General features: G+C 40.2%; 2 protein-coding genes across 2 annotated transcripts; both read right to left on the reverse strand.

Moving 5' to 3' along the window:
• Positions 1-4,010: 4,010 nt before the first annotated feature.
• On the reverse strand, positions 4,011-34,747 carry LOC105749010 (zinc finger protein 260-like). Its single transcript, XM_031949154.1, has 7 exons — positions 34,416-34,747; positions 20,918-21,150; positions 18,131-18,180; positions 16,452-16,504; positions 11,600-11,726; positions 10,159-10,254; positions 4,011-7,266 (listed from the first exon to the last, which is right to left on the reverse strand). Exons 4-7 carry the CDS (start codon positions 16,482-16,484, stop codon positions 5,105-5,107), a joined length of 2,418 nt encoding a protein of 805 aa, XP_031805014.1. The 5' UTR covers positions 16,485-16,504; positions 18,131-18,180; positions 20,918-21,150; positions 34,416-34,747; the 3' UTR covers positions 4,011-5,104.
• An 8,013-nt stretch (positions 34,748-42,760) lies between these two features.
• LOC105749000 (zinc finger protein OZF-like) lies at positions 42,761-55,888 on the reverse strand. Its single transcript, XM_031951193.1, has 5 exons — positions 54,780-55,888; positions 54,166-54,218; positions 48,712-48,838; positions 47,706-47,801; positions 42,761-46,034 (listed from the first exon to the last, which is right to left on the reverse strand). Exons 2-5 carry the CDS (start codon positions 54,196-54,198, stop codon positions 44,926-44,928), a joined length of 1,365 nt encoding a protein of 454 aa, XP_031807053.1. The 5' UTR covers positions 54,199-54,218; positions 54,780-55,888; the 3' UTR covers positions 42,761-44,925.
• Positions 55,889-64,451: the final 8,563 nt, after the last annotated feature.

Below are 64,451 nucleotides of genomic sequence, written 5' to 3' on the forward strand. Positions count from 1 at the left end.
GATCAGGAGGAGACCCAATGGCCAGAGTAGTCAGCTGAAATCAGGAAATGTTGGGGGTGGGGGGTGGGGGGAAATGAGGGGGTTGTCACAGGGGCAGTATTTACTGTATGTCCTGTGATACAAATATATTTCATTATCTGAACATTGCTACTCAATATACATTGATCTCTTTACATCTTATAGAATACCTTATGGACTTGTCTTTTTATCTCAGATCATCTTAACCTCTCTTTGTTAGAACTGTTTTGTGTTCTAGATTTTCAGTTACAGCTACATTGGCCAGCTTCAAGGAATTAAATCAACCTTTGGACACTTCAGCCAGCTCCAACTTGACATCTCCTCCATAAAAATGAGACCCTGAAAGTGACACAAATCTACTCCCATTCTCAGCAGGAAACACTTTCAAAGCATGGGATCATGCCTTCTGCTCCCAGAGGACTTTGAGCCACATTTATTTAAAGGGTAGGTATTGGAACTGATTGGTGAATGAGTCCCAAGTGATCCAGTCTCTGGATGGGTCTCCCATTACAATGGATTTGGGACTTAAAATAGCACAAATTTTCCCATCTCAGATAGAGGAGTCCATGATGTTTTTTAAGCTCCTCAGAGTTATAATGTACAGCATATTTAAAAATAGCTGTAGATACTGTTTTAAGGAATGGCACTAGAATCCAAATCATGAATGTATTAGGATATATTGTAAAAATGTTACAATTGTGTTTTATTCCAATATCTTACAAATTCACTACACATGATTGTTATTCTGGAACAGCCATCCTATGTCTAATGTCTAATAAGATTAATCACAATTAGTATAGGTCAGCAGGTGAACAGGTTTGAGAGAACATCAAGGAAAATTAGAAAATAGTAGTAGGATGGGTTTATATCCCAAAGAGATTATAAAGAAGGGAAAGGGTCCTGTATGTGCACGAATGTTTGTGGCAGCCCTTTTTGTAGTGGCTAGAAACTGGAAACTGAATGGATGCCCATCAGTTGGAGAATGGCTGAATAAATTGTGGTATATGAATATTATGGAATATTACTGTTCTGTAAGAAATGACCAACAGGATGATTTCAGAAAGACCTGGAGAGACTTACACGAACTGATGCTGAGTGAAATGAGCAGGACCAGGAGATCATTATATACTTCAACAACAATACTATATGATGACCAGTTCTGATGGACCTGGCCCTCCTCAGCAACGAGATCAACCAAATCATTTCCAATGGAGCAGTAATGAACTGAACCAGCTACGCCCAGAGAAAGAACTCTGGGAGATGACTAAAAACCATTACACTGAATTCCCAATCCCTATATTTATGCCCACCTGCATTTTTGATTTCCTTCACAAGCTAATTGTACAATAATTCAGAGCCTGATTCTTTTTGTACAGCAAAATAACGTTTTGGTCATGTATACTTATTGTGTATCTAAGTTATATTTTAATATATTTAACATCTACTGGTCATCCTGCCATCTGGGGGAGGGGGTGGGGGGTAAGAGGTGAAAAATTGGAACAAGAGGTTTGGCAATTGTTAATGCTGTAAAGTTACCCATGCATATAACCTGTAAATAAAAGGCTATTAAATTAAAAAAAAAAATAGTAGTAGGAGAGATTTGTGGGATTACTCATTGATGGAATTCTAACAAATGTATCAACTATTACAACACTTGCTGTTTCAGCTACAGCTCTTACAAAAACTGTTCAGGCTGCTCAATTCAAAGATAAATTAGCAAAAAGTATACCACAAGCTGTTTAGAACAAATTAATATAGATTATGAGTTAAAACAATAATTAAACTTAGAACAATCATTAATATGATTAGGGAATCATGTGAACAATTTGGAATCTCAATTACAGCAAAAATCATGGCAAGAAGCAATGTCCATGGAATCGATCCCACATGTAGCTAACCAAATATTTGAATGGGTAAAAAGACAAATCCTGTAAATCATCTGACCTTTATGCTTTTGCATTTTGTTCCTTTCACATGTTTTATTTTGCTACTGATTGGCTTAGCCCCTTGGGCTGTCAAGTATATTCTGCAATCATTCTCAACTATGACAACTGAAGTCCATAGACTTCATTTTTAATTAAAAAAGGAAAGAATTGGAGAGGTCCAGGAGGTAAGAATCCATTTCAGGTCTTACAGTAACTTGACTCACCAAAACAAACTTTTCTTATATTGACTACTTGTCAACATAATAAATTAATAATCTAGTGACTGAAGCAAAATGCAAACACTGTTTTTTACATTAAAGACAAACGTTCGAAATTATGACAGGAAAAAAGAGCCCACAATAAAGACTAAAGGTATTTGGAAGAAAGATACTTGAGACAATGGTATGATAAAATTTACCTTGATGTATATCTCAATTTTTATATCTCTAATTAACCAAGATCTAGGGCTTAATCATTTACATCTCAGTAGAACTTGTTGGTTAGAGAAAACTACAGGATCTTAAGAGTATACTTTGTATCATCTGAGCATTTAAGGTATATATATTTGTCTCTGATGAATAAACTTTGAAGAGTCCATAATCTGGACTTCTCTGCCTGGCCCTGATGTATTTCCACACCTTTCATCTTATCACACGAGCTGGACTCCCAACATCTTAACTTGTTCTCTAGGAATTTGGATGCTATATCATTTAGTGCATATATGTTTAATATGGATATTACATCTTTACCAATGGTAGCCTTTAGCAAGAAATAATTTATTCTTTAACTCTTAATTAGATATGGTTTTTGCTTTTGTTTGATCTCAGATCAGGATCATTATCCCTGCTTTTTTTTTACTTCACCTGAAGCATAATAGATTCCACTCCAGTCCTTTTTCCATTCACACAGAATGTATCATTCTGCTTTAAATGAGTTTCTTGTAAACAGCATATTGTAGGATTCTGGCTTTAATTCAGTCTACTATCCACTTCCATTTTATGAGAGAGTTGACACCATTCACATTCACAGTTAAAATAACTAATTTTGTATTTCCTACCATTTTATTTACCTCAAGTTTGCTTTCTATCCTCCTCTTCTGACCTCACCTCTCTCAAACAGCCCTCCAGCTTTATATCTTTCACCAACTACTTCTGTTTTCCCTTCTCTTAGCTTGCCCCTTTCCTTTTCCCCCTTCTCTCCTACTTCCTTATAAAGTGAGACAAATTTTCTGTGAAACCAAATATTTCTAATACTCTCTTTGAGCCAAATCTGATGAGAATAAGAATCACACAATTGTGATGACCACGTATTTTAAAATCAGCTGGAGTCAGGAATTCAGGTTAAGGGAAAATCTTTGATCTTTATTCTTAGTGGATGTGAAGGGGGGATGGCGATAGGAATGTGAGCGGCCAGCAGTCTCTCTGCCTCTCTCTCCACCCACCAAAATCGTCCCTACATCATTTCCTATACATCAGAACTTGCACAAAAAGGGGGGGGGGCATTCTTTCTCCAAGCATATATTAATAAGAGTATGGTCCAATTACTATTTAGCCTCACGTGCTTGGGACCTCAGTGCATCAACTTGAGCTTCAGCCCATTACACACAATGTTCACCTCTCTTCCTTTTTTTCTCTCAATTATAATAGATCTTCTTTGCCTCTTTATGAAATGTAATTTGCCTCATTTTATCTCTTATTGTCCTCTTTTCCCAGTGCAATCCCCTTTCCACATCTAGTCTCTTTTTATATGATCATAATAAAATCTAATTCAACTTTGGCCTCTTTATCAGAAATAAATGAAATTCACCTGTATAATTGAATGTCCATTTTTTTTCCCTGAAAGAGGATACTCAATTTAGCTGGATAATTGATTCATAGTTGCAATCCAAGTTCCTTTGCTTTTTAGTATATCACATTCCAGGTCCTTTAGTCCTTTAAGGTGAAAGCTGCTAGGTCCTGGGTAATCCTGATTGTGGCTCCTCAACATCTGAATTGGTTCTTTCTGGCTGCTTGCAATATTTTTTCCTTGCCTTAATAATTCTGAAATTTAGCTATGCTATTCCTTGGAGTTTTCATTTTGGGATCTCTTTAAGGAAAGGAAAAAAATTAAAGCAAATTGAAGCAAACTAAAACACTTTAATCTTAGTGTAGCTTGAACCTGAATTTATGCCTTGCAGAGGGGTCTCTTGTGTCAGAAAAGATGGGCATTTGATCACCTTTTAACAAATCCTAATATCAAATGATTTTTTAGCAACAGCTGAACCAATTCATACTTACCCACACTTATTATTGTTCCTCTGATTCTAATGACCAACTTTTGGGTAAACATAGCAAATTTGATTGATATAAACTGTCATCTCAGAAGTGAAATCTTTAATTCTTAAAAACACCTTAATTAACATAATGCTTTGCCTGAAGGAAAATGGCAAGAAATCTATTACAGGAATTGTAGAATTGTCCATTTAGGAATGACTCAATGATCTAGGTTTAGAATTCCTTAAATTTTTCTGCTTCTCCAAACTCCAGTCATATGTAGACGGCTTAGTGAAGTAATCTGATTTATTAGGTCTAATCTGAAGCTGGTGACCCAGAAAGAATTGACAGAAGGGATAGATTTCATCTTCAAGCTGTTCTTTGAATGCTTAGATTCCCCCACAGAATTTAAAATCAGAAGAGACCCTAATTCTTACTTAAATACCACAAGTCCCATTAAGTGAGATTACTTTGCTAAAAACACAGAGGTACAGAATCCAAATTTCAACCCATGTCTTCAGCATCCAAATCTAGCCATCTTTACATTCCATCACACTGCTCTTCAAATAGGTGAACAGATAAAAAAGAAGGATCCAATATGCATAAGAATCTATCTCCTATGTCTAGTCATCTTTTGTTTCCTTTCTCCCTATATCCTTAGGGTTATCCTTAGAGAAGGCTAAATATAGAAGGCATCAATACCACCACATCTTCTCCCAATATACCTGATTCATTTTCCTTCTTAGTTTAATACCTTTACCTTTCTTCAGATTTGGCTCTAGCCAATCAGATTTTTATAAAGTCCTTTCCTTATTGAATAAACTCATAAGGATTCTCTACTGTATGAACTTTCTGATGGGAAGTAAGACTTGTCTTACACCTAAAAGTCTCTCCACACTGCTTACATTCCTAAGATTTCACTCTAGTGTGGATTCTCTGATGTGCAGTAAGACTTTTTGTATGTCTAAAGGCTTTTCCACACTGATTACATTCATAAGGTTTCTCTCCAGTATGGTTCCTCTGATGTACGATAAGATTTCCTTTACGACTAAACGCCTTTCCACACTGCTTACATTCATAAGGTTTCTCTCCAGTGTGAATTACCTGATGTACAATAAGACAAGTCTTATATCTAAAGACTTTTCCACATTGGTTACATTCATAAGGTTTCTCTTCAGTGTGGATTCTCTGATGTTCAGTAAGATTGTACTTATATCTAAAGGCCTTTCCACATTGGTTACATTCATAAGGTTTCTCTCCAGTGTGGATTCTCTGATGTATGATAAGACTTCCTTTTTGACTGAAAGCCTTTCCACACTGCTTACATTCATAAGGTTTCTCTCCAGTGTGGATTGTCTGATGTGCAGTAAAACTTCTCCTTAGCCTAAAAGCCTTTCCACATTGGTTACATTCATAAGGTTTCTCTCCACTGTGGATTGCCTGATGTACAGTAAGAGTTCCTGCTTGCCTAAAGGTCTTTCCACATTGGTTACATTCATAAGGTTTCTCACCAGTGTGGATTGCCTGATGTACAGTAAGAGCTCCTATTTGCCTAAAGGCCTTTCCACATTGGTTACATTCATAAGGTTTCTCACCAGTGTGGATTCTCTGATGTCCAGTAAGATTTTTCTTATAACTGAAGGTCTTTCCACATTGGTTACATTCATAAGGTTTCTTTCCACTGTGGATTGCCTGATGTACAGTAAGAGCTCCTATTTGCCTAAAGGCCTTTCCACATTGGTTACATTCATAAGGTTTCTCACCAGTGTGGATTCTCTGATGTGCCTTAAGATTTTTCTTATGTCTAAAGGCCTTTCCACATTGGTTACATTCATAAGGTTTCTCTCCAGTATGGTTTCTCTGATGTACGATAAGATTTCCTTTACGACTAAAAGCCTTTCTACACTGCTTACATTCATAAGGTTTCTCTCCAGTGTGGATTTTCTCATGTATGATAAGATTTCCTTTATGACTAAAAGCCTTTCCACACAGCTTACATTCATAAGGTTTCTCTCCAGTGTGGATTCTCTGATGTACAGTAAGATTTGTCTTACATCTATGGGCCTTTCCACATTGGTTACCTTCATCAGGTTTCTCTCCTGTGTGGATTCTCTGATGTACAGTAAGAGATGCCCTTTGCTTAAAGGCCTTTCCACACTGGTTACATTCATATGGTTTCTCTCCAGTGTGGATTCTCTGATGAGCAGTAAGACTCCTCTTTTGCCTAAAGGCCTTTCCACATTGGTTACATTCATAAGGTTTCTCTCCAATATGGTTTCTCTGATGTACGGTAAGATTTCCTTTACAACTAAAAGCCTTTCCACACTGCTTACATTTATAAGGTTTCTCTCCAGTGTGGATTTTCTGATGTCTGATAAGATTTCCTTTACGACTAAAAGTCTCTCCACACTGCTTACATTCATAAGTTTTCTCTCGAGTGTGGATTTTCTGATGGCTGAGAAGATTTCCTTTACGACTAAAAGTCTTTCTACACTGCTTACATTCATAAGGTTTCTCTGGAGTGTGGATTGCCTGATGTACAGTAATATTTGTCTTACATCTATAGGCCTTTCCACATTGGTTACATTCATCAGGTTTCTTTCCTGTGAGGGTTGCCTGATGTGCAGTAAGAGATGCCCTTTGCCTAAAGGTCTTTCCACACTGCTTACATTCATAAGGTTTCTCTCCAGTGTGGAATGCCTGCTGTGAAGTAGGTGATCTATTGTTTGTAACACCCTTTCCACATTGATAAGATTCATAAGGTTCCTGTTCAGTGTGGTTTGTCTGATGGGCAGTAAGGCTTTCCATTTGCCTAAAGACCTTTCCATTTTGGTAACATGCATATGTTTTCTCCTCAGTGTGGATTCCCTGTCGTTTAGTAAGAGCTCTCCTTTCTTTAAAAGGTATTCCACCTTGCTTCTCTCCAGAGTCAATGATCTCACGTGTCACACAGATTTCTCTCCAAGGCAAGTCACAGGGACCATCATTCATGAATCTTTGCTTCTGACTTTCTACCACAGAAAGGCTTAGGTGTGCAGCAGTTTCCTTCATTTCAAGTCCCATTGCATCTTCTGAAAAACAACAACAACAAAGAATAAAACAAATACGGACATGATAGAGGCATATGTATATTTATATCCCCTTCCCTCCATCAGCAAAACAGAAACTCAGTTATTTCTATTTTCCCAGGCAAAAAGCAAAATCTATAATGGGCAGAACCAATCATTTTAAAATCCCATTGGTTTCATTTCAAGGATGACTGAATTTCTAATGAGTTTTACACATAATAACATTGAATTCACGCAATAAATCCACAACAACATAGAAACAGCCTTCATTTGTATTACAAGTAAAACTCAGATCATCAACTCAGATTGGCTGAGAGTAGAATTTACACCTTTGAGTGGGCATGTTCTGCCTACAATATCTGACAAATTAACTCCCCTCTCCATTTTTCCCTTTTCAATTCATTATCAGCACTTTCAATCCTTTCTTCACAGACATGTCATTTGCTGCATATATACTAAATACTCAAATTATTTCATAATATCCTACCAATATGAATAACCAATTTCCCTTATAAGCTTTTTCCCATTTCATTTTTTTTTTCTGTTACATGATTTGAGGTCACATTCAGAATGTTAACACTGTGCTTTTGTTTACCTCAGGGAGAAGTGATTTTGTTCTGAGCCATTACTTTTTTTTTTTTTTTTTGAGACAGCTATTGCTCATTTCTTTGAGAAAAAATTAGCATCAAATGCCCCCTGTATATTCCTGGAACAAGCACAATTTTAAGAAATAGATGGAATTATGGACATTTGAAGATGTGTCATACAGAAAATGAAGTTCATCATCTTGTAGTATGTAAGGATAGGGCATACTGCACAATTGCAACCCTTTTCCTTTTAGAAGTTTACAATCTCCTTGAAGGATTGAGACAGTGATCCAAGGGATTTGACCCACAAATTGGTTAGTGGCATTTTAAGTAGTAAATCATTGTCTGATTTGATTATAAAGATAGTTGTCCTCACAGCAACATGTATGTACACATTTCCACCTCAAGAGATCTCTTTCTGAAGTGATTTCCGTCTATCATGATCAGGAATGCACAGATTTTGGGGATTTTGCAGTGATTACATCAAACTTTGACTGTTTCTAAGTGCAACATATGTCTCTGGTTTCTCAACTTCACATGAAATTGTTTCCAACTTTCCATGGACAAATGGCCACAGGAGTGTAAAGACCCTCGGGGACTGTCTCTCATTGTGCCAGAATAATTCTCTGACTCCTGGGTTACCTAGCAACCCCATCTCATCAAATCTCTAATCACATGATTAAGGTTTCTTGGCCTTTCATCCTTGAGTAATGCTGGCATGCTACTTGAAACCCAGGGTCAGGCAGGGACAGTAGAGATTATGAAATCATCATGGCAGACCACAACCTTTCTATATTCTACCCTTTCAAACGTTGTGAATGGGTGTGATTGGATGAAGTTTTCTCAGTTTGAGCCTACTTCACATGATCCCTGTTCTCAGGCTTTGAACCTGGGATACAGAAATTCACATTAAGTTAGTTAAGTGACAGGAAGTGACATGACCCAAAGGAAGCAGATACTATCCAATGAAAAAGCTTGGTTCTTTACCTAATTAACTGGGTATTCTACTTCCTGCTGCTCAAGTCCAGTACATGTCAGGATCTGAGATGCCTCCTGGCTATGCTGGGCCTCTCCCTGCAGGGACTAAATAAATGCTCTCTTTGTACCTGAAGATGTCTCTGATTAGTTAATTTGGGAAAGGGGGTCTTGTACCCATCCCACACAGTTGTGACTAAATATTTAAAAAAGTCATAAAGCCCTATTTGTAATTCACCCTCGAATACATGCTTGTCATGAGCCATTAGAAATATAAATCTTTTAAACTGTAATCAGATAATTCCTTTTGACTGGTTAGAATTTAAAGAATGGGAGGTTGTCCAATTTTCCTCCTATTTTTGACTTCATATATGTGTGAGTAGTATCCTCATATTGGTTTCAAAATCAGAATGCAGTCAGGAGGACTTGAGTTCAAACTTGGTCTCTGACACTTCATACTTCCTAGCTGTGTAACCCTGGGCAAATCACTTAACACCAATTGCCCCAGCAAAAAAAAAAAAAAAAAAAAAAAAAGTAGATAAATAAATAAATCAGAATGAATTTAGCAGTACAGTGGATAGAGCTTTTGATCATAAAGACCTGAGTTTTAATTACACCTCATAAAGGGGCTAGTCCATTTACAGGACCACTGTCTCAATTTCTTATTCTGTAAAATGAGCATAACAATCACTCCTAATCCTAGGGTTCTCATGAGGATAAATAAGAGAGCACAGTGCATGACACACAGTAGATACTATAGAAATGCTAGTCATTTGATTCCATTTTGACTATTCCCTCCCAAGTTGTGCTCACCTTCACTAACCATTATTATCCCCACTAATAAGTGATTAAGTGAGGCACTAAATCTATCCACTTTATCTGGCTCATGGTAGATTTCTACATAGTTGTTGGTATAGTATCTGCCCTGCCAGTCTGTGGTCTCCAGGATAGCAGGAGAAGACCCCTTACCCCAAAGCCTGACATGTAGCAGACACTTAAATCTTTGCTGCCTTGAAGAAATTCTAGGAAATGGTTCACCTTGGAAAACCTAATCCCTTTTGGTACTTTCAGCAGAATTCCCTTGATCCAATTCCAAACTTTTTATAGGGTCATAAATGATCACTGGAAGGAATCTGCAGAGCCACAGAGGACAACCCACTTATTTTATAGATGGGAAACTGAGATTCAGTGACCCAGGAAGTACTGTCAAAAATTATTTGAAAAAGAATTCCAAGACTGGTCTTTCTTCTCTAAACCTAGCAGTTATTTCTTAGTAACTTCTAGAAGTCTCTTGTAACTACAATTCACATATACCTGCTTCCACCTCACTCACCTGGAGGGCAGCTCCTCAGGCCTTCTTGGTCCAGCATCCATGATGCTTCCCTTTGGTTAAAATAAAAGATGATATCTTCTCTGGGAACTTGAAGTCCTGGGTATGGAAATCAGTTAGGGATGAAGATGGAGAGAAGTTTGTAATTTGATTCTCCATTTTCAGATTCATGTCATTTTTTTTACACATCTCAGTGTGTACTTACCCACTGGCACTTATAAAACAAGGAACCCCAAATGAGATGTGTCACATTATCCTACTAGTGTCCTATTAGTTCTAAAAAAAGAGCCAAACCCATCTCCCCCACTTCCCCCCCCTTTCTCGGATACTGTTATGGGCCAGAACTCTGAATTTGAAACAAGGAGCTAAGTCAGTGGAATTGATGAGACAATGGTTATCTAGTTTATTATGGTTCAGTATGGTTGATTTAATCTTACAACAAATAATGATTTCCTAGTGATACAATGATTGGTTCATACTCAGGATAGAGCATATAAGCAGGGACTGAGAGCCAAAGAGGAGATGCTTTCAGAGGACAGAGAAGACAGGTGGGAGCTGAAGCTCTGGGAACCAAGGACAGACATTCATTCAATCTTCAGTAAGGCCACTGGAGGCAGGCTCTCCTCCTGCATTCCCCCACTGAGATCAAGACTGGTTTGAAAGGCTCTCCAGAAAGCTGCCCAGCCCCAGGAAGGAGATAATAAGCAATCTGGATTATAAGAAAGTTAACTGGGCCCCAGGAAAGGAGACAAGACTTGGAAAGAGATAATAAAGGATTTGGACTTTAATACCTAGCTACACTTGTGGTGATTACTGAATTGAAAAGAAGGCTGCTCCAGGGACCCCAAGAAACTTTCTGCTGAAAGTTGTACTTAAACAATGTTGTTGCTGTACTTTAAAGATATGGCATGGCACAGAACTTGGAAAATAGTACTTGAAAAGAAATGCTTATTCCCTTCCATTTCTTTCCCCCCACTTGTGCTGGAACTTAAGGGAAGATTAAGAAACTTCTTATACTAGAGACAATAATGTGCTTTGGGCTATAAATTGATGCCTGTTAAAAAAAATGAATATTCCAAATACTCCTATAGAGGAATGGGTTGTAAGGAAAAGCTGCCTGCGCAATTTTCAGAACTTTGGAAGGCAAAATTTGCATCCAGATAGAGGTTAAATGAAATCATCTCTGAGATTACTTCCATGTTTGAGATGCTTCCATTCTGATTTGATCTTTCACCTAAAGCTGCCTAGATCTGGTAAGAGAGAGCTCCAGGAACAACAAAAGACACCCTCAGGGTCCTATCCAACAATGTAAAGACCAGCACTTTCCCTTTCCTAATTGATAACCTTTTCCCCCAAAATAACCCAAACAAAAACCCTGCACACTGGAGATAAAAGATATTCTCTTTGATTGTAGACTAGGAATTATCAAGGGAAGTGACCTTACCCAGATAGAGCAGATTCCTGGCATTCTCCCACATGACCTCCTTGTACAACTCCTTCTGAGAACGGTCCAAGAGGCCCCACTCCTCCTGGGTGAAGTCCACAGCCACATCCTTGAATGTCAACACCTCCTAAACCATCAAAATGTAGAGCTGAAAAACACTTAAGAATTAAAAAGTCCAACCCTCTTCAATATACAGGAGAAAACTGAAACACAGAGAAGGGATTCGCCCAAAGGTCATCCCCTTTAAGAGTGTCAGAGTCAACTCTTAAATCCTTGGTCATTAAGAGTCTGACCGAGTGTTGAGAAAAGCATTTTATAGGACCAGTTAGAAGAAAGCTGAGAAATTATGGAATTATTATTATGGAGAATGGCTTCTGATGAGAAGTGTAATAATGGAATGGCCTACTCAGGCCTCATGGTATGTTCCTTCAATGGAGTCTTCCAACTTCCAACTTCCAAACTATTTTCCTCAGTAACCATATTGCTCTCCCAACTCTATTTCATATTTCCCACTCCCTGTGGCTACTTCATCTCTGCATTTTAGCAATAATTTCTTTTTCTAAATAAACTATCTTTTGTCAAAGGGAATGGCCATTGTGAATTTTTCACCTGTTTATGTTGAATTAGGAATTGTTAAGGTCTATGTATACGCCATATCTCACAGTTGATTTCCTTTATTATATTATTTCAGTTCTGAACCATTGAGGAATTTATTGCTTTTTTATACTTTTGAGGATTTCCAAGGAGAAGACCACATGGATACTCAGGGAGGAGGGTGCAAAGTTGGAAAAGGTAGAGCAAGGAAGGAGGCTTGACTTTGAAGATGGATTCCACTGATGAATATTCTTAAGGAGAAAAAGGATCCCACCCTGAGGCATGGGGATTTAGTAATTGTTACTTTTGGGAGGGAACTGGCACTTGGAGAAGTAGGACAGTTTGGACACAGGATTAAGACTTCTAGGAAAATGTAGAAGAAAAATGAAAGAACAAGAGAGGATGAATATCTTGAGGGGATGGTCCCTGCTAAGAAGCAGTGTTGTCTGACACCTGCCCTGATACATAGTATTCTGAAAGGAAGTCATCTGTGGGCTTGGCCTACAACCAGTGGCAGAAAGCACCCACAGCACAGGACTCAGAATGGAAACCTTGGAGGCTTTGACTCTATGAAGGCTTTTTGGACAAAAGAAAGCAAATAAGTAGAGGAGCTATGAAAGAGAAAACAAGAATCCAGGCAAAACACAAAGGGAAGATGGAAAATGAGGAGAGAGAGAGAAATCTTTGTTAAAAAGGAAAAGAAAAATGGATGAAATTAAAAATTAATTAGCAACACTAGTCAAAGGGCAAGAGAGGAAGGGAAATCTACAAGAGAATTAAAAGGAACAAAGGGGGATGAAGAAATGTAGAATGAGATGAAAGCAGAAGAGATGACCAAATATCTTGAGAAATGAGGTAAAAAGACTTATGATATCTTCTAAATATGATAAGAGAAGAATATGCATATTTCTTTGCAACACAAGGAACTTCTACAAAAATTAACTACTAGGATAAAGAGATAGTGCAGACAAATGTAAAAAGGCAGAAAGAAATTATCATTGTTTCTCTTCATTCCTCAGTGAAACAAGAATGCAAACTATTTCAGGGATCACCAACAAAAGATACAAATCTAAATAGAAATTTAACAGTATCATAAACTTTGTTTCCTCTCTTCAATTTTAAACAATATCCCATCAAAACACCAGAGAATTATCCCCCCAAAAAATTCTTTATGATCAAGTGGGAATGCTACTAGAGTTGGAAGGATAGGTTGCCATTGTGAAAACAGTGAACATAATCTCATTCTAAACCACAAACTCAATACAATACAGATGTGTTGGTCAAAGTACAGCAGTTTTTTGTGGTAAAAATTAAATTAGAAGTATAGACCTAGTGGGACCAGAATTCTTGGAAAAGTAAGAGCTAGAATTAGATATGTTTATCAATGGAATAAGAATACTTGAGAAGAAACTAAATGGAAAAGAAACAAGTTTTGCTAAAGAAAGTTCAAGGAGGTCATAAAACCTTACCCACACAACAAACTCTATACAGACAAGGAGCAAGTGGGGACATCTGATGCCTGAATCCCACTCATCTAGACCAAGGAAAGAAGGATAAACACAACACAGAGCTGAATACACAAATTAAATTTGCTCATAAGTAAAAAGGGGAGATGGAAAAAAACAGGGAGTGGGAGTTAGAGGGAGGACAGATTAAGGGAGGGATTAGACCTAACCAAAACAAATCCAAAGGCTGTACGTACTGTTCTTTTTGAGGTGCTAATGGGAATCTATGGGATTACTCATGAATAAGAAATGCATGAATAGGGCCATAAATGCAATAGAATACAATTTCTGAAGAACAATGTTGAAACATGCTGGTCTCTACCACTTAAAGATGCAAGGCTCTGGGGCACAAGGAGAAATGTTTTAGCTCATGGGCAAGTGAATTATTATTATTATTATTATTTTATTTTTCAGACTGATTGAATGAAGTGTGTAATGGGTTTGCTTTTATTTGTGTTTCCAATGGATAGGGAATAGGTGAAAAAAATGAGAAGATGGAACATGGCCAATACAAATGTGTGTATGTGTATACATACATGAGAACACTGATCAATTTATTCCTGAGGACTCAAGATGACATGTTGTCTACCCCTTGAGATATGATATTATTTAGATGACCAACAAGAAATTATATTTACCTTGAATTTTCACACGTGAACATATAATACCACATACCCACAATACATGTTTTTGTAAAGACACATTTCATCACATATCAACTCTGATCAATGCAATGATCTCTGAATTCCGGAGGCCTCTTAATGACACACTGCCTACATCTTGATAGAGAAGTGACATTCAGAACACACATTGAGATAATGTTATTTCCACATGAACAAGGAGAAATTTTACTGAGCTTGACTGTACACATTTCTGTGAAAGGGGGTTAGTTTTTCTTGCTTTCTCAATGGGAGAGCATAGTATAAAGGAAAGAGAGAGAAGGTTAATTTTTGTTTAAAAAAAAAAAGCCAGAGAGCAGCAGCCCTGAAGTCAGGAGTAACTGAGACCAAATCTGGTGAACTTGGGCAAGTGACAACCTCAATTGCCTCACCAAAATAAATAAACAAACAAATAAAGCAAAATTTGAATTTAATAAAGTAAATCAATACCAGCCTGCTCCCACCCAATTTTCTGACTACTGGAGTAAAAATAAAATATGGATAAAAATTAGCTTCCAAAATTTATTGTGACAATCACAGGAGATATTGGTAAGGTGTTTAACTTGTGTCTGGCACATAATAGGTCCATCAAAATCATTGCCAGTTTTCTTCTTTCAGGCAGTCTGGAAATTAGGCTGACTACTCAGGAGATGGCTATCAAAGGTAACACCCTCCCCATTGACCCTATCAGCCCTGGTGGAAGGGCCACCACCGCCTGGAGTTCTGTCTTTCCCCTGCCACATGGTTGGGTCACTTTTTGTTATTTACCCTGAAAGGTGACAAAACTGCCCAGGAGTAGGCTTACATAGTGGGCAAAGGTTTCATGTGCCTCCCTTCCAACACTATTCTGAGAGCTTCTGGGCAAAATAGTATGACTGCCTGGAAACCTAAAGTTCTGCCATTGTGAAACCAGGGTCCTTCAGCTATGACAGACTTCCCAAGATGGCACATTGCCACCCCCTGCTCTGCTGAACATAGGAGCTCCCACATGGATGCAAGAGGAGCCTTGTGTATTGAACCTAAAGAAGGTGTGTCCATACTGAATGTCCTTTCTAGGCCATACTCATTAATCTCCTTTTACCTGTACAATGAATAAGAGTGTCTGATGTTTGCTGAACATTTAAACTAAACATTGCCTGGAGTCAGTTCACTCCATTTTTTTCTTCCAGGGAAACCCAGGACCTGCTGCAGCCTATGACAGAGTCACAGTTTTTAGGAATCTGTCTCAAGTGCCGTGACACATGAATATGGCTCTTTCAGTGCTTCCTTTTCTCTCTGTTCTTCTCATTGTCCCTGCCAATTCCTGGCTCTCTGCACGGGGGAGCCCAAATTAAACCTCCAGAAAACCAGTTTGTATAGTACCAGGACACACAGTCTTGCTGCCCAGGAACAACAGAGGCAAGGAGAATCCCAGCAGCCTCTTTGGAATGGTAGAGATCAGTCCTTGTGCCAGGTGGGTCTTAGAAGCCCCAGAGCAGCAGGATGGCCCCAGAGTACAAAGGTACCTGAACTCCACAGTTTAGCCCTAGGGTCTTTCTCAATGCTTATTGGCTGGACCCAAGAAGTGGTCAAGGGGAGGGATTGGGGAGATATGAATAGGCTTGTGGGATCTGAGGCAGAAGTACATGAGCAGCCCCAGGAGCACATTTCCTGCTCTGATGAGGACAAGAGTCTGTGAAGGGTTTTCCAGGAGCTTCAAGGGCTATAAGGAGAGCTTGGCCATAGGAAATCAAGGGGAGGGGGAGATTTTGGGAGGTACGGGGGAGATGGAGGGCGCACAGAGAGCAGATCTGATCTCAGTGGGATGGAGATTCATCATGACGAGGTAGACCTGGTCAGTCTGTTGTAATGGGAAGAGCACCAATTTAGGAGATATGTGTGGTGTGTGTCCAAGATACCAAGGGCCCAAGGAATCACTTGGAAACATAGAAGGGCAGGGCAGTGTTGTTCCTAATGTTTTCTTCCTAATGCCTGTTTTTATAAAGAAGTGACCCACACACAAGGCCCTGGTAGCTTCACAGACTCTCCTCCATGTCTATAGAAATGGCTGTGATCTGCTAAGGGTGGGCAGGTCTGGGGATGGACTGCACTCACCTGAAGAGGAGGTCCGAGGCTCCCAGGGCCCATTCCCTCTGGCTTCAGGTTCCCTGTGCAGGTAAAAAAGCAACTAAAGTGACTCCATTTTGTCAAGTTCTTCCCTCTAGTCCCTGGTTTTTATCTCCAGGCCCTGTTGCTCCTACTCTTGAAAGAACCCCAGAATAGCAACAACCAAAGCTCTTACTAAGAGAGGTCACACCTAACAGTGGGAGGGTCCTTCCTTTTATCTGTGCATGGAAAAGCCCAGCTTCCCCATTTCATCTTCTTAGTCCCAGCCTGAGTATTTTGGTGTTCTTAGTCTGGGAGACTGCTATTTGGGGCTCTCACATTAAAACTGTTCTAATTTCACTCCACTTTGGGTGTCTGCCTTTGACCCAATCTCTGCTTGGGCCAGGCTTTGGTCCTCAGAACATGAAGCTGGAGAGGGAGGAGCATCCCAGAGGAGGAGAGGACTTTCCCCTCTTTCCTTATGTGGGAAGCCAGGCTACAAGGATTCAGGGAGTGAGGTGCTCCAGGAGGTACAAAGGCCATGGGTCTGTCCTCAGAGGAGAGACTCTACCCTATAGAAGAATGCAGGAAGGTCAGGATTGGAAATGAAGGTGGGCTGAAGAGGAAGACAACTCCCCTCCTTCTTTCACTTTTTCTCTTCTCCTCCCTCCTCTCCCCATCCTCCTACAGAGAGCCCAGAGGTATAAGAGGAGCTTTGGGATCCCAGATGGGATGAGACCAGTCAGTGCCTCAGTGGCTCCTGAGTCAGAGCTCTCTCCCCCAATCTAGTTCTCTGCCCTCCCCAAGTCCCCTCTCTCCCCAACTACCACACACATCATCATTCAGACAACAGACTGCTTCATATAGGAAGGGGAGCCAAGGAAGTCGGGGAAGGGGAACTTGGAATGAAGCTTTAGGTGGTGACCAGGGGAAGCCTGAGCTTGGGGGACAAAATCCTGTCTGGGATTCAACTCTGAGGGCTCTGGGAGGGAAGAGAGACCAATATAGGTCAAGGCAGGAGGTCAGAGGCACTCAGGGGACAGAAGAGCTCTAGGGGAACAGCTGAGCTTGGGGAAAAAAGATCTACTTAGGAGCTGGAGAGGACTGCTCAGGCCATCTTGTAGAGTTTATTCTGGGAGTCTCTAAAGGGAAAGGGGAGACAGGGAGCCACATGCCTGGGAGCTGATGGGCAACAAGTCCAAGAACTATAGGATCAGATAAGGAAGAGCAGGAAAGAGCTTTAGTAATGATGTCCAAGGTGAGATCCTGGAGGTAGGAAGGCAGAACTCTTGAATCCTTAAAGGGGGCTGGGTCTGAGGGGAGGATACTTGAATTTAACACTTGATTTTAGATAAAAGGCTGGAAAGCCAGGACATGGGAATCTGAAAAATTAGGTGGAGACAGGGAGATGGGACTCCTGGGTCCTGATCAGAAGGGTAAAATGAGGACTCCCAGATTTCTGTGGACAAAGTCTGAAATCTGGAAAAGTGTGACCCAAATCTGGGAAGGGAGTGGCAGTCTGGAAAAGGTTTTGGGTTGGGAGCTCATCCAGCAGGCAGGCTTGGTAGAAAGGTAGGCCTTGGTAGACTTGGAGGACACCACAAGGTCAGGAGGTGACCCAATGGCCAGGGCAGTCAGCTAAATCAGGAAATATGAGGGATGGGGGGGAAGCGCTACCTCAGACCTACCTGGGACCTGCAAGCATGAGTCGGGATCCCAGAAGAGAAAAAGGTCACAGCTGCAGGGGAAGGCAGAGAGATTGAGATCCAGGATTTCCTGCTTCCCATCAGCTCAGTCTGATGAGGTCTTCCTAGTTCCAAAAGCCCCGCCCAGTCCATTCCTCCAATGGATGAGCTCATTCCCACCCACCGCCCCAGGGACAGGGCTTTAGAACTCTTACATCCTCTCCTACCTAAACTCTGCCATCCATCACTCAAAAGATCCCCACTTCTGTCCTAAACTCCTTCCAAACTCCACTCAAATTCCTTTTGGGGCACTCTCCCCCTTACCCCCTGGCTGATCATCTCTGAGAGCTCCTCCTCCCCACTGCCTCCACAAGCTCCCTCCCTCTCAGACTCAGCCCCTCATCCCTCAGAGCAGAAAGACTGCCCTGCTAAAAACTGCTTCACCAGAGTAAGCCAAAGTAAGGTACCCTGTTCTTTGTGCAGGTAGCCGCAAGTGGCTCTTGGGAAGACTGGGATGCTCCATACAATTTGTAACTGTTAATCCAGATTGGATTGGACTGTTTTTAAGCCTTTAGGGTACCAGACTTCAAGGCAAAATATCCTGAAACTTCATTAGAGAAATATGATGAGAAACTACAAAAATAAAAATTAAAGGCAATTGGATAAGAATTACTCTATTTTATTTTGAATGCCATCATTCTAGTGTAACAAATTGAGAGCTGGATGAAGAGACTTTTGTATATAAGATAATTCAGAAAGGAATGCATAGAACAGAATTGATATTATTTACCGAGTATGTTTCACTTTTTAAATCTGAAATGTTATTTATGATATATCAACTTTGGTTTCTTTAGCTGTTACAATGTTTGGGAAACCATTGCATGAGAAATACAAGAATTTTTTTTTAAATGGGGTTACATTTGTATTCTTAGAAGTTTCCTTTTGTGATCTGGATACTATGAAACTAGGAATTAAACTGTAAGAGTGTTATTAAAATATTTAAAATTTCTTACATACTTTTACTTGGATACATTTGGGAACTGCACTCCAGTGATAGTTATTCTATTCCAGCAATTCCAAAAAGTTATTCAATTCAAATTATGAAATGATGAACTGTGAGAAAGTGTCATTCCAATGTTTAAACACTCTTCCACACTTACCTGGGTGCATTTTGAGAAAATCCCTATTCCAGTCAAGTGGCATTAGTGCCATGTTATGATGGGGAAATATCACTAATATGTGTGTTTAAGAACATTAAAGCTTAAATAACCAATAATCCTTTCTATTATCAATCTATTCCCCTTAATTATTGCTTTGAGGACATTTGTCAAATAACTTAATTCAGCTTTTTAAAGACTTCATCTTAGTTCACTCATCTCTTGAAATGCCTCATTGTGCAAGTTGTAACCTTTAGATCCACTACAATGTTTTGAACAGGTAATTTTATTCAGGCAACAAGCAAAATCATTGCCTCTAGATATCCCAGAAGAACAAGTGTCTAGAATTTTCACTATTCTTAAGCCATGGCGATGGCAGAAATAAAATTAGTCAATAATCATGAAACCAGAAACTAGAAGAAATTCTACAAGAACTCTAAGGAGTCAAGTATAAGTGGAGAATTGGAGTCACTGATTCTCAGAGTTGGAAGGGAATTCAAAGATTGTCTAATCCAAGGTAAAACCCCAAAGAGAGATCCCTCTACCTCTTGGAGTAGACAACGTCACATCTAGGAAGCTAAAATTCTTAGATTTTTAAAAAATTTATTATTGTTTGTAAATGATTTAGTTTTTTTGTTTGTTTTTTGTTGTTTTTTTTTTAATTTTTTTATTTAATAGCCTTTCATTTACAGGATATATGGATGGGTAACTTTACAGCATTAACAATTGCCAAACCTCTTGTTCCAATTTTTCACCTCTTACTCCCCCACCCCCTCCCCTAGATGGCAGGATGACCAGTAGATGTTAAGTACATTGTAAATGATTTAGTGAGGCACTAAGTTAATCCATTTTATCTGGCTTGTAATGGTTTTTTACATAGTTGTTGGTGTAGTGTCTGCCCTGACAGTCTGTGGCCTCCAAAGAGCAGATGACCTTTGAATATCTTTAGTCTTTCCACACTGCTTATATTCCTAAGGTTTCTCCCCAGTGTGGATTCTCTGATGAGCAGGAAGACATCCCCTTTTCCTAAAAGCCTTTTTACATTGGTTACCTTCATAAGGTTTCTCTTCAGTATGGATTCTCTGATGAACAGTAAGCTTTTTCTTCTATATAAAGGCCTTTCCACATTGGTTGTATTCATAAGTTTTCTCTCCTGTGTGAATATTCTGATGTACAAGAAGACTTCTCCTATACTGAAATGTCTTTCCATACTGCTTATATTCATAAGGTTTCTATTCAGTGGGGATTGCCTCATGTGCAGTAAGCATTTCTATTTGCCTAAAGGCCTTTCCACATTGGTTACATTCATAAGGTTTCTCTCCAGTGTGGATTACCTGATGTGCAGTAAGACATGCCCTTTGCCTTAAGGCCTCTCCACACTGGTTACATCCCTATGGCTTCTCTCCAGTGTGAAATACCTGATGTAGAGTAAGTGATTTATTGTCTGTAAAATCCTTTCCACACTGGTAAGATTCATATGGTTCCTGTCCAGTATCGATTTTCTGATGGGCAGTAAGGGTTTCCATTTGCCTAAAGGCCATTCCACACTGGTAATGTGCATATGTTTTCTCTCCAGTGTGAATTCTCTGAGTATAACATTGCCCTTTTTTGTAAGTCTTTCCACATTGCTTACATTCATAGACTTTCTCTCCAGAGTGGATTCCCTGATGTCCAGGAAGAGCTCTCCTTTTTCTAAAAGCTATTCCACCTTGCTTCTCTTTAGAGTTCATGATCTCACTTGTCACATAGATTTCTCTCCAAGGCAAGTCACAGGGACCATCACTCATGAATCTTTGCTTCTGACTTTCTACCACAGAAAGCATAGGTGTGCAGCAGTTTCCTTCATTTCAAATCCAATTGCATCTTCTGAAAAACAACAACAACAAGAATAAAACAAATATAGACATGATAGAGGCACAAATATATTTATATCCCCTTCTCTCCATCAGCAGAACAGAAACTCAATTATTTCTATTTTCCCAGGCAAAGAGGAAAATCTAAAATGGACAGAACCAATCATTTAAAAATCCCATTAGTTTCATCTCAAGGATGACTGAATTTCTAACAAGTTTTATGCACAATAACAATGGACTCACACAATAAACCTGTGACAACACAGAAAGTGTGTTCACAGAGAACCATGACATCACCATGCTAAGTACTGAGTATATATGGGAAGTAAGGAACCATGACATCACCATGCTAAGGACTAAGTCTATGTGTACTAGAGAACTATCATCTTGTCAATTCCACTGAGTTAACACATTGTAAATATCCTTGTTTCAAGTATAAGTCTCCAGAGTTCTGACCCACTACAAACTGCCTTGGTGTTCATAGTCCGGGCGACTTCTATTTGGGGCTCCCACATTAAAACTCTTCTCATTACACTCCACTTTGGATGTCTGCCTTTGACCCAGACCATGCTTGGGCCAGGCTTGGATCCTCAGAAGATGAAGCTGGAGAGGGAGAAGCATCCCAGAGGAGGAGAGAACTTTCCCCTCTTTCCCTATGTGGGAGGCCAGGCTACAGGGATTCAGGGAGTGAGGTCCTCCAGGAGGTACAAAGGCCCTGGCCCTGTCCTCTGGGGAGAGACTCTACCCTAGAGAAGAATACAGGGAGGGTCAGGAATGAAAAGGAAGGTGGGCTGAAGAGGAAGACAACTCTCTTTCCTCTTTTACTTCTTCTTTTCTCTCCCCATCCTCCTACAGAGAGCCCACAGGTACAAGGGGCTTTGAGATCCCAAATGTGATGAGACCATTCACTGTCTTAGTAACTTCTGAGTCAGAGCTCTCTCCCCAACCTGGTCCTCTGCCTTCCCTGTGCCTCCTCTTTCCAACTACCACACCCATCACCATTCAGACAACAGAGGATGCTTGATGTAGGAAGGAGGAGAGCTAGGGAAGTGGGGGATGAGGAACAGCTTAGAATCAAACCTTTAGGTTGTGACCAGGGAAAGCCTGACTCTGGGGGACAAAATCCTGTCTAGGATTCCACTCTGAGGGCTCTGAGAGCAGAAAAGGCTAAGGAAGTAGGAGGTTTGGTCAGCGGTTTGGGGGTATGGGAGGGAAGAGACACCAATATAGGTCAAGGCAGGAATGAAATAAATGGGAGGGAAGAGGAGGAAGGCCAGAGAATGCAACTGTCTCTCTGTCTCCTTGTAGTGTTATCAACCTCTCAGATGAAGGGATCTGTTCTGTTGGTCAGAGTTAGATCCCCAAAAGTCACTAGCTCCTATAACACCCAGAAGCCACTAGCAGGTTGCCCCAATAACAGGTCTGGGACCCCAGAGTTTTGGGGTACTCCATTCTCAACCTCAACATTTGGTGGCCTGATCTGGAGAGAGTCTGATCTGCCAGGCTTCATTCCCTCCTTATCAGTGTAAGACTCCCATTTTTTTTTTTTTTTGCCCACAATCCTATAGGGGGGGTCACCCCAAGCCACTGGGAGAAGACTTGTCTGGGTTGTCCTGAGCTCCATGCATAGCAAGTTTTGTTGACTGGGGACACCCAGACTGGGAAACTCTAGCAATTTTCAACCAAGTTCTTAGGGAACTTTTGCTACCCTCTCACCTTCTCTGAGACTCCAGAGAAGATAGAAGTGCTATAGGATAGCTTTAGGCAAAATTGTATGACTTTTGGCAAAGCTGGGACAGTCCTCTTTCATGTCCTTCTGTGTGTGTCTGTGACTGTGAAGAATGTCTCTGTCAAGTTTTTTTCTGTGAGCTACATTAAAATTTCCAAAAAAAATATTCTGAAACATCTCCTTTGTGGAGAGTGTTAGCTAGATCAATAGAGCTCAAGTCCCTCTGTTTGCTAACTCTTCTCATCTCAGAACTGTAGGTAAATTCAAATTCTGTCTCGACAGCAGAAGTAGGGGAAGCAAACGCATGAGGACCCCATGCAACCTTGCCCAAATAACCGCAAGCCAGCTTGGGGGAATGGGGATTGGGTAGGGATCAGGCTCCATGATCGGTATTCCCTGAGCCCTGGCACCTGAAACTACCATCATAGGGATATCCTAGCACCCCAGCTTTCAGCAGGTTCTGTCCAGGACCTGCCTGGGAAGAATTTGGGGACCTCTGGCAGCATCCAGAAAGCCAATCAGCCTCAGCATTTGGTAAGACCACCATTCTCTGTGGCAATTATGGATAGGTATTAGCTATGGAATTTATGGCAAAATTTTTTTTTTATCTCTGTCCAGTTTTCTGCTTTGTCAAGAGAAGTAATAGATGTTGTAAAGTGCTTGGCATAATACATCCTATATGAATGTGAGCTACTTTATTGGGTATAATTCTTTCATATTTGATATATATAAATTTTTTTTTTAATGTGACCAACAGATAAATGTTTTCTAAGGAATTTTAAAGGAAAGCCCAATGAGGGAAATCTGAAACTGAAAGGGGGATCCTGAAACTCTCTCTCTGAAACTCCTTCAAGGAGAAAGTCTCCTTAAAATCCTTCTCTGTAAAATGCCCCACCTGAGGGAAACAGGATAAACAACTTCATTCTGTTATCCTGAGAGATGGGCACCTTCCCCATTGATAAAACTCACTACTGATTAAGCTCTCCACTGAGGTGAACATTAGCCCAGAGACACTCATTCAATTCCAAGATTTTCTATTCTGATTCCAGCTCAAACTGTACCCCCCCCCCATCAAGAACAACCCCCAGCTTCTAGCCATAAAATGCACCAACTTGGGGCTCAGTCCTTGCAGAGGACTTAACATGCCATGTCATGCTATGCCAAAGAATCCTCTCTCTCTCCTTAGCATAGCAGCAACTCTCTGTCCGCTGAAATGATATTCTCTTTCAGCGTTACTCGCTCTATCTTTTTCTCACCTATTTCCCTTACCAGACTTTATACCTCTCTGGCAGGATTTCTCTACTAGAAACTTTACTTCTCTGTCAGGACCTTGCCACCAAGGAATTCAGTCTTATTATTCATGTATAGCAAAGGCTGACTTCCCAATGCCAATAATAAACTTCTTTTCCCAGTCTAGCTTTTTGGGTTTGTAAATTCCTTTACAAAGGACCCCTGAGCCAACCAAAACTTTCTGCCCTACGCTGAACCTCATCATTTGGGGACCAAACCTCAAACCTCTTCATTTGGCTTCTGAACACTGGGAATCGAGGGGAGTTGAACCTCTTCATTTAGAACCCTATCAAGCCTCATCAAGCCCTCTAAAGGGGATTTTAAGAGTCTTGTTTTCTCCCTAAAACAAAAGGGAAACTTAAGGGAATGGAAACTACAGCTAAGACTATTTGGCTATTAGGAAAATTCTAAAATTGTTAACTAAGTTCCTTAGAGTTATTGTCATCATGTTGAGCGTTATCAGTTCACCTCCAAATATGAGGTGTGAATTCCTCCTTCAGTGAGTGGGGGAAGATATCAAATAGCACATCCCAGAAAAGCACTAAGAATAGTTGAGGTGGGCAATTTAATAAGCTCAACCCATTCCTGGGTTCTCCGTCAACTCCCTTTATTTCTAAGTTTGCAGTTTTCTTGAAACCATCAGAGTAAATAAAATCATCAGCCCGGAGAAATAAGCCTGTTTAGGATTTATAGTATTTAAACAAGGAATGTGTTTACAATCTTGTATAATGATTGACTCTTTGTACCAGGATAAGTTTAAACATATAAAACATGTTAAAGAAAATCTCTTATGCGTTTTGGTGCAGTTTTAAAATCATTTACCTAGCCCTATGTTGCTATTGGTAGAATTTACTATTAGAAATGAAATCTCTTGGGACTGTAACTGAGATCCTTTTGAGTTCTGAATTTACCTGCCTGATCATCAAGTCAGTAGCCCAACCTTGGAGGGGGAAAGCTGCAGAAGTTAGCTTTGGGACCTCAAACTCCCCAGACTCAGCTGTTAGAAACAACTTTTGGAGTCTTTAATAATGGGGATCACCAACTGCAGAGAGCAAGACTGCAAGGCCAGAGCAAGGAACAGTTTCAAGTTTTAACCGCTGCCATATCAGGGAATCATGGGGGTTTCTGCTTTAGATGTCATGGCTACGGCCCTGACTATGTGGTATCAATGTCCTGTGCTCACAACTGTCCTTGGAGGAGACTCCCAGAGCTTCAACCCAGCTGCAATCAGGAGGGGCACTGAAAGAGAGATTGCCCAGAGAAGGGTTATTGTCCTTATTAACGTCCTGTCTTCCTGTCTCCTCAGGAGCAGGAGGCATATGGAGGCTGCCTCGTTTTCTGTCTTATTCTGATATTCTAGTCTCACCTGTCCCTCCCTTCACATAGAGAGATGGGAATTAAAGGGAAACTTCAGAACTGTTTTGAGACCTCCCTCTGCCCAATCAATTTGGTGACTGTTATTTAAACACTGTCCTGCTCCCTTTTTAGGATGTGATTAAATGGTGAAGTTGAAGACCCAATTTTTCCTTTTCAGACCTCCAGGTGACCTTTCTGTGCTTCTCTCAAAGCCTTCCCATATTCCATCTGAAATCTGGGAGGAAATAGACTTCTCTGTTTGGCACCCCTGTGCCTAATCTCTGCAACTATCCTCACTCAGATCCCAGGAGACACAATGATTTTCCACTCTAGAACATGGAGATGCTTTCTTTTATGTACCATTGTATAGAAAGCCAAGTGGACTTGAAACAAGTAATCTTACAACTTGGTGGAATTGAGATAATGATTTCTAGTTTACATGTACTTAGTACTTAGTATAGTTCTTCAAGTTGACACCTATGATCATGTACTTATAATAGAGGGTAAAAGAGCTAAGAGTTCTGGGAGGAAGGCAGAATGGCAGACTATGACAGACACAGACTGTGAAGGGGACAATAAAGACTTTGGACTTTATTTCTGACTGTTCTCCTGGTGATTATTCTGCTGAGACCAAGGCTGGTCCCAAGGCCGTCCAAGAAAGCTAACCAGAATATTACACCATTACATAAAGACTCACGATTTCTATTTGACCTTGAAGTGTCAAATCCAGGGGAACATAATCCCCATCAGTTCACATGGCCAGTATGGGTTTGATGGTATCTTGATCTGCAGCCCTGCCTGAGAGGCTTCATATCTGGAGGTGTCAATCTGGCCACATTCACACACCTAGCGTCTGAAGTAGGATTTGAACTCATGGAGCTCTCTTCCTAACAAACCCTGTGCCCTATGTACTATGGCACCAATTATCTCCCCTCAGTTTGGCCTTAAATATTAGGTATTGAGTTATTCAGTCCTGTCCAATACTTGATGTTTAGTACACTGACCTGGTTTGAAGCCAGGCCAAATTCAGTTTTATCATTTTTACCACCAATGGCCAATCCATAAAATAAAAATCATTTCTATCCAACTATTTTGGAGAGCAATTAGGAACAAAGTCCAAAAGGCTAGAAAATTGTCCATACCCTTTGATCCAGTAAGACCACTATTAGGTCTGTATCCTAAAGAGATCATAAAAAGGGAAAAGGACCCCCATGTACAAAAATATAGTGGCTCTTTTTGTGGTGTCAAAGAATTGGAAATTGAGGGGATGCCTATCAAATGAGGAATGGTTGAACAAGTTGTGGTATAGGAATGAAATCAAAGATTCTGGTTGTTTAGGAAAAGATGAGGTGGAGGATTTCGGAAAAAAAACCTGAAAAGACTTAAATGAACTGTTGCTGAGTGAAGTGAGAAGCACCAGGAAAATATTGTACATAGTAACAGCAACATTGTATGATGACCAGCTATGAAAGACTTAGCTCTTCTCAGCAATAAAATGATCCAAGACAATTTCAAGACTCAAGGTGGAAAACGCTATTCACATCAAGAGAAAGACTGATGGAGTCTGAATGCAGATCGAAGAATACAATTTTCACTTTTGTTGCTGCTTTCTCTTGTGGATTTCCCCTCTTGCTGAGTAAAGTGAGCAGAGCCAGGATTTCAGGCAGCAGAGTACAAATATGAATAATAGGATGGCATCGAGAGGGCCAAGCAATGAAAACACAGATTGCCAAGATGACAAGGCTGGCTGGAATAACTTATGGATTTTATCAGCAATGGGGTCAGATTGATCTAAAGAAGCCCTATTCGTATCTTGAATGATTTTTTCAAACGTTGCCATATTAACACCTATTTTAGAAGTCTGGAACACACCAAACAAATGAGCTCTTCATTGATTCCAAGAACAGTTAGAAGCATTAACTTTTATAGCAGTAACACACAAAGGATGAAATCTATACTCACATCTCAGTGTAAGCCAGAATTCTAAGTAACCTACATGATCTCCTAAAGCTAACAGTATCTCTTGGTAATAAGTTGTAATAAGTTCTGGTCAATGACTTCTTGTTTCTGCAAAGCTAGAGTAACATGTTGGAAAGAGGTTACAAATTGCGTCTGTTCATTTTCACTTACAGCTTGGACAGAAACAGCAGTGGAGGTTGCAGAGGCAACAAGAGATGCTCAAAGCATGATACTGAAACAATACATGAAATACAGTACTTTTTTCTGAAGATAACACAAGGTTTCTTGGGCAGGGAATTCATATCATTGAGGAGCACCCACAGGCTATATAGCAAATGGAGTCTGTTTCACTACACAGGTGTGAATTTGCTTTTCAGACCACAAAGTTTGAGTTTTAGTATACATTTCATAAGATAAACATTGCAAAAGCATATGGTCCATACCAGTTCCACTCCAAAATGCTTGTCCATTAACACTAGGATCAAAGTGAAATTGTGAAGGACTAAGTCAAAGGGCATGATCAGGTGTGGTACACAGTACAAGAGGCAATGATTTTACACCAAGGGTCACAGCACTCAACAAGCGAGGGGTAAAAAACATTAATAACAGGTGTTAGGGTGGGCAATGACATCCACAGCCTGACTCTGGGATTGTAAGGAATATCTGCGAGCTGATGAATATGAAAGGAAGCACAAAATGCTGGAAAAGCGGAAGCAGCAGAAGCGGGGCCACTGAATGTTTTAAGAGAAGCCGGAATGCCAAAGGTTGTGAATTCGAGGAGAAGATGATTTTTAACAGCTGAGGGGTTCTCTGAGGAATGAGCTGAGGCACATGTAAATGACCAATGTGTATCTATGGAGATGTGCATATAACAAAGGCGACCAAAGACATGAGTAATAGCAGTTTTCCAGAGATCATTAGGGAAATGAAAGGGCCAACAAGCAGGACAGCTTTTCACTATCTAGCCTCCTCTCTCTTAATGTGGAACAGGCCTTGAAGTGATTTGAAGAGAGATGTAAATGCGCATGTGCAAGCTGAGCTTCTTGGAGAGTGAGTACCTAGAAGAGTCTGCAATGGCATTTGATTCAGCCATTGGGCCGGGGAGATTTGTGTGAGAGAGAATATGAACGATCTAGAATGGGAGGTCCGGGATCGTATTAAGGCTTGAAGGTCGGAAAACAACTGAAATACGGCGGATAGCCTTCTCTGATCACCTAACTGCATTTACTACACACAAACTGTCAGAGATAATATTGAGAGGTCCAGAGACAAAGTTTAGTGCCTGAAGAATTGCAAAAAGTTCATTAGTTTGTGTAGACATAAAAGGTGTGTTAAAGCTGGATCCCCCGGGGAGCAAATCATATAAAGACTTTAGTTGAGCATTAATGGTACTCTCCGACATAAGCGCTGGATAATCCCCAAGAGCTTTTCAAAGTCATTAAGAGTAATCAATCGGTCTGTTCTTTTTTGTATCTTCCAAGGTGAAATGAATTCTGGGACACCTTGAAACCTAAATAGTTAACAGTAGTAGTTTCCTGCATTTTGTCAGGAGCAACATATAATTATACTGCTTCTAAGGCTTGGACTGTGTCTTGTAGCATGTCCTCAGCAGTTGAGGATGTTGGAGCAGCACCAACAATATTATGCATATAATGGATTATTATGGAACCGGGATATTTTGTCCTAATAGATTTAATAACTTTTGTAACATATATCTTGTAATGTTCTTCTCTAAAATTTAATGTTTTCTGGGAGCAGTTTTCTTTTCAGTTCAGTAACCCCTCCTCCCCTCTTACCCCCCAAATGCAGCCAGGAGTTAAAGTCCAGATACTTTATTGTCTCTTTCCAAGTCTTGTCTCTTTCCTGGGTCCCAGTTAGCTTTCTTAGAGGCCATCTCTCTCCTTGGTCAAGAGCTCCTACCGCTAGTCCTTTGCCTCTACCAGCTTCAACTTCCAGACAGCACAAAGGAGGAAGATGGAACGAATCTGTCTCCTCCTCCAAGAGCTTCTAGTGCGCTTGTCCTTTCTGATCCTGATAGCTCCTCCTTATATGTTCGAAACTAAGTATAAATGGTTTCACAGGAAACCATTATTTGTTGTAGGATTAAGTCAATGATTAACTAGATTTAACCACTGTCTCAATTCCACTTACTTAGCACCTTGTTTCAAGTTCTGGCCCATAACAATATGACATAGTGTGGGATTATTTTTCATGCCCTGTGGCAAAACTGTTCATTGATAAGAGTTGAGGCTTGGAGATTGTCTAAAACATGGTCTTCCCAGACTTGTGAATTTTATGTACTCAATCTAGTAAACCCTGAAGTTATTGGCAAAGAAATAAAAAACTATTTATACTGATTCTAAATATACTTGGGATATGGGGCATGGGGCATGTGTTTGAAAAAACTGAAGAAGAAAGAGGTATGGTCAACAGTAATGGTAAGGAATTAGCCCACATGACATTGTTACTGCAAGTCTTAAAAAACCTCTTCCTGCAATAAACTGGGAAAACTTTTTTACATTCAAAGGTTCTGATAAAGGTCTCATTTCTAAAATAGAGAATTGACTCAAATTTATAAGAAATCAAGCCATTCTCCAAATGATAAATGGTCAAGGATAAGAACAATTTTCAGTTGAAGAAATTGAAACTCTTTCTAGTCATATGAAAAGGTGTTCCAAATCACTATTGATCAGAGAAATGCAAATTAAGACAACTCTGAGATACCACGACCCACTTCTAAGATTGGCTAAGATCACAGGAAAAGATAATGTTTCTGCTGGGCTTATATTCCAGGGAGATCTTAAAGTGGGGAACAAGACCTGTATGTGCAAAAATGTTTGGGGCAGCCCTCTTTGTAGTGGCCGGAAACTGGAAACTGAGTGAATGTCTATCAATTGGAGAATGGCTGAATAAATTATGGTATATGAATATTATGGAATATTATTGTTCTGTAAGAAACAACCAACAGGATGATTTCTGAGCAGCCTGGAGAGACTTACCTGAACTAATGCTAAGGGAAATGAGTAGAAGCAGGAGATCATTATGTATGGCAACAACAAGACCCTATAATGATCAACTCTGATGGACTGATGGACGTGGCTCTCTTCAACAATGACATGATTCAAACCAGTTCCAATAGTTCAGTGATGAAGAGAGCCACCTACACCAAGAGAGAGGATTGTGGAAACTGAATGTGAACCACAACATAGCATTTTCACTCTCTGTTGTTTGCTTGCATTTTGTTTTCTTTCTCAGATTTTTTTCCCCTTCTTGATCCAATTTTTCTTGTGCAGCAACATAATTGTATAAATATGTATACATATATTGGATTTAACATATATTTTGACATGTATTGGATTGCCTGCCATCTAATGTAGGGGGCGGGAGGGGGGGAAATCTGGAACAAAAGGTTATGCAAGGGTCATTGTTGAAAATGAAAAATTGAGGAAGAAAGAGGTATGGTCAACAGTAATGGTAAGGGGTTAGCCCACACTACATTGTTACTGCAAGTCTTGAAAATCTTCTTCCTGTCTGAGACCATTGCTATTGTACATGTAAATGGGCATCAACCTGGCCAATCCTGAAGTGAGAGGAAACTATCTTGCATATGAGGATGCAAATCAGAGATCAAGAGGCAACTCCATAAATTAGTATTAGAATCCTGATCCAGAGAGAATAAGATACAGCAAACCAGAGAGAGAAAGTAGGAGAGAATCCAAGTGCCAGATAAAAAATGAGAGCCAGAATGAAAGAGAATTTTAAAAAGAAACAGAAACAGAAATAGAGGCAGAGTGGCAGAGTAAGAAATAGAGAAAGAGAGAGAAAAACAATCAGTCATAGAGAAAGAGAAAGACAGGTAGAAATGGTGAGAGAGATAGACAGAATAAGCAGAGAGAGAAGAGAAAGAATCAGAAGCAGAGAAAGAGATTGTCAGAAAAACATAAAGAGAGACAGAGTGAAAGAGAGTGTGAAAAAGAAAGAAACCACCTGAGACAGAGAAAAAAGAGAAAAGTCAGAGAGAGAGATTGTTAGATATAAATAGAGAGGGGCAGAGGGAATGACCCAGCATAAGGCACAGAGAAAAAGAGAGAGAGGGAGAAACTGAAGACAGAGAAAGAAAGAGAGAGAGAGAGAGAGAGAGAGAGAGAGAGAGAGAGAGAGAGAGAGAGAGAGAGAGAGAGAAAATGAAGCTGAAGAGAGATATAGAGACAGAAAGACAGACAAACAAAAACACATGGAGAGGGGAAGCCAGAGAGTGAGAGAAGGGAGTGGAAAGAGAAGCAGGGAGTCAAAGAAAGAAGAAAAGAAAGAGAAATAGAGAGAGAGCCAGAGAAAGACAGAAACACGGACAGAAAGAAAAAGACAGAGTGAGAGAGAGTGAGAAAGAGAGGAAGAAAGGGAACAATTAAAAGAAAATTGGTAAAAAAAAAAAAAAAAAAAGGGACAGAGACAGAGTCATATATAGTAGAACAGACATGAAGAGACCTAAAAAGAGTAATACAGAGAGATAGTATTAAAAAGGGAGAAAGAAACACAAAGACGCAGAAAGAGAGAAATAAGAAAGTCAGTCAGAGAGATTAAGCAAAAGAAAGCCAGAAAGGGTGAATGAAAAAGAAAAATCAGAGAAACAGCCATGAGCGAGAGAGAGAACAAGCCACAGAGAGCCAGATATTGGAAAAGAGAGTGAGAAAGACAAAAAGAAACAGAGAGCAACAGAAAGAAATATCAAAGAGATAGAAATGTTAATCCACTTTTCCATGTGTGACAATCAGATGTATAGTTCAGCAGTTTAATTTAGCTGCTCTTACAGATGACTATCACTGGAGGGAGACAGTCACTTTTTGATATTTAGCACAACCCACACACCTCTGCCTTATACCAGCAGGGAGAAACCTATGGTTTTAGTGGGTTTTTTTTTTTTGTTTGTTTTTTTTTTTGATTTTTGACATCAGAGACTGTGTCACAGGCAACTCATTGTTAATGTGAATGATTCTCTGAAAAAAAAGTAAGACAAAAAGAAACTCAGGTCAGATAGAGAGAGAGAGAGAAAAAAGAGAAATTAAAAAAGAATCAGAAAGAAAGAAAAAGACAAAACTGAGAGAGGAGAAGTCAGTGAGAAAAAGAGGGGAAAAAATAAAAGAAAGAGCTGGAGAAACAGATATAAGCATAAAGAGAGAGGAACAGAGTAAAAGGGAAAGAAAAAAAAATAGAGAAACAGAGACAGACAATGGAACACAAAGACAGAAAAACAGAAAGAGAGCATGAGAAAGAATGAGATAGAGAGAGAGCCAGAAGGAAGCAGGAGCCAGAAGTTGAGAGAGAGAGAGAGAGAGAGAGAGAGAGAGAGAGAGAAACACCTCTTTGTTAAAAGAGATAGAAAAGTGAGACAGAGGCAGGTAAGAGACTGCAAGCCATGGAGAAAAAGAAAGAAAGTAAGCAATTGTAAGAAAGAGAAGAAAAATGTAGGACAGACAGAAAGAGAGGAAAAGCCAGAGATGACAGATACACACACACACACACACACACACACACACAGAGAGAGAGAGAGAGAGAGAGAGAAAGAATGATTAAAAGAGATAAATTGGAAAAGAGATACAGAGAGACAGATCCAGAGTCAGAGAGAACAAAGGAGAGAGAGAGAAAATGAGAAAATAGAAGTGATAGATGGAAAGAGAGCCAGAAAGTGTCAGAGAGACAATTTAAAGAGTACAACGAAACAGAAGGATTTAAAGAAATGGAGAGAAAGAAAGAAAAAAGAAACAGAGAAATGTCAGAGAGACAGAGAGAAACAGAGAAAGGCAGAGAGTGACAGAGTAAGAAAGAGAGAGAAATAGAATAAAAAGAAAGAAAAAGACAGATAGACAGGGACAGTGAGAGAGAGAACAAGATAGAGCAAACAAAGAGAGAACGAGAGAAGGAAAGTGCCACAGGGAGAGAGTGAGAGAGAAAGAAAAAAGTCAGAAAGATGGAGAGAATGAAACAGAAAGACGGTGCCTGGTAGAAAGACAGACAAAGACAGAGAGAGAGAAGGAGGAGCAAAGAGAGAGAAAGTGAGAGTCAGGAAGATAGCAAGAAAATGAAAAACATAGAATCAAAGAGTGAACAAAGAGAAAGAAGTAGTCAGCAAAACAGAGAGAAACAGAGAAAGGGATGCCTTGACAGGGCCTCTTGCCCATGAGCAAGCTGCTGAACTGCTGGATCAGCTCTCCTCCCATTGGCAGATAACATGCATACACAAAGCCCACAAGCAGCTTCTCTGAATGGTGACTGAGGATTGCCTACTGTTTACACGCTGATCACATTTATAAAAATGTATGTCAACAAGGCTGTGCTGCAAAATAAACTGGAGCTCTTTTCACATCCTATGAGTCTCCCGCCTCATTCATCTCGCCTCTGAGATCAAAGGGCTCATATGCCATGAGCTCTTAAGACAGTCACAACAGACCAGTAACTTACGACCTTCCTTGTCCTTCCCAGGGGACTGGGTGGCCAAAATGCAAATACCATTTCTCATGGTCTCAGCTCTCAGCCAGGAAGGAGAGTATTTGCAGCCAGACATCAAGAGAGGGCTTCTGACCTGGATTTGCCAGGTTCACCAGTAACTGTCTGGTGCACTGCCTGTACTATGTCTCCATCTTACGAGTGTCAATAACCCCTTATTATTATTTTTTTTTTCAAGGACTAGAAAAGTGCCCAGATGCACTCACTTGTCTCTTAAAAAAAAAAAAAAAAAGCTCAAAACTAAACATACCAGATGTCACTCAGTGTGCCAATAAACACCTAAATTTATGCTAAGAAGCACCCAGAGTTGTGCTCAAAGGCACCCAGAACCAAATAATGCCACATGGAGTCACACTGGCACTTCCCAGAGTTGTATGATTCGTCAGCCCAACTGTATCTGGGGACCCAAAGTGCTAGCACCCAAACACAACCGAAAAACTCACCTCTGGAGGGTTTCAAATCAAGTTCTCTACTGAAGCCAAAATAGAGGTGTCAGTGGTGAGTTCTTGCTGGGGCTGGAACTGGTCTCTATATGGGATTCAGGGAAAGAAAATCCAGATGCTGACTTCCCTAAAAGAGTCCAGCCAGCTCAAGGCTCCCCACCCAAGGCCTGCTGTTCTCTAATCTCTAATCTTGCTGTCAGAGCTCATATCTCAAGGCTGGGGGAGGGAGCTCCAAATGTAATGCTGAAGAAACTGAGGCAAGACAGAGATTTGTTTTTAATATTTTAACTGTGGAGAGTTTAGGCTAGCAGGTCGAATCAAACTCATGTTCAAAAATCATTGGACTCCCAGCAATTAAGGCAGAGGCCTTTTATATGTTTAACTGGGTGGGTGGACAAGCTACAATTCCAGGAAAGGATCACAACCCAGTCCTGACAGAATAGGGGTCAAGACAAGGTCAGAAGCAAGGGGCAACACCCAAAGGAGGGAGAGTTATCCCAGCAGGCATTCAAGATAAGGCACCTGGAATCTTCTAACTTTATGGTATCTCAGGGCCCCCTTTCTAACTTAATTTCCTCATTCCTGTGAGGGATGTAGAAGACCCTTACCCAAAATGACTATTCAGAGATCACTCAGTAGAAAGCAGAAAAGTTATTTATTAATAAATTCTCATGAGAATGAGCAATTCCACTGTGGGGAGGGAAAGAGAGAAAGCTCACAGTAGAAGGGCTAAAGATTTAGGAAAGATATGCAGTTTTTATATGTTTGGTTACAAAGCATTACATCATAGGTTGGGGAGCATTGAGAAATAGGTGCCCTCTCCCCTAATTGAATGTTAAACGTTGTTGGTGCCAAAGGCAGATTAGAACAGAATGCTTTGTTTCCCTCATTCCCAGAGGAATCATCATTCAGACCTTCAAACTTCAGATTACTGAGCTGACTGCATTTACTAATCTAAATATTGATAACATTGAACAAGAATAAATGTCATCATTTCTGGTTAAGTAAATATATTTAAAGTTTTAAGTAAATATTGGCTTGCACACACCATACTTATGCAGGTCACAGAGACACAGAAATAATAAAAAATTCAGAAAAAGAATTTAAACATTCCTGTAAGTTCTTCACTTTATCTCTCCTTTCCACACACATTCCTAAGGGACAAAGGAGTAGGGTTATAATTTTTTTTTCAGGGAAACTGAGGCATAACAACACAAGAATCAAGATGCCCCCCCAACATCCTGCCCTCTGGCAGGAATTTGGGGTTTGGTCAAGTTCCACCTTACTCCACCAGAGGAACACCTGGCAGCCCTTAAGATGGGTAGGGCTTCTCCTTCACTCTCACTCTGGTCCTCTGGTCTCTCCTCCCCCTTTCCCATGGAGTGGGGATTGCTGGGGGGAGCTCAGGACCTGTCTTGAGATCTCTCCTCTGCCTAGCCAGCTTGGGGAGACCCAGCTCTCTCTCAGACCTCCAAGAGGTATTTTTTTTTAAGCACAAACTTTTAACAAGACAGTTAAGAGATTTGGAGAAGCTTGACTGCATTCTTACCTTGATCTGCAGCCCTAGCGGGCAGAGTCACACCCATCCTCCAGACCCTGCCTCACAGCAGCTACCCATGCTGCCTTAGCACAAGCAGGGGCTGCTTTTAAATGAAGAGGCCTCCAAATTAACCCTGGGATAGCCATTAACCCCAGGGTTTAGAACATTTTTAAAAGCCAAAGCACATCAGTGATTTAGGAGGAAACCTAATAGATATCAAAGCCTCCTACATGACCTGACTCTGGGCCCATCACACCCTAATCTCACCACTCTGCTCCCTGACTCCACCACAGGAGAAATTAGCTCTCCTGAAAATGGAAAGAAAGGGCAGTTTATTCAGTGGTGATTTTCAATGACACCCTAGACTCTAGGCTACTTAACACTTTTTTTTTAAAATAACTTTTTATTGACAGAAACCATGTCTGAGTAATTTTTTACAACATTATCCCTTGTGCTCACTTCTGTTCCAATTTTCCCCCTCCCTCCCTCCACCCCCTCTCCTCCCCTCCCCTCCCCTCCCCTCCCCTAGATGGCAAGCAGACCTATACGTGTTAAATATGTCACAGTATATCCTAGATACAATATATGTGTGTAGAACCGAGCAGTTCTCTTGTTGCACAGGAAGAATTGGATTCAGAAGGTAAAAATAACCCGGGAAGAAAAAGAAAAATGCAAACAGTTCACACTCATTTCCCAGTGTTCCTTCTCTGGATGCTACTTAACACTTTTACTAAAGATGAGAACTTTTTGCTCCTAGCATTTGCTCTCCTACTTTACTTTGGCATTCTATACCCCTGCTAGTAGTTAACTCCCTAACTGCCTTCAGCTGGGGGAACTCTGTGGGCAGTGGGGGCATTTGGTATTGTTAGGTGGGCTATCAGCATTTTTACAGGTAGCCCACAGATGGGACCTGATGCATTTTCTGCAAAAGGCTCCATTCCCAAAGGTCATCATCTCAACCTTGGATGACACCTCACTTTTAACCTACTCCTGAGATGTGTTTTCTCTAGACTTCCAGCTTCGGGTTTTCTACTGGCCTTCAGCCTGGAGAACATGGGACTGCCGACTGGGAGAAACACCCCTTAGATGCCCTGCTATCATTTTCAGACATTACATCTGCCCTCCTGGCATGAACCCCCATGAACCCTTGCCAGCTCAAAGCAGTTATAGAAGAAGAGACCTTGGCCCTTTATCCCAAATGAATTTAGGGGTGACTGCTTGAGGGGGGAATGATGAGGGGAGCCCCAAAACTCTCTTTCTCTGACTTTGGGGGGAATGCTAAGTTCTCCCCTGAGAGACCCACCCAGGGAATCAAGATAAAGTCATTTTCATTCTGTTATCAGGGTGGGATTGGTTGACTCCTAATCCCACTGAGTTGGAAATTAACAAGAGGACTATGTCCTCTTTACCTTCCTGCCAGGATTTCTCTGCCTCAAACTTTATATCCCTCTCTTGGAACCTGCCACCAAGGAATTCAGCCTTTCTAGCAAAGGCTGACTTCCCAATGCCAATAATGAACTTCTTTTTGCCAGTCTAGCTTTTTGGGTTCATAAATTCCTTTACAAAGGTCCTCTGCACTGACCAAAGGGGATACCACAACTCCCTGCTCTGCACCAAATCCTGGGGGATTCAAGGGGACCCTGCACCAAACCTCATCATCTGGGGGACACAGCCCCAAACCTCTTCCTTTGGCTCCCTGACCACCAGGAATCAAGGGGAGCCAAACTCTTCATTTGGTTCCCTGACTTCCAGGAACCCCAAACCTTATCAATAGGAGAAAATAGTCAACACAAATTCAATCATATAATGTCTCCTTCTTTTCAATCTGAAAATATATAGTCATGCCCTAAATAATTTGATAAATGAGTATTTGGCCTAGTCATCTATTTGCAATAGACACATATTAGATGTTTTGTGTGAAATAAAGTCCTTATAGGTTTTCAAAATAATGTAAGAACAATTAACATGATTGTCCATAAGACCTGTTATTTCATTGTTTATCCAAACTAAAGCTGAAACATCTTTAACATTTGTCTATACTGTGACACAAATATATTTCGTTACATGGCAAGTTGCTGGCCAATCTACACTGGTCTCTCTACATTTTATACCAGTCCTTGTGGACTAGTCTTTCTATCTCAGATGATCCTAACCTCTATCTGTTAGATTTGGTTTTTATTCTCAATTTTGGTCAGTTACAGCTGCATTGGCCAGCTTCAAGGAGCTGAATCAACCACTAGATGCTTCAATCAGTTCCAGTTTACCATCCCCTCCATAAAAAGATGGGACCCTGCAGGTGACTCAGCTCTGCACCCATTCTCAGCAGAAAGTAGTTGCAGAAGATGACATCATTCCCCCTGCTCCCAGAGGAATTTGGAGCTCATTGGTATAGGGAGGAACTGGAACTGATTGGTGAATGGACTCCAGATTATCCACTGTCTGGATGGGTCTCCTGTTACAATGTATTTGGGACTTAAGGACTCCTCTTGCAATGTATTAGGGCATAAATTTTTACATCTCAGATTTGGGGCGCTACAGTGTTTCACACCCCTCAGAGATATACACTATACAACATGTTTAGAATATCCACAGATGTTTCTAAATACAGATCCTGTTTAAAGGAATGGCACTGGAATCCAAATCATGAATGTGTTTGAAGGATATATTGTAAAATGTTACAAGTGTATTCTAACTCAGTGTCTTACTTCTGATTCATTACCTATGGTTCTTATTATTAAACCCCCATCCTATGTGATGAGACCTACTGAGATTAATCACAATTGGTATAGGTCAGCAGGTGAACAGAATTGTGATAATATAAAAAAAAAAAAAAAGGTGGAAAACAATAGAAGTAGGAAAAAGAGATTTGTTGGATTATTCACTTTGGAGTTCTAGCAGCTAGAGCAATTATTACATCACTTGCTGTTTCAGCTACAGCTTTTACAGAATCTGTTCAGACTGCTCAATTCACAGATCAAATAGCAAAAAAAAAAAAAAAAAAAAAAAAAAAAAAAAAAAGCATCACAAGCTCTTAAAGGACACATTAAGATAGATAAGTTAAAAAAGAGAACTAAGTGAAACAATCATTAATATGGTTAGGGTATCATGGAAACAAGTTGGAAACTCAATTACAGCTAGCTTGTGATTATAGATTCACTCATATATGTGTAACTCCATATAGATATGATAATGATACCATCAATGTGACATGGTTTCAAATAAGAAATAGAATAAATGGAGAAATATGTGATTCCAGCATCACTTGGGATATATCTCACCTAGCTGTTTCAGCAGAAAATATGACAAAAAGTAGTGTCCCTGGAATTGATGGTTAAAAAAAGATAAAGCTTGCAAATAATCTGACTTTTATTCCCTTGCATTTTGTTTTTCTCACGTTTTATTTTTATACTCATTAGCTTAGCCCCTTGTGCTTTCAGGTATGTCTTGCAATCACTGTCAATTATGGGAATTGAAGTTCATAGAATTCAAATAGAATTCATCATCTACATAAAAAGGGAATTTATCTCTCCCTACAACTGAGATATACTCTGGGGAGAGGAATGGAGAGGGTCCCTTAATACCTTCTGGGGTGCTTTCCCAAAAGAGCAGAAGGGGACTCGGAACAAGATAGTAGTCAAAGAAGGTTTAGCAAAAAGTTGCTATTTACGTAATTTGTTTTTTTCCCTTTTCTGTCAGAAGTGGGCAAATTTCTGGAATTATCCCCAATGTTTCAGGAATTTTTCTTGCAATCTTAAAATCACTAATTACCAAACTTCTTAATTATTGCATTCAAAATTTGGAGAATTTGCTAAAATGTTTTGCTCTCAAAAGTTAGAGAATCTGTAAAGATTTTATTTTAAGTTTAATTAGCTGACTTTTTGGTATAGCCCTCAATTTGGCCAGTGCTGAAGTCCACAGGAAAAAAAAAATAGGGTTTTTTTTTTTGGGGGGGGGGCTGAGGGAATTGGGGTTAAGTGACTTCCCAGAGTCACACAGCTAGGAAATGTTAAGTGTCTGAGGCCAGATTTGAACTCGGGCACTCCTGACTTCAGGTCTAATGCTCTACACATGGTGCCACGAAGCTGCCCCAAAATTAGGCTTTTTAAGGAATTTCCCAAGCATTCTAACTATAGCATAGAGGGTTTTGTTTGTTTATTTTTGCTGATTGTATTTTAGATATTTCCAGGTAACAAAATCTAACTCACAGAACAAACATGACACAAATATTCTGCACAGAGACACAGACACAAACAAAATGACTAACCAAAAGCTACAAAATTTTGCCCAAAGCTATCCCATAGCACTTCTGCCTTCTCTGGCATCCCAGAGAAAGTGAAAGGTGAAAAGATTCTTAGGAGCTTTGCTGAAAATTGCAAGAATTTCCCATTCTGGGCATCCCCAGTCAAGGAAGATGTGCTGAGATGGAGCTCATGGTAACTCAGGCAAGCCTTCTCCCAGGGGTTTGAAGTGTCCCACAATAGAAATGTGAAAGAAAAAATGGGGGGCTTGCCTAGACAACTTTCCCTCAACAGTTTGGGGGCCCAGATCAGTGTCACAATGTGTCCCAAAAGAATTTGCAGTCTTGAACCCAAGTTTGGGTTTAAGTTTAGGGCAAAGTTTATTATAATTGTAATGCCATTACAAAGCAGGCTGTATTTCAAAAGAAATTAGCAAAGTTCTAAGAGAGAGGAGGCCCCATTATTCAGCTTTTTATCACTGACATGCTAATGCCATGGCCCAGAGGAGTGGTCTCCAGAATTCGTTTAGCACTGACCAACAGATTATCCATCTCTCAGTCAGCAATGAACTGAGGAGTGGTCTATTCATTATTGCCTCAGGAGTTTATCCTGAGGCCAGAAGCTATGTGACTGAGGAGAGGTCTCTTGAGAATCAGACAGATTGGGCCTGAGAGTTCCTTGAGGAAGATTCCAAAGCCAGAAGATTTAGGATTTACTGACTTTTTGTTAGAAGTCGCCCCACCCCCAAATAAATCAGGGGACCACAAAAATCATACTACATCACAAGCAGGTATTGGTCAAAGGCAGACACCAAAAGTGGAGTGAAATAGAACAGTTATATTGTGAAGGACCCACATAGCAGTCTTGCAAGCAGTCACTCTGGAACTAACATGATGGAGTGGGGAAACTGGCCCTTTTTTTTTTTTTTTTTTTTTACAGAGGAAAACAAGGGAGGGACTCTCCTAGGAGCTTGTTGTCTTTCTCTTGGTTTTCAGAGAGGCTTAGAATTAAAGCCTCCATGGTTATGTGTGACCTCTGTTAGTAAGAGCTTTGGCTGTTGCTACTTTGGGGGGGTCCATGGAAGGTGGGAGCAGCAGGACCCTGAAATAAAGACCAATTCCTTTGAGAAATTGTCAGACAGAAGAAGAGTAAGATAAACCGAGGATAAGTTCAAATTTGAAAACAACCTTACACATTTCAGTGAAAGGCACTTGAAGGTCTGTTTTTCTAGAAAGGTTGTGGTCTCCCATAATGAGTTCATGATGGTTTCTATTGCCCCTGTCTCCTGACCATGGTTTTCAAGTAGCCTGACAGCATTGCTGCAAGAATGACAACACATATTGATCAAGTGATTAGAGATTTGATGAGATGGGGTTGCTAGTAACCCAGGAGTCAGAGAATTATTCTGGGACAGTGAGAGATAGTCCCTAAGGGTCTTTGCACATTTGTGGCCATTTGTCCATGAAAACTTCCTTGAATGTTGGAAACAATTTCATGTCAAATTGAGAAAACAGAAGAAAATGTTGCACTTAGAAGCAGTCAGAGTTTGATATTATCACTGCACAGTCCCCAAAAGCATTATATTGCTGATGGCAATAGACTGAAATAGCTTCAGAAATATAGTTGTTCATGTAAAAATGTGCACATACATGTTGTCTGAGAGGACAACTATTTTTATAACCAAATCAATTATTTACCACTTAAGGTGCCACTAACAAATTTGTGGGTCAAATCCCTTGGATCACTGTCTCAATTCAAGGGGATTGTGACTTTTTTTTTAAGTCTAGTTTGAAGATTTTTTAAAATTAAAGCTTTTTTTTATTTTCAAAACATATGACAGATAAATTTTCAACATTGTACCTTGCAAAACCTTGTGTTCCAAACTTGCCCCCTTCCCTCAATCCCCTCACCTAGATGGCAAGTAACCCAATATTTGTTAAACGTGCAATTCCTCTATACATATTTCTACAATTATCATGCTGCACCAAAAAAAAAAAAAAAAAAAAAAAAAAAAATCAGATCAAAAGGGAAAAAATGAGAAAGAAAACAAACAAGTGCTAGGTATGGGGCTCTACCTAGAGTACTGAAGCTACCTTGATCTTTGGTGCACAAGAAGTTTTCTGTCACATTGCAGAAATACCCTTGTTGAGGAAGGAGTTGTGGTTTTTGCATTGTTAGCACAAATAGATTACAAAACTAAAAGATTCCCCCCACTAATTTATAATCCACTTCAGTCACCTTTTGCATCTGATTCTGTCCATTTATAAAGGGAGTCAGAAGGCTGCAGATCAATGCATTTTCTGAACTCTGCTGGTGCCTTCTGTTAGGATAATTGTCATTGCTCATAGTTCTCATTAAAGAACTGTGGGAGAAGAAGAGAAGCTCAAAGTAAGGAAGAGTGCTGAAAGGTAATCAGTCAGAATTCTCTGCTGTTAAGAAAGCCACCTGCTAGTGGCTGCTGGGGATGGAGGCACTTGCAGTGAAAATCTCAGAACCTCTCTCTTTATTCCATTCCCAATGCAGAATATATAAAAGCTTTTTTTTTTTTTTTAAGTACAGCAAGATTATTAAAATAAAAGTATACATTCTTTCACAAGCAACATCTGCATCAGTAAATTTGTTTTATGATGTCCAGACTCTTACCACTGAATGCCCTTGTGGGTCAGAGTCATTCCTAGAGTCAGTCAGTTCTCTCAGATAAAGATTACTACAACATTCCTTTACTTTCTCTAGGGGTGCTATGATTTACAGCTGTGGCAGGGGGGTTTGGCAAGTCAAGCACCTTAAAGGTTCCCTTGAATCTTTTTATAGGCTTCCTGGGTCCTTTGTTTAAGCATAGTAGTCAAGACTCTACAAGTATCCTTAAGATGGTAAGACAAAGTCAGGAAGGACCTCATCTTGTTGGATGGATGCTCTGTGGTGAACATATGTGAGACATAAGCAAGAGTCACATAGGAGTAATAGACATACATCTATGTTGTTGGAAGGAATTTCAAATGGAAGAGATCCCTGATAGGTTGAGTATTTGAGGGCTACAGTGAATTTTTTTTTTCTTGGTTTGAGTCACTTCAATCTCTTAATTAACATATCCTAAAGATTCTCTGAGTTCTTTATATGCAATGGTCCTTAGGACACAATCAATATTCCAATATATTCACATGCCACAACTTTTTTAGCCATTCTCCAAATGAATAGTATCCATTTTGTTTCTCTTTTCCACCTATGCAACATGCTATAATTGCATTTGCTATTGTCAGTCTCTCCTAATTCCCAAGGCATCAGAGAAATCTCTGATATATTAATATCAGACTTACCTATTCCTAAGGCCTTCAGAACTCCTCTGGCTGCTGTCTCATATGGATGCAATTTAAGCACAACAGAGCACCTGAGAATTTATGCAGGCAAGCTTAAGTACTTTATTCACATGGTTTACATCCTACCCAGGTCTCCTGAACTCTCTTAGCTCCTTCTCCTTGACAGAGCTCCAGGTGAAAAAGATCGGGCTCCTCGCCCACTGACCTTATATAGCGTCCATGAGGTCACAGGGACAGCCGATCAGAGATGGAGACACTTCCCATTCCTGACCCGATTTCAGAGTGTTCAGGGTTCCTTCCTTGGTTGGAGATCCCACCCATGAAGGTAGTCCCTATGTGCTCATAGCCAATCACGTTCAGGGATCTCCAGGCCATAGGCCTGGGTTACATCTTAACTACTCTTGCCTGGCCTCTCTAATGGACCCTTACACACCTATACTTGTTTGTGATACCAAAAAAATATCAAAGCAAATGGGACCAAACTAAAATACTTCAATCTTAATGTAGCTAGAACCTGAGTTCTAGTGGAGACTAGTGGAGTCTCTTGTGTCACAAAAGATGGGCATTTAATCACCTTTTAACAAATCCTAATATCAAATGACTTCATAATAGCTGGACCAATTCATATTTACACACATTTATTATATTATTCCTCTACTCCTACAGACCTCTAAGCTGCTTTCAACTTTTGGCATCAATATTACCAATTTGATGGATATAAACTGTAATCTCAGAATTGAAATCTTTAATTCTTAAAAACACCTTAATTAAACATAATTCTTTGTCTGAATGAAGATGGAAAGAAATCTGTTACAGGAATTGCTGAGTGGTTCACTTAGGAATGACTCAATGATCTAGATTTAGAATTCTTCATATCTTTCTGCCTCTCCAAACTTCAGTCATATGCAGAAGGCTTAGTGAAGTAATCTGAGTTATTAGCTCTAATCTGAAGCCAGTGACCCAGAAAGAAGTGGCAGGAAGGGTAGTCTTCATCTTCAAGCTCTTCTTTGACTTCTCAGATCCCCCAAAGAATTTAGAACCAGAAGAGACCCTAATTCTAACATAAATGCCCCAAGTCCCATTAAATGAAATTACTTTGCCAAGAACACAGAAATACAGAATGCAAATTTCAACCCATATCCTCTAAATCCAAATCTAGTGATCTTTTCATTCGGCCATGCTGCCCTTCAAACAGGTGACCAGGTGAAAAAGAAGGATTCGATATGCCTAAGAAACTATCTGCTATGCCTGGTCATCATTTATGTTTCCTTCTTCCTTATGCCCTTAGGATTATGGCTAGAGAAGGGTAAATACAAAAGGCATCAGGACCACCATATATTCTCCCAAAGTTCTCTACCTGATTCATTTTCCTCCTTAATTTAATATCTTTACCTTTCTTCACATTTAACTGTAGCCAATCATATTTTTATAAAGCCCTTTCCTTGTTGGATAGATGCGTAAGTTTTCTCTCCTGTGTGAATTTTCTGATGTACATTAAGACTTTTCTTATACCTAAAAGTCTCTTCACACTGCTTACATTCATAAGGTTTCTCTCCAGTGTGGGTTCTTTGATGTACAGTAAGAGCTCCCCTGTGCCTAAAGGCCTTTCCACAGTGGTAACATGCATATGGTTTCTCTCCAGTGTGGATTCTCTGATGTCTAGATAAACTTCTCCTTTGTTTTAAGGCCTTTCCACCTTGATTACATTCATATGGTTTGTCTCCAGTGTGCATTGATTGATGTAGAATAAGTGATCTATTGTCTGTAAAACTCTTTCCACATTGGTTACATTCATAAAGCTTCTCTCCAGTGTGGACTCTCTGATGTCTAGTAAAAGTTGTCCTTTGTCTAAAGGCCTTTCCACATTGGTAACATGCATATGGTTTCTCTCCAGTGTGGATTCTTTGATGTCTAGTAAGATTTCGCCTTTGTCTAAAGGCCGTTCCACAATAGCTGCATTCATAAGGTTTTTCTCCAGTGTGGATTCTCTGATGTGCAGCAAGACTTTCTCTTTGCCTAAAACTCTTTCCACATTGGTAACATTCATATGGTTTCTCTTCAGTGTGGATTCTCTGATGTCCAATAAGACTTGTTTTATATCCAAAAGCCTTTCCACACTGCTTACATTCATAAGGTTTCTCTCCAGTATGGATTCCCTGATGTCCAATAAGACTTGTTTTATATCTAAAAGCCTTTCCACACTGCTTACATTCATAAGGTTTCTCTCCAGTATGGATTCTCTGATGTATAGTAAGATGCCCCTTTTTTGTAAAAGACTTTCCACATTGCTTACATTCATACAGTTTCTCTCCAATGTGGAATCCCTGATAGCTTTTAGAGAAAGGAGAGCTCTTACTAGACATTCCACCTTGCTTCTCTCCAGAGTCGACGATCTCACATGCCACACAGATTTCTCTCCAAGGCAAGGCACAGGGACTATCACTCATGAATCTTTGCTTGTGACTTTCTAGCACAGAAAAGCTTAGGTCTGCAGTAGTTTCCTTCATTTCAAGTTCCATCTCTCCTTCTGAAAAACAACAACAACAATAACAACATGGGCACGCTCTGCCTACAATGTTTGACAAATTAACTCCACTCTCAATTTTTCACATTCCAAGTCATCAGCATTTTTAATTCTTTCTTCATAAATATGTCATTTGTTGCATGTGTACTAAATACTCAAATTATTTCATTTCATTCATATACAGTCCTGACAATGAGCATAACAACTTTCCCTGATGATCATTTTCCATTTTATTTTTTTTCCCGTTACATGATTTGAGGTCACATTCAGAATGTTAATACTGTTGATTTTGTTTACCAGAGGTAGAAGTGATTTTGTTCTGACCCACTACTTTTTTTTTAGATAGATACTGTTCATTTCTTTTAGAAAAAAATATTATATGATCCCTCCATATCCGTGGAACAAGCACAATTTTAAGAAATGGATGAAATTATCAACATTTGAACATGTGTCTTACACAGAAAATTAAGTTCATAATTCTGTAATATGGAATGGTAGGGCATGCTCCACTATGGCAACACTTTCACTTTTAGAAGTTCACAATTCCCTTCAAGGATTAAGACAGTGATTCAAGGCATTTGACCCATAAATTGGTTAGTGGCACTTTAAGTGGTAAATCATTGAATGATTTGATTATAAAGATAGTTGTCCTCTCAGACAACATGTATGTGCACATTTCTGTCTGAAGAGCTCTCTTTCTGAAGTGGTTTCAATCTATCATGATCAAGAATACACCGTATTGGGGGATTTTGCAGTGATTACATCAAACTCTGACCACTTCTAAATGTAACATATGCTTCTGGTTTCTCAATGTGACATGAAATCATGTTGTTTTTCAACAAGATCATGAAATCAACATGGAAGACTACAACCTTTCTAAAAAACAAGATCTTCAAGTGGTGCTCATTGAAATATGTAAGGTTGTTTGCTAATTTGAACTTATCCTCTGTTGATGTTATACTTCTTCTGTCTGGCAGTTTCTCAAAGGAATCAGTTGGCTATGTGGGTTGGTCATTCAGTAGGGTTTAGTGATTTTACCAGAGGCAGAAAAAAACAGTTATATTTGAAGGCATTCTATTCTTTCAAAGGTTGTGACTATACAAACATTATTTTAAAACTTCTTAAAACAATATTTGCAACTGACCCTTGAGTATATTTGTCAAGTAATACCACATTTGTCATGAGCGCGCATTTAGGGTTAGGGTTAGAGTCGGGAGTCGGGAGGCAGCACAAGTTTTTTTTAGGGTTAGGGTTTAGGGCTGGGTTAGGGTTAGAGACAGAAATCTTTTTTAAAAATAATTAACAATTCCTTTTGACTGGTTAGAGTTTAAAGAATGGGAGCTTGTCCAATTCTCCTTCTTTTGACCTCATATATGTGTGAACATATCCTTTTTGGCACTTTCAGGAGAATTACCTTACCTCAATTCCAAACAATGACTTCTTGTATGATCATAAATGATCACAGGAAGGAATCTACAGAGCCACAGAGCACAATCCACTCATTTTATAGATGGGAAACTGAGATTCAGTGACCCAAGAAGGCACTGTCAAAAAATATCTGAAAAAGAATTCCAAGATTGGTCTTTTCCCCCCAAACCTAGCAGTTATTTCTTAGTAACTTCCAGAAGTTTCTTGTAAACACAATTCACATATCCCTGCTTCCACCTCACTCACCTGGTTGGCAGCTTCTCAGGCCTTCTTGGTCTGTCACCCATGGTGCTTCCCTTTGGTTAAAATAAAAGATCACATCTTCTCTGAGAACTGGAAGTCCTGGATATGGAAATCAGTTAGGGATGAAGATGGAGAGACCTTTGGATTGGCCCATGTTGTTCACACATATTAGTCTGTATTTACCCATTAGCACTTATAAAGCAAGTAACCCCAAATGGGAAGTGTCATATTATCCTGTTGTCCTTCTTGTTCTGAGAAAGAGCCAAACCCTCTTCACCCCTTTCTCTGGATATAAATAGAATCTTTCCTCATTTGTTCTTTATTGTTAATTTAGAATTTTGGAATAGTCAAAATAAGTGATCTGCTGGAAGTTGTCTTTAAACAATATTGTTGTTGCTGTATTTTAAAGAAATGACATGGCACAGACCCTGGAAAATATAAAGAAATGCTTATTCCCTTCCATTTCTTTCCTATGGCTTGTGCTGGAATTGCAGGGAAGATTAAGAAGAAACTTCTTATCCTAGAGACAACAAGGTGCTTCGGGCTACAAATTGATGACTGTTTAAAAGATGAATATTCCAAATACTAGGGTTAGGGTTAGGGTTAGGGTTAGAGGGTTATAAAGGAATGAGTTGTAAGGAAAAGATGCCTGAGCAATTTTCAGAACTTTGGAAGAAAAATTTTGCATCCAGATAGAGGTTAAATGAAATCATCTCTGAGATTACTTCCATATTTGAGATGCTTCCATTATGATTTGCTCTTTGACCTGAAGCTGCATATATATGGTAAAAGAGAGTTTCAGGAGCAACAAAAAACATCCTCATGGTCCTACCCAACAATGCAAAGACCAGCACTTTCCCTTTCCTAATTGATAACCTTCTTCTCCCACCTCCCCCCCCCCCAAAAAAAAAAAAAAAAACACAAACCACAAACAAAAACCCTGCACACTGGAGACTGAAGATATTCCCTTTGATTGTAGCCTTGGAATTATCAGGGGAAGTGTCCTTACCCAGGAAGAGCAGGTTCCAGGCATTCTCCAGCATGACCTCCTTGCACAACTCCTTCTGAGAATGGTCTAAGAGGCTCCACTCCTCCTGGCTGAAGTCCACAGCCACATCTTTGAATGTCACCACCTCCTAAACCAACAAAAGTCATAAGATGTAGAGTTGAAAAATACTTTAGAATTAAAAATCCAATCTCCCTCAATTTACAGGAAGAAACTGAAACACAGGGAAGGGATTTGCCCAAAGGTCCTCCCCTTTATGAGTGTCAGAGTCAATTTAAGAGTTGACTTAAATCCTTGGTCACTAATAATGTGACTGAGTGTTCAGAAAAACATTTTATAGGATCAGATAGAAAAAAACTGAGAAGTTATGGAATTATTATGGAAAATGTCTTATAATGGAATAGGCTACTCAGGCCTCATAGCATATTCCTTCAATGGAGTCTTCCAAATTTTTTCCTTTGGTAACAATATTGCTCTCCCAATTCTTTTTCATATTTCCCACTCCCAGTGACTACTTTATCCTTTCATTTTGTCTATAACCTCTTCTCCTAAATAAACCATCTTTTGCCAAAGGGAATGGCCATTGTGAATTTCTTACATTTATTTTGAACAAGCAATTGCTACCCTGATCTCATCACGGTCTATGTGTAAAGCACCTTTAAAGTGTATTTCTTCTATTCTCTTATTTTATTTCTGAAAAACTGAGAAAGTTATTGCTTTTCTACACTTTTGAGATTTCCAAGGAGAAGACCACATAAATAATCAGGGAGAAGGGTGGAAAGATAGAAAAGGTGGAGCAAGGAAGGAGACCTGACTTTGGGGGTGGATTCTATTGATGAATACTATAGGAGATAGGGACATCACTCTGAGGATTGGGGTTTAGGAGTTGTTACACCTGAGAGGGAACTAGCACTTAGAGAAGTAGGACAGCATGGACACGGGGTTGAGATTTCTAGGAAAATGTAGAGAAAAAATGAAAGGACAACAAGAGAGGATGAATATCTGGAGGGATAGTCCCTGCTAAGAAGCAGTGTTCGCTCTGACACCTGCCCTGATATACAGTATTCTGAAAGGAAGTCATCTGTGGGCTTGGCCAATAGCCAGTGGCAGAAAGCACCCACAGCACAGAGCTCAGAATGGAAACCTTGGAGGCTTTGATTGTATGACAAAAGAAAGAGTAGGTGAGTAGAGGAGCTATGAAAGAGAAAACAAGAATCTAGGCAAAACAGAAAGAGAAGACAGAAAATGAGGAGAGGGAGAGAAATCTTTGTTAAAAATGGAAAGAAAAATAGATGGAATTAAAACTTAATTAGCAAGATTACTCAAAGGACAAGAGAGGAAGGGAAATATACTAGAGAATGAAAAGAAATAAAGGGGGATGAAGAAATGTAGAAGGAGATGAAAGTGGAAGACATGAGCAAACATTTTGAGAAATTAGAGATTAAAAGACTTATGGCATCTTCTAAATGGGATAGGAGAGGAATATGCATATTTCTTTGCAACACATGGAACTTCTACAAAAATTAGCTACTAGGATACAGAGATATTGCAGACAAATGTAAAAAGGCAGAAATAATCATTGTTTTAATTTCATTAGATGAAATTAGAAAACTAATCAACAAGAGTAGTCAAAGGGCAAGAGAGGAAGGGGAATCTAGAAGAGAACTAAAAGAAATAAAGGAGGATGAAGAAATGTGGAATGAGATGAAAGTAGAAGAGATGACCAAATATCTCGAGAAACTAGAGGTAAAAGATTTATAGCATCTTCTAAATGGGATAACAGAGGAATATGCATATATCTTTGGATAAATGAAACTTCTACAAAAATTAGCCATTAGGATACAGAGAAAAAGTAGACAAAAAGGCAGAAATAATCACTATTTCTTTTCATTCCTTAATGAAATAAGAATGGAAATTGGTTCAGCAATCATAAACAAAAGATACAAACCTAAATGGAAATTTAACATTATCATATTAAATAACAACTGAGTCAGAGAACACATTTTAGAAATGATAATTTTGCAACAGGGAATGAGAATGGCTAACTAAACAATATCCCAGAATTTCTGGAATTCTGAAGGGAAACAGACTTACCATCACACTTTAAGAATATAGAAAAAGAGAAGATTAAGTGAAGATGAATTATAAAAAAAAAAAAAAATGGAAAAATAAATAAACAAAAACAAAGTAAATACAAAAGATAAAATATAAAAATTAGCAGGGGAAAAGATAAATTTGAAGGAAAAAATAGAAATGACAAAACTAAATTGGCTTTTTTGAAATGAAATGAACAAAATGGAGAAAACACTTAGCTAAACTGATCAAAAGGAAGAGTCAGATCAAACAGATCAAAAGAGAAGAAAAATACAGTCAATAAAATAGCAAATGGCAAAGGTAATATCATAAGAAAACTAGAAGAAACAAAAGGAATAATGAGAACATACTATTCAGTTTTATACTAAAGAACCTGAGAAAGATAAGCAAAGAGGAATACTGTCAATAGCATGAAATATTCAAATTGTCAGAAGGCGGAAAAATTCTATCAAATTTATAAACAACAGTTAATACCCACATTTCACCACTAATTCCACCAAAGAAGAAAGTATCCTACAAGAATGCTTTTAGGAATGTAACATAGACACAAAACAGCTTTAATAAGTTACAAATCAAAGAATGAACATTATCTCCTCCCTCCAATTTTGAATAAAATCTTATCAAAACACCACAGTAAATTATCCAAGAAAGCATTAATCAAGATCAAGTGGGATTGCTACTAGGAATGGAAGGGGAGTTCAACTTTGGGAAAACAATGAACTGAACATTATCACAGTCTAAACCAAACCATTCAAAACCACACAGTCAATACAATGAAGAGAAGGCTTTGACCAAAGTACAACAGTCTTTGTGGTAAAAATTTAATTAGAATTATAGAACTAGTGGGACCAGAATTCTTGGAAAAGTAAAAGCTAGAGTTAGGCATATTTATGAATGGAATAAGAATACTTGAGAAGAACTAAATGAAAAAGAAACAAGTTTTGTTAAAGAAAGGATCAAGAAGTTCATAAAACCTTGCCCACAAAACAAACTTTCTACAAACAAGCAGTGGGGACATCTGATGCCTGAACCTCAGTCATCTAGGCCATGGAAAGAAAGACAAACCCAACGCAGAGCTGAATGGAGAAATGCATTTTACTGAAAAAGGGGGAAAGGAGAAAAAGGGAAGGGGAGGTTAGAGGGAGGATAAATTAAGGGAGAGATTAGTCCGTGTACAAGAAAATAATTCTTTTTGAGATAGTAAAGGCAATCTGAGGGATTACTCATAAATGGGGGGAGAATGCATGAATAAGGGCCATAAATGTAATGGAATACAATTCCTGAAGAACAATGTTTTAACAGCTGGTCTCTACCACTTAAAGATGCAAGGCTCTGGTTCACAATGAAAAATATGTTTTAGGACATAGGCAAGTGGATTTTTAAAAAATTATTTTTCAGATTGTTTGAATGTTATGTGTAATGGGTTTGCTTTTAATTGTGTTTCCAGTGGATATGGAACAGGTGAAAAAATAAGATGAATCTTGGTCGATACAAATGTGTGTATGTGCATGTGTGTGTGCTCAAGTATGTATACATACATAGGAACGAAGATCAATCAATTCCTGAGGACTCAAGATGACTGTTGACTACCTCTTGAGATATAACATTTATATGACCAATGACAAATTATATTCAGCTTGAATGTGAACATGCGAACACAAATGCACATAAATGCACATGTGGACAGATATCTGCAATGCACATATTTTTGTACATATATGTATCAATACAGAGCAACTGTAATCAATGCAATGATCAGTGAATGCCTGAGACTTCTTGACACACTGCCTACTTCTTGATAGAGAAGTGACATTCAGAGCACACACTGAGATAATATTCTTTCAATATGAACAATAAGAAATTTTGTTTAGCTCGACTACATATATTTTTGTGAAAGGGAATTAGTTTTTTCTTGCTTTCTCAAAGGAAGAGCATGGTATAAGGGAAGAAGAGAGAGAAGGATAATTTTTGTATAAAAAAAAAGCCAAAATTTGAATTTAATAAAGTAAATCAATTCCATCAGGCCCTGCCCAATCTTTTTGACTACAGAAGTAAACATAAAATGGGGATATAAAGACCTCCCTACCAGGGTTTGTGGTGAGAATCACAGGAGATATTGGTAAGGTACTTAACTTGTGTCTGGTACTTAATAGGTTCTTCTTTCAGACAGTCTTGAAATTAGGCTGACGACTCAGGAGATGGCTATCAAAGGTAGCACCCTCCCCATTGAGTCTATCAGCCTTGGTGGAAGGGCCACCACCTCCTGGAGTTCTGTCTTTCCCCTGCCATATGGTTGGATCAGTTTTTTATTTACCATGAAAAGTGACAAAGCTGCCTAGGAGTAGACTAACATAGTGGGCAAAGGCTCCATGTGCCTCCCTCCCAGCACTATTCTGAGGGCCTCTGGACAAATTAGTATGGCTGCCTGGAAACCTAAAGACCTAAAGGTCTACCATTATGAAATCAGGGTCCTTCAGATATGACAGAATAGCACACTGCCACCCCCTGCTCTACTGAACACAAGAGCTCCCACATGGAGGCAAGAGGAGCTTTGTGTATTGAACCTAAAGAACGTGTGTCCACACTGATTGCCCTTTCTAGGCCATACTCATTAATCTCCTTTTACCTGTAGAATGAACAAGAGTATCTGATGTTTGCTGAACATTTAAACTAAACATTGGCTGGAGTTAGTTCCCTCCATTTTACTCTTCCAGGGAAACCCAGGACCTGCTGCAGCCTGTGGCAGAGTCACAGTTTTTAGGAAACTGTCTCAAGTGCCATGACACACTAATGTGGCTCTTTCAATGCTTCCTTTTCTCCCTGTTCTTCTCATTATCTCTGCCAATTCCTGGCTCTCTGCAGGGGGGAGCCCAAATTAAACCACCAGAAAACCAATTTGTATAGTGCCAGGGTACACAGTCTCGGTGCCCAGGAACAGAGGCAAGGAGAATCCCAGCAGCATCTTTTAGACAGGAGAGATTGGTCCTGGGCCAGATGTAGAAAAACCAGAGCCTCAGGTGATGGCAGGCCCAGAGAGTGTAGATCTAAGCCCAGTGGGATGGAGGTTCCTCATAAAGTGGTGGCCCTGGTCAGTCTGTTGTAATGGGAAGGGCACCAATTTAGGGTGTGTGTGGTATGTGTCTCAGTGCCCAAGATACCAAGGGCCCAAGGAATCACCTGGAAATAGAGAAGGGCAGGGCAGTATTGGTACTTACTGTCTTCTTCCTAATGCCGTTTTTTTGTTTTTTTTAAAGAAATGACCCGCACATAAGGCCCTGGCAGCTTCCCAGCCCATCCTCCATATCAACGGAAATGGTTGTGACCTGCTGAGGTTGGTCAGGTCTGGGGATGGACTGCACTCACCAGGGGAGGAGGTCCGAGGCTCCCAGGGCCCATTCCCTCTGGCTCCAGGCTCCCTGTAGAGGAAATAAAGCAAAAAAAGTGACTCCATTTTGTCAAGTTCCTTCTTCTAATCCCAGGCTTTTATCTCAGGGCCCTGATGTTCCCACCCTTGAAAGACCCACAAAGTAGAAATAGCCAAAGCTCTTACTAAGAGAGGTCACACCTAACCATGGGTGGCTTTAATTCCAAGTCTCTTTGAAAACCATGAGAAAGTCAAAAGCTCCAGGAGAATCCATCCCTCTACTTCTGCATGGAAAAGCCCAGCTTCCCAACTCCATCTTCTTAGTCCCAGCCTGAGTGCCTTGGTGTTCATAGTCTGAGAGACTGCTATTTGGGGCTCCCACATTAAAACTGTTCTAACCCGACTCTAACCCTAGCCATAACCCCAAAAGGTGCGCATCTGAAAGGAACATTTTAATGCAGATGCTCTCCTGGGCGAGGCTGTATTGTCCTCATCACTGGGACAGATTAACACTTGTGCCCTCAGGCAAAAGCGGCGAGCCAAAACACACCCAGCACACTTGTCTCTTTTAAAGCTGAAAAACTGAACCTAATGAAACTTAGGACCCACCCACCTCCTCAACTTTTTCCGGGATCCAAACCTCAAGGTTTCTGGCACTGATGCTAACAGCTGTTTGTCGGTTTCCCTTTACCTCCAACCTGAGACTCTCAGCTCTTTTCTTCTCAGGGCAACTTCTGCCTCCTCAAAAAAAAAAAAAAAAAAAAAAAAAAAAAAACACTTGGAGGAGAAGCGCCTTTTAATACAAATCTCTCCCAGACTTAGGCCTGTAGATGTCCCGGAAACTGTCCGAGGAGACTCCGGTCTCTGTCCTGAGTTCGAGCAGGAGGAACACTGGAGGAACTGCGTCACACCACAGGGGCTGAATTGGTCCCCGGCGTCCTGCTCCCCGGTAGGGAATTGGAGTCTGGCCCTGTTTCCCCTTTTATCCCAGGACAATCCCAACACCTCAGGGGCCGGTAAGCTGGGTTGGCGGTGCCGAGATACTTTGCACTCCCTCTGTCCCCTTCTACCCCTCCCCCATAAGAGTGGGGAAAGTGGGGGGAAGGCTCAAGGTCTTTGCTTATTAAGGAACCAACTCTTTTTAAAGAAAGGCAGCACAGTTAAAAAGATTTCTAAGAGCTTAAATTGTATTCTTATCTTGACTAGATGTACAGGCCTCTTGCCTACCCTGACTTCTTAGTCCACACCCTTTAATACCAACCCCAGGAGAAATTGGCTTTCCTGGAAATTAGGAGTGAAAGGGCTAAACTCTAGGCTACTTAACACTTTTACTATTGACAATCTTTTGCTCCCAGCATTTTCTCCTACTTCTCCTTGTTAGATGGGTTCTTACCCCATCTGCACCCCTGATGCATTTCCTGCTGTCACCATCTCCACCCTGGATGACACCCCGGTTTTAACCTGCTCCCGAGATCTGGGCTTCAATCTTTGGACTCGCAACTGCCCTTCAGCCTGGAGAACATGGGACAACTGACTGGGAACAACTGACCAGGACAAACACCCCTTAGATGCCCTGCTGCCATCCCCAAATCCCATACCTCACGCCTCACCTCCTGGCATGAACCCCAAATCTCTACGACCTTGCCAGCTCGAAGCAGTTAAGAGGAGATCAGCGCCCCTTTTCCCACATGCCTTTGGAGGTGACTGCTTGAGGGGGGGATGAAGAGGGGACCCCTGAACTTGGAAAATCCTGGAAGGAGAAAATCTTCAATTCTGTCTCAATAACTGACTTTGCCCCATGTCTTTTTCCTTAAATGAATTTAAGTTCCAACAGCTTGAGGGGGGAATGATGCGGGAAAGATTCCAATCTTTGATTCCCAACCCCCCCTAGTTAATGTAAATTACCCTTTGACTCACAAATCCTGGTCCCTTTGAATTCCAATAGAAGATCCGGACCTGTCCCAGCCCCACCCGGATCTGAGCCAACTTTGGGGCTACACCCCAAAACCCCTCGAGCTAAGTCTGCGACTTAAAAGGGCCACACTGGGAACCCCTCTTTGCAGAGATTCCAAACATGGTAGCCATGTGAGGACTCTCTGTCCAGTGCCCTCCTTGTCTCTACCTTCACCTATCTCCTACTTCTAGACTCAATAATAAACCTCTTTTATCAATCTAGCTCTCCGGGCTAATAAATGCTTTTATTGGGAATTCCCCGCCGCTACTAGACCTCATATACCGCCGTATCCTTGCGCCGAATCCAAGGGGGTTGCAGGGGAACTCTGTTTGACTCCCTGTACCCCAAACCTGCCACTAGACCTTAACTAAACCCTAATTTTATTTAGGTACCCCAAATCTAGACATTTGATCTACACCTCAACAATGGCAGGGAGGTCAGGGTCATTTAGGTGAGAAATGCTCCAGGGAAACAGCTGAGCCTGGGAAAACAGGAGGAATTATTAGGAGCTGGGGAGGACTGCTGGGACCCGCTCATAGAGTTTAGAATTGGAGTCTCTAAAAGGAAAGTGGAGACAGGAAGCCCCCAAACTGGGATCTGAAGGGGAACCAGCCCAAGAGGTATAGGTTTAGATAAGGAGGAACAGGAAAAAGCTTTGGTAACTGTGTTCAAGGTGAGGTCTTGGGGGTAGGAAGGCAGGACTCTTGGATCCTTAAAGGGGGCTGGGTCCGAAGGCAAGACAGCTGAACTTCACACTTGATTTTTGCCCCAAAGCTGAAAACCAGGGCATTAAAAACCTATAAATATGAGATGGGGACAGGGAGATGGGACCCCGGGGTCCTGGTCCGAATGCTGAAATTGGGATTCCTGGATTTCTATGGACAAAGCCTGAAGTCTGGAAAAGTGTGACCCAAATCTGGGAAGGGAATGGGAGTATGGAAAAGGTTTAGGGATGGGAGCTCATCCAGCAGGCAGGCTTGGTAGAGAGGTAGACCTTGGTAAACTTGGAGGACATTCACCATGAGGTCAGGAGAAGGAGACCCAATGGCCAGGAAATATCAGGGGAAGAAGGGGGGTCACTGTGTCAGACCTACCTGGGACCTGTAAGCAAGGGTCTGGCTTCCAGAAGACAAAGAAATCACAACTGCTGGGGAAGGTAGAGAGATCTCAGCTCAAAGGTTTCCTGCTTCCCAGCAGCTCACTCTGACAGGGTCTTTCTAGTCCCAAGAGCTCCGCCCTGTCCTTTCCCCAGGATAGATGGGCTCTTTCCTCCAATCACACCCAGGGCCAGGACGTTAGGACTCTCAGTCTCTCCTGCCTAAGCCCAGCCCCCCGTCACTGAAAGATCCCTTCTTCTGTCCTAAACTCCTTTCAAACTCCTCCCCACCTGGAGGAGGGGCCACCTGAGCCACCACTCCCCAGGCCGGTCATCTCTGAGAGCTCCTCCTCCCCAGTGCCTCCATCAGCTCCCTCCCTCTCAGACTCAGCCCCTCATCCTTCCGAACAGAGAGACCGCCCTGCTGAAACTGCCTCAGCGGACTGAGCCAAAGTAAAGGACCCTATTCTTTGTGCAGGTAGCAGCAAGCGGCTCTTGGGAAGACTGGGATGCTCCACGCAATTTGTAACTGTTAATCCAGATTGGACTGGACTGAATTGTTAAATGGCTGATCTTTAAGATTTTACAAGGGACCAGTCCTTAAGGCAATGTACCCTGAAACTCCGTCATTCAAGCAAAATGATGGAACTGCAAGAATAAAAATGAATTGGATAAGAATGACTGTTCTATTTTGAATGCAGTTTCCAGTAACACTGAGAGATGAAGTGATTTTTCTATGTAAAATAATTCAGAAATGCACAGAACAGAATGGATATTGTTTAGCGAGGGTTTCCCGCTTTAAATCTGCAGCGTTGTTTCTGATCCACCGACTTCGATTTGTGCTGCTGTTGGAATGTTTGGGAAACCACTGCATGAGAAATACAGGAATTTCAAAAATGATTTCTAGATGGTGATACAATTGCTTCCTCGAAGTTTCCTTTTGTGATCTGGATACTATGAAACTAGGAGTTAAACTGTAAGTTAAACTGTTTAAAACTTCTTACATACTTTTATTTGCATACATTTGGGAAATCCACGCCAGTAATTTGTATTTCATACATTCCAAAATGTTATTCCATTCAAATTATGAGATTATGAACTGGGAGAAAGTGTTATTACAATGTTTAAAAACTCTTCCCTACTTACCTGGGTAGATTTTGAGGAAAATCCCTCAATAATACTGCCATGTTATTCTAGTCAAGTGGCATTATGTGTGTGTTATGATGGGGAAATATCACTAGTTTGTATCTTTATGACCAGTAAAGGTTGAATAAATCATAATTCTTTCTACTGTTAAACTCTTTTCCTTAATTATTGATTCAAGGTCATTTATCACTTAATTCACCTTTTTAAAGTCTTAGTTCACTCATTTCTGGAAATGCCTCATTCATTACTTATGCTCAAGTGCAAGCTATAACCCTTAAATCCACTATAGACAGTTAGTTTCCTGAGTAGGTTATTTTATTCTGTCAGGGAATGAATGAAATCATTGCCTCTAGAGATCCCAGAAGAACAAGTGTCTAGAATTCTTAGTATTAAGCAAGAGTGATGGCAGAAATTAAATTAATCAATAATCATGGAAACAGAAACCAGAAGAAATTCAATAAGAACTCTGAGGAGGCAAGTCCAAGGGGAGAATTGGAATCACTGATGCTCAGAACTGGAAGGGAATTTAATGGTTTTCTTATGTAAGTGGAACCCCAAAAGACCACATGTCTTTGCTTAAAGATATCTGAAAAAGCATTCCCACCAGCCCTTAAAGTAGATGTCACATTTGGGAAGCTAAATACTTAGTGTTTTTCTTTATTATTTTATTTTGTTTTTTCTTTATTTTTTGCTGAGGCAATTGGGGTTAAGTGACTTGCCCAGGGTCATACAACTAGGAAGTGTTAAGTGTCTGAGGTCAGATTTGAACTCAGGTCCTTCTGACTTCAGGGTTCATGCTCTATCTACACTGTGCCACCTAGATGCCCATTTATTATTTTATTTTAACCTGAAAAGTGAATTCATCTTGGCACCCTCCTGCCTCCATTGCTTCTGATTCTGGTCATCTTGGGTCAGACAGGAAAAATCTAAGAAGACTTGAGAAGATTTCAGATACTTGAAGATGGCAATCCTGGTTCTGACATGAATTTAGATTCTCACAGGTCTCCTAACTAAAGCTCCTTAGTTCTTCCAAATGATTATCATGGCACAGACATGAGGTCCTTCATCATGCTGCCTTCCTTCCTCTGGATGCTCTACAATTTACCTACATCTTGGCTAGGCTGTGGTCACAGAAGTTAGCACAAGTTTCAGATCTGGTATGAGCAGGGCAGAACAAGTGATACTACCACCTTCTTAATCCAAGCAGCAATGCTTCTTGTCATGTAGCCCAACACTGTGCTCCCTTTCTCAATGTTTGACTCCTGATGAGCTTTCAGCACCCACAATTGTTTGTATCAAGTCTCACAGCAGTTTCCATCAGCAATCAGACCTTTTCTACTAGTAGCTGTTCTCTTTTTGTTTCTCACTGGGGTCATCCATTCATTGATAATCCATCAAGCATTTATTAAGTAACTATGGGCCAGGCTCTATAACTAAGGAAAAGGAAAAGAGAAACAGACCTTGGTTTCCAGGAATTTATATTCTTTTGTTGAGAGCTCTGTTATAAAATGAACTGAAAAGTCGGAGTCTGCTTAATGATATAGACAGTCTCTCTGGTGGGTAACCCAGGTCCCTACTTTTCCCTCTTTTAAATTTTCTCAGTAAATTAAGCAAAAATCATCCCTTCTCAACATACTAGCAAGCACTTTTAAGTACCTATTTAATTATTCCAGTTGCTGTACTAAGTGCAGAATGGCAAAACCAGAACCTGCTCAGAGAAAGCAGGGATTCCTTTAATGTAATTCTAATTCAGGACGTAGAATCTTTTTTTCTGCCAAGGATCCATTAGGATATTTATAGCATCATTTGCTGTCCATACAAAATTATCTACTTACAGAACTCAAGCATTGGGAGGCTGTTGTAGGTAGCTTTCAGCTCACCATCCCTTGTGTTTGCCTTAGCAAGATCTGTTCTAATGAGTGAGAACATGCAAACAGCTAGTAAACAGCAGTAAATTGGAGATAATCTCAGAAAGACGTGAGGTGATGCTAGTAACTGAGAAGATAAGGAAAAGCTTCCTGTTATAGGAGCTTCTTCAGCTGTGTCTCAAAGGAAACAAGGGACGAGAGGAAGCAGAGAGAAGGAATGAGAAGATTCCAGGCAAGAGGGACAGTCAGCTCAAAGTTGTTGAGGATGGAGGTTTGCTATGTGTAAGGAAGTACACAAAGAAGTACAATTTTGCTGGACTGTGTGAAGGGAAGTAACAATCTATAATAACATTGGAAAGATGGTGAAGGGTTTTAAATGCTAAACAGGAATTTCTATTTGATTCTGGAGGCAATAGAGTTTTTGGAGTTGCTGATGGGGGAGTGACATTTATTCCTACATGTTGAGGGAAATTACTGTGGCAACTTCATTCAAGGAGTATTAGAGAGAAAAAAGGCCTGAGCAAATTAGGACCCAAGGAAGATGCCCCAGGCAGCACCTGAATTCTCATTCAGCTGCCGTGTGAATTAAGGAGTAATATAAAAGATGTAGTGGTCACAGAAATGACCGCATTTGACAGTTGATTAGATATGAAAATTGAAAGAATGTGAGAAGTTAACAATAAAAGAGGGTTCTGAATTTGGTTGATTGTAGGAGTAGAGATTTCCTCTAAAACAGTAAGGAAATTTGGGAGAGAGGTGTGATATGCGGAAAAGGTAACAAGTTTTGTTTTGGATATGGTGAATTTGAGATGCCATTGGCTATCTAATTCAAAGTTCTTGACAGGTAGTTAGATATATGGGACAGCATATCAGGCTGCATCCCATAAAATTCTGGCATGTTTTCTCATGGTTGTAATTTTTAAAAGAAATTCTTTTTTTGACAATGTGCTCTTTGACCAACTCAGTTTCTAATTATTTTGTGTTAATATTCCTTTTTTTTTTTTTAAACTTAATAGTATTTTTTTAATGACATGAAAAGAAGAGTGTTCAGTGTTCATCTTTGTAAGATAAGATAAATAAGGTAAGAAAGTATCCTATAAGAATCCTTTTAGGAGTCTAACATAGACCCAATACTGAAAACAAGGAAAGTCCAAGCACAGAAAGTAAATTACAAATCATTGTCTCCTTCCTCCAATTTTAAACAAAATCCTATCAAAACACCATAGTGAATTATCCAAGAACCCATTCATTATGATCAAGTGGGATTGCTACTAGGGATGGAAGGGTAATTCAACTGCTGTGCCTCAGTTTCCCTGAATTATTTATTCAGTTGCCCTGAATAAAATTATGACCACTCTCTCCCCCTCCTCCCCACTTATTTGCCCCATTAGGACTGAGAGAATTAAAACCTTGAAGCTCTGACCATTCTCACATTCTAATGAGTCATAAAACTCCAGGTGGGTTATCTCAAATGCCTGCTGGGATGATTCTCCCTCCTTTTGGAGACTAGCTGTCTCCAGCCTTCTGCCCTTCTTATCTTGACCCCTATCTTGTCAGGACTAAGTTATAATTCTTTCCTGGAACTATGACTTGTCCAATATCCTTGTCCCTTCCCTTATCTGCCTTTGTTTCCCTTAGCTATACAAGTCTCCTGAATTATTTGCTAGCTGCTTGTCTTTGAGACAAGAGTCCCATTCAGCTGGCTACTCATGGCTAGCCTAAATTCTCCACTATTAAAATGATTAAAAACTAATGTCTTGCCTCAGTTTCTCCAGCATTACATTTTTGTTTAGAGATTCACATGTCCTGGCTTCTAGCCTTTTGGCTAAGATCAAGTGTAAAATTCAGGTGTCTTGCCTTTGGACCCAGCCCCCTTTAAGGATCCAAAGTGCTGCCTTCCTAGCCCTAGCATCTCACCTTGGACACAGTTACCAAAGCTCATTCCTACTCTTCCTTATTTGAACCTATAGCAGCTGGTTCCCCATCAGCTCCCAACCATGGGGCTCCCTGTCTCCACTTTCCTTTTAGAGACCCCAATCCTAAACTCTAGGAGAGCGTCCAGCAGCTAGGTAGCCCTCCTGTTTTCCCAGGCTCAGCTCTTTCCCTGGAGCGCTTCTCTCAGTTGAGTGGTCCCAACCTCCCTACCATGACCTACATAGGTCTGTCTTCCCTCCCAGACCTTACCCCTGCTCCCCAAACCTCCTACTTCTCTAGCCCTTCTCAGACTTGAATCCCAAGCAGGATTCGTCTCTCAGGCTCAGGCTTCCAGGGGTCATCACTTAGGATGATATTCCCTGGCTTCATTCCAGAGCCCACCCCAGTCCCCAGGATCTCCTCTCCTCCTTACAGCAAGCAGACTGTTGCCTGAATGATGATGTGTGTGGTAGTTGGGGAGAGAGGACACAGGGGAGGGCAGGGGACCAGGCTAGGGGAGAGAGCTCTGATTCAGGAGCCTCTGAGGCACTGAGTTGGTCTCTTCCTATCTGGGATCTCAAACCTCCTTGTACCTCTGAGGTCTTTGCAGGAAGATGGGGAGAGAAGAAAGAAGAGGAATAAAAGAGGGAGGGAAGCAGTCTTTCTCTTCAGCCACCTTCCTTTCCAATCCTGACTCTCCCTGTATTCTTCTGTAGGGTAGTCTCTCTCCCCTGAGGACAGCCAGGGCTGGCGAGCTGGGCCTGGAACCTCAGCAGGAACCAGAGACTTTCACTCCAATTCTGATTTCTTCCATTTCTTTTTCTTCTCTTATTGCTATTTATTCAATTCCTACAGGAACTGGGTATCACCTTCAACCAGGATAATCTAGTGAAGGGAGGCAAAGCCCGGGCAGCAAAGCAGGATTTTTTGTTCCCTGAAACAACTTTACCATATCTTGGGCCCAGCTGTCCCTTAGTATCAGGGCTCTGTCCCGGAAGCCCACTTCACCCTCAGGGTACAAGAACAGGGAACTACAGATCACACAGTAGTTTGTACAGACTAAGCAATGGTACAAGGCAGGGTTTCCCTGATACTGTAGCCCTAAACAATGGCACTCTTTCAGGGGTCATTTCTCTGAGAACTCATGTTCATCTCACTTACTACTATTTCTAATATAGTGTTTAATACTGGTGATAATGCACATCACTCCTGCCTTTACTGGGAAGGCTTCTCGTTCATCACCAAATACTTCAATAGTTTTGGTAGATACTTCTTATCATTTTAAGGAAAAAAAAAATTATAACCATGCTTTGAAGTTATTTTAATAGAAATGTGTTGCATTTTGTCAAATTTTTTTTTTGCATTTATTGATTTAATGATAATTTTTGTTTTTCTTATTGATGTAATTATGTTAAAGGTTTTCTTTTTATTGAAGAGTCCTGAATTCCTTATATAAATCCTGTTTGGTCACAATGTATAATCTTGATGACATATTAATATTTTAGTTGGGCTTTTTGCATCAATATTAATGAAACTGGTCTGTGTGTGTGTGTGTGTGTGTGAATGTAGCACCATATTTGTTTCATAAAAGGAATTTGGTAGGACTTTTTTTTTTTTGCCTGTTATCGTAAATAATTTATTTAATATGAGAATATTAGAATTAGAATAGTTGGTAAAATTCAGCAGTAAATCCATCTTGTCCTGAAGCTTTTTCCATAGAAAGCTCATTTATGGTCTGTTCAATTTCTTTTTTTCTAAAATAAATTTATTCTGGGAAAATGGTGGAGATTTTTCCTCAAAGTGACTCTGAGCAGCAGAAATAAACAAAAGGCAGGCTCACCCTAAGACAATTTGAGAAGACTCAGGAAAGACTTTACCTCCAGAGGTGGACTTGTGACCTGAGGGAAATACCAGCATCTCCAGGTCAACTCTGCATAATCAGCAAATAACAAGCATTGGGGATAGCTGGATTGAGAGTAGGAGAAAAGTGAAGGAACTTCCACTGTTGAGGAATACCAAGCATTGCTTTTTCATTATTTGAAATCATATTCACGGACCCTTCCTCTCACCCCACTCCCTTTTCAATTTGAACTGAAGTATAATTGATTTTGTTCCTTCTTACCTTCACACTATGCGTCTCTGCTTCAAGGGTGTCTTCTAAACATTATTGATGGATTCTGGTTTTTAATCTACTCCACTATCCATTTTATGGGTGAATTTAATGATGGGACCCTGAAACTCTCTAAGAATCCCTGAAGGAAAGATTCTCCTTGAACCCTGCGTCTGTAGAACTCCGCCCGAGGAAAC

This window comes from Sarcophilus harrisii, chromosome 1 (genome assembly GCF_902635505.1).
Source record: "Sarcophilus harrisii chromosome 1, mSarHar1.11, whole genome shotgun sequence".
Lineage (NCBI taxonomy): Eukaryota > Metazoa > Chordata > Mammalia > Dasyuromorphia > Dasyuridae > Sarcophilus > Sarcophilus harrisii.

Excerpts from the sequence above, each read along its gene's own strand:
- LOC105749010 (XM_031949154.1), bottom strand. The coding sequence starts at position 16,484 with ATGGGCCCTGGGAGCCTCGGACCTCCTCTTCAG. Across the intron at positions 11,727-16,451 it reads GCCTCGGACCTCCTCTTCAG|GAGGTGTTGACATTCAAGGA; the intron begins GTGAGTGCAGTC and ends TTGATGGTTTAG. Across the intron at positions 7,267-10,158 it reads CCTGAGGAGCTGCCCTCCAG|AAGATGCAATGGGACTTGAA; the intron begins GTGAGTGAGGTG and ends GTTGTTTTTCAG.
- LOC105749000 (XM_031951193.1), bottom strand. The coding sequence starts at position 54,198 with ATGGGCCCTGGGAGCCTCGGACCTCCTCCCCTG. Across the intron at positions 48,839-54,165 it reads GCCTCGGACCTCCTCCCCTG|GAGGTGGTGACATTCAAAGA; the intron begins GTGAGTGCAGTC and ends TTGTTGGTTTAG. Across the intron at positions 47,802-48,711 it reads CTGGAACCTGCTCTTCCTGG|GACTTCCAGTTCTCAGAGAA; the intron begins GTAAGGACACTT and ends TTCCATATCCAG.